The sequence below is a fragment of the Lynx rufus genome, unplaced genomic scaffold (genome assembly GCF_022079265.1).
Source record: "Lynx rufus isolate CCGP_SWC_20201006 ecotype Redwood Valley unplaced genomic scaffold, mLynRuf1.p SCAF_3, whole genome shotgun sequence".
Classification (NCBI taxonomy): Eukaryota; Metazoa; Chordata; class Mammalia; order Carnivora; family Felidae; genus Lynx; species Lynx rufus.
Window position 1 is genome coordinate 120,873,357 of NW_025814845.1, and position 72,089 is coordinate 120,945,445.

Genomic DNA, 72,089 nt, shown 5'->3' on the forward strand with positions numbered 1-72,089 from the left:
AAATGAATGATTCTAGAAAAAGGGGGAATAGTTGTAGGAGCAAAGTTCTCAAGAAGACAAGATGACTAAAATGCAGGGCACAAATAAGGAGCTTGACTTATGAGAAAAATGAAAGAGAAGACAGAGCACGGAGGCACAATATTTAGGTTAAGACAGCTCACTGAGTTATCACTGATAACCCACTCTGCTCCAAACACATGACAATAATAGATCAAACTTAATGGGAGAAACGATGAAGATAAATCCAGGTTCAAAAACAAGACAAATATCTCCTAGATGGAAATAGGACAAAAAAGCCAAAGGAGTAGGCTAAAGCCACAAAGTTTATGGAAATTGAGGAAGGGTAGAGTATTGGCCAGGATCTCAGCTCCTGAGGGATAGAGGGCACTAAAATTCCTCCATGAGAAACTGGACCCAAATTTACAGTTTGAAAACTCCTTCCTTCTCAAAACTGAGGCTGAAAAAAATTAAAACTCCAGAAGACATGGCTTTTAGAAAGCTGTGGACCTAGGGAGATGGGGGTACCTAGTTACAATCTAACAATAAACAATTGGGCCAAGCTGCCTGATCGTTCTGTGACTGGATCTGTGGAATTCACGATATCACCTTAGGGCAGGAATTCCAAGCTGCTACTAGAAGACTTGGCTTTTGATCGAAGGTCTGTTGACAGAATGGGATGAGCTCATGGCTGAAAGCTTAGGGAGAGATAGGAAGAAAAATGTTAAAAGCTTCTAAATGCTTCAATATGAGCTTGCAAACCCAAATTCCAGAACACGTGGATAGGTTTAATGCTTAGAAAGAAAGCCAACAGAATCAACAATTTGAATGTGAATTGACTTTGGATGAATCAGTTTTATTTCTGAAGAAGTTTGATGAAATTTTAATATAAATATGATTGAGATGGTCAAAGAGATAAATGCATAACTTCTACTAACGAGAAGAAGAAATTATGGAAGAAATATAAGCAAAAATGAAACCAAAAAAGGTGATCAAAAATTTGTAAATGAAAAATACAGTCATGGAGTACAAATGTATTAGAAGATTTGAATTCTAATATAGTTAATGGGACAATTAGTGATTTGCAAGATCATAAAAAGCAATAGCCCTGAACACAGCATAGAGAGTGAGCAGAGAGGACATACAGGTATGGACACTGGCATGTTAGGGTCTTTGGTGGTAGGAGATCAGGCAGGGCTCTTATATTGCTTCTATCTGCTCAAAAAAATTAGAGAAGAGATCATCAGCTGAGATGGAGGAGGTGACATCAAATGTTTGAGGAGAAAAGATAAGGTGTGATGATCTTTCTTGAGATCGGGAGAGTAAAGTAATGAAATATGGAAGGATTGACAGGAAGTGCAAATAGCCCACTTTAGTCTAATGAGGATTTAGAGTCCCTAAAAAAGTCATTATTGCTGGTGGGACAGATCCCAGGCAAGAAGCAACAAGGAAATTGAGTAGAAAGATGAATAAATATCAGGAACATGTTCAACTCATGGTGATTATTTACTGTGATAGTTGAATGAAAAGGTAGACTCTGAAATAAAAAGCCAGATTTTCAATGAAAGCATAGAGAAACAGATGATCATAGGAAATAGATGATCAATGAAGAAAGAGAGCAAAAAGAGAGAAAAAGGGGGAAAGTAGTAGAGATATATCACAGCTGCATATATGAGACACAGGGACAGTGAGTAGAAAAAAAAAAAGTACTAAAAAGTGGAAAGGATAATTTAGAAGACAGATCAACTCAGTTCTTGGAAGGGAGGACCCAAAAGCCATTCCTAGTCAATTGGCCCTCAAACATTTTTTTCTTAGCATATTTTAGAAAATTTTCATCAAAATAGGGGTACACAACTGGCTCAGTTGGTTGAGCATCTACTCTTGATTTCAGCTCAGGTCATGATCCCAGGGTCATGGGATCTAGCCCCATGTTGGGCTCTGAATTGGGCATGGAGCCTGCTTAAGATTCTCTCTCCTTTTGCCCCTTTTCCACACTCACATAATAAATAAATAAATAAATAAATAAATAAATAAATAAATAAATAAATAGGAAAATTTTCAACAAAATAAATTAAAAGTTTATAATCTAGTCTTTTATGAGTCAAGTGTCTATCTGGAAAAGTCTGCTCTTTTTTTTAATGTTTATTTATTTATTTTGAGAGAGAGAGTACGCATGAGCAGGGAAGGAGCAAAGAGAGAGGGAGAGAGAGAATCCCAAGTAGGCTTTTGGCTATCAGTGCAGAACCTGACACAGGGCTTGATCTCATGAACCCCAAGATCATGATTTGAGCCAACATCAAGAGTCAGACACTTAACTGACTGAGCCACCCAGGCACCCCATAATGACAGTTATTATAGGTATGAGAACATTTCTTTCCCTTTCCTCATTTAGAAAATAATAATAATCATAGGAATCTCTTTATGATCCAACTACTTGAAACACTGGGGTTTATTTTGTTCATTCAGTTAACACGTATTTGTTGCCTGTGTATGTAGAAACATCACTGGTTTGGGGCACCTGAGTGCCTCAGTGGTTAAGGGGCTGACTTTAGCTCAGGTCATGATCGCATGGGTTCATGAGTTCGAGCCCATCAGACACTCTGCTGTCAGTACAGAGCCTGCTTCAGATTCTCTGTCTCCCTGACTCATATTCTCTCTCATTCAAAAATAAACATTTTCAGAAGAAGAAGAAGAAGGAGAAGGAGGAGGAGGAGGAAGAGGAGGAGGAGGAGGAGGAGGAGGAGGAGGAGGAGGAGGAGAAGAAGAAGAGCAGCAGCATCACTGGTTTAACTCCAAGGAAATGGCATGGCATATTGATGCTATCAGCTGCATCAGTTCAAAATTCTACTATGCAAGACTATTGAGAACTGGAATTGAGTGAGTTACTTAAACTCTTTGACTCCCTGCTTCCTCACTATTATCCACTAATGAACATTCCAAGGAGCATGTTTTATTGTCCTGGAGAGTAATACTAAGGTTAAATATTTCAGAGTGAGTATCATACATTTTATTATGTATCCTATGTGTGTAGCATCACCTTGCTAGATGCTCTATGAGTAGTCAGTAAATAGTATCTATCGCTATTACTGATGATAGTAGGACTTTGGGTTTGATTGTACTTCACAATTTGCAGAATGCTGGCACAAGCATTACCTAGATTGATCCTCACTGCACCTGGAGAAGTAGACATAGGACAAATAATATCTTCACAGTTTAACAGACGAAAAAGCAGAGACACAGAGAAAGCTAAATAGCTGAACCAAAATCACATGGCTTGCAAATCAAAGAACCCAAACTAGAATACAGGCATTCGTTACTCACGGTTGTTAATAAGCATCATAGAGATTGAGAGCAGTCATTGGTGGACTGATTGGTTAGCTTAATAGCTGCGCTAATCATTTTTTGTTTTGATATAGAAATAATTTTATTTTACTTGTTGATGATTAATATATTTAAGGATATCCACAAACCACAAAGCAACTTTATTAGTTCATATGCTATATGAAGCATAACTCTTCTTATACAGTGGGAGTCATTTCATTTTTTAATAGAACTCATATTTCTTTTATTCAAGAGTTTAAAATTCATATTTCCAGCAGTCCCTTTCCAGTTACACATGGCCTGCTAATGAAATGTTAACTACTGCTCTTGCTCCGTATCTTTTAAGTCATTATCTTTCCCTCTACATTTCTCTCTTCTGTTTCACACTGAAGATCTGTGGAATCTGTGACATTTGTTATTTTTGCCATAAGGTGCCATGTGAAAATAAATTATTTAAAAAAAATTTTTTTAAATATTTATTTATTTTTGAGACAGAGAGAGACAGAGCATGAACGGGGAAAGGTCAGAGAGAGAGGGAGACACAGAATCGGAAGCAGGCTCCAGGCTCCGAGCTGTCAGCACAGAGCCCGACGCAGGGCTCAAACTCACAGACCGCGAGGTCGTGACCTGAGCCGAAGTTGGACGCTTAACCAACAAAGCCACACAGGCGCCCTGAAAATAAATTATTAATATGTTTTTGCTCCAATATTTTTATTATTTATTAAAGGTGGGAAGTTACTAGTACTTTCTATGAAGCTATATTAAGCACTTGCCTAGAGTTTGGCATAGCCAGGATTTGACCTTTGTCAATCTTTCTCCCTACTCTTTTGTTTAAGAAGGAAGGTCCTTTCCTGCTTGGGAAGACAGACAAGTCTTTGATGTACTGGTGGAGAAATGTGCCAAGACTTTGACCTGAGGGACTCTAGAAGAGAGGGCGAATGTTTCTACATAAATAAGGATGTGGGTGACTCTCCTGGAATAGGTAGGATTGAGAGGACATTGTGATGTGTTATGTGGGGGGTAAACTCTCTTAACTGCTCCTACAGAGCACCTAGAGAAGGTTGACTTGTTTCTTCAAGCCTCTTGGAGCTGAATTTGTAAATTTTTCGGATGTGTCACTGTGGGTCCTAAGGTGAGAGCAAAGTTATATTTAGATTATATGATCATACACACAAACTTCATTTAATTAAGCTATATTCAATGAAATATACATTTGTATGTGGCTCTGTCCTAGATTCTTATAAAAGAAAAAAAATTGTATTCAATGATAATGCAAAAAAGTTGAGAACCTGCATACTAAGGGATTCCTTTTGAAGACCTGCCTAAATAGAATATGAACTACTTTTTAAAAGTTTATTTATTTACTTTGAAAGAGAGAGAGAGAGCATGAGCAGGGGAGAGGCAAAGAGAGAGGGAGAGAGAGAGAATCCCAAGTGGGCTCTGCACTGTCAGACAGAGCCTGATGTGGGGCTGAAACTCATGAACTGTGAGATCATGACCTGAGCCAAAATCGAGAGTCGGACACTTAACTGGCTGAGCCACCCAGGAGCCCCAGAGTATGAACTTTTTTTTTTTTTAGATTTATCTCCACAAATACTGAAACCTTGTTAGTAGTCCTTAAAACTAGATAGAAAGGTCCTCCTGTGATGCATGAGCTTCTCTGAAAAACTAACCAGTATTAATGTTGCTATATGATATAGACTGTGTATAGGCTTTGATTTATAAATGTATTCAGAAAAGCTCTTAACTTTTCTGGAAAGGAGATAGCACCATTGTTCCAGCAGTTTTCTTTTTTGTCTATGTGGTTGGCTTCACTGCCCTCTTTGCTAGGAAAACTTGGCCCGTAGTTCTCCTGAGTTAGCAGAATTGGTGAAATTTAGTATAAAACTGTCATTTTTTCCCAGTTAACCAATTTTATTGTTGAGTGGGTGATTCCCTGCTGATTGGCTCCACCACAGATTTATGATTTCCAGCCTCAGCTGGTTCTTCAGTCCTGTTGGGCAATCACCCCTGTGGCAGAGACCATGGTTGAGCTCTCCAAAACAATTCCCAACCCCCTTCTCCCTTCATCTATGACTCAAAAATTCCCTACTCCTGAGCCTCCTTTGCAGCTAAGAGGTGGCCACATAGTATAGTTCTGGCAACGAAGTAAAGGGTTTCCATTTGCCAATAGAAAGGCCATAGCTCTTTAGGAGAACACTCTTTACCCTTTAACCATTGTTTGTCCTTTCCCTTTTTCCTGTCTTCAACTTGAATGAACAGCAGCCATCTTTTGACCATTATGTAGTAATCAGAAGAAAGGAATAGGAGCTCCAAAGGGCATCATTGAGCAGCCACTATAGCAGCATTTGATGGCCTACTCATTGTTGCTTCCCTGACTGAAATAAATAAAACCCTGTCCATTTAATCCATTTTAGGCTTCTGTTGTTTGATTACACTTTGGACTGAAACACTCCTTAGCCCCATTTGGCTCCTCCCTTTCCTGACAGTGGCAGGTTGGCAATCCTACTTGGGTGGGTACTTCCTGGTGGCCTCTCTAGCCATCCCACAAAGCTCTAATTTCTGTTCTAGAATCTACATGGTTTATGGAAAGCCATTTCATTTCTTTATCTAGGGGTGAAGCACTTGACCTAGGCTAAGCCAATTGGTACATTCCATATTTTAACTATAACGTTTGGTCCATAATTGAGTATACGACCCAAGACTGTCCAATCTCAGTGAGTCTCAGGACTTTTACTGGGAATTCTGAAACACGAAACTTCTCTTTCTCCAGTCAATGTGGTGTGCAGATGCAGCACCGGGAACTGCTGCAGTCATTTTGCCATCACGTGGTAAAGCAGCCTGAGTACACAGCTAGCACACTGAGAAGGACATATTTTGTACCTTCACAGAATACAAGTCTCCTGACTTGACTGCACCTGAAGCCTGTCCAGGAACTCCTCTTTATTGTTTAATCATTTCACATAAGGTGAAGTCTTACTAACACACTGTTCCAGTGTGGACTCAATCCTTGCTAGAAATCCTTATGTGCAGGATACCTTTCATTTGCTCTTCCAAATCCACTCTATGCCTTTGCTCCCTGTTCCTTGCCTCAGGAGGCTGAACGGTTTTGACCACATCAATAGGTATCCTTGCCTCTGTCTTTCAGTTGAATTTGGCCAACAGGAAGCACCAGCAAGTGATCAGAGAAGGAGGGAAGACAGTAAGATGTAAGTATTTATTTCCATGGGTGGAAGCAAACTAGAGAAGTGCACTATGTCTGGTGGTTTCCCCACGTGTTGAGCACTCTTTTGCAAGTAGTCCCTCTATTAAAATCTCCTCAAATAATCCAGCTTAACCAACTCTTCTGTTTCCTGCTGAGGCCCTAGCTGGTACACCTCGCTTCCTATTTCAAGGAAACAGAAGTCACACCTCTCCATATCTCCAGCCTCACTCTGAGTACCCACGAGTACTGCAAACATCAGTTGGAACTTCAGCTCTGTGATTCTGAGATTGCCAGGGGGTGTGGAATAAATCTGTACCTGTTTTCCTTTTCATAAGAATGGGAATAATGATGTGTTTCATGCGTATCTTGCCAGGAATATTTTAAGAATTAAATCATATAATGGATGTGAAAGTACTTAGAAAAGCCACGTACTAGACATACACAAAGCATTGTTATCATTATTTTTACTATTATAGAGCTAAATGTCAACCTAAGTTTTGATGATAGTGCAATGAAAGGTGTTTGAATATTCTCTTTTTGAGTTTACATATGACTATCTAAACACATGTGTTTTGGTGACAACTGCAAACACCCCTAATTACTTGCCATGTACTCTAATCAATCACCATTTTGGTACAAATCATACTTACCATTCACATCCTTTCCTCCACGTGTAGTTGTGTGGTGGAAAGAGCATGAGCTTTGAAGCCTTTCTAACTTAGCTTCCAGTTTTGCTCTATTTCCTACTGGCTCCTGGACACCGGGGAAATCACTAGCATCTCTGAGCCTTAGTTTTTTTTTGTCAATGAAATGGTGATAATTGCAAAGACCGAATGGAATAACGTATATAAATGTACGGCACTGATACCCTTCTTTTCTTCTTACCTAGTCCTAGGAAGAGATGTTATGCAATGGGGCAGCACATACTTCCTGGACCTGGAGCAAGCAGATCATGGCTTATCTTAAGTGTAAGGGACAGAAAGTTAGAACGCCTGAAAGATGGACTCTGAGATGATTGTGGAAAAAGGACTGGGAAATGACAGCATTCTCAGGTCAGGGAGGGGACACTCTCTTTGATTGAAGCTTACTGGAAACCACACACTGTGGGTGGGACTAACCGGCCACAGAAACCCTTCCCAGAAGTAATCCATGTGATTTGAGGACATTTTACTGATGAGATTAAGATGCTAAGATGCTATCATGAAGCAGCCAACCTAAAGTATAATTAATGTCTAACCAGCTATAAACTTAGAAATTGTAATATTCTATGGATGTCAATAGAAGTGATGATACTGGAATGAGGAAAATAGTATTTATGGAGCACTGACAGTGGGCCTGGCATTACACATACATGTCACATTGAAGCCTCCTATTAACCCCACATGATGGATTTTAAAATCTTTATTCAACTAATGGGGAAATTGACATTCCAAAAGCCCATTGCATGTATATAGCTCTGAAGTACAATGAAAGATGTTTGAATATTCTCTTTTTGAGTTTACATATTACTGTCCAAACACATGTGTTTTGGTGACAACTGCAAACACCCCTAATTACTTGCCATCCATAGCTCTGGATCAACCTCTCAAACTCACAGAAAGCTGAGGTATATAATATGTATAGGGGGTATGAATCGAAGACCACAAAATTAGGTGCCCAAGAAATATGTCAACTTTATTATTACATAGCTCAGCTAAATTCACATTCTGAGCATCAGGATGGCAGAAACTTAATTCTGCTAGTTAGGATTCCTATCCCCTCCCTTACATGGTGTTATTTCTGCATTCTGACTTTACACAGTTTATTTCAGTTTATATGATTACATGGATTATGTGGTTCAAAGCATTGATGGTGGTAGCGTAGGATAGGGGGAAATATGGTCTTCCTTGAGGAAACCAGGGGAAAATCTATTCTTCCCTAATTGGTCCATGTAGTTTGTCATGGAGACATCTTTTGTTCCCATCTGTGTAATCCTTCAAATCTAGCTCATCCCTCCCAACTATTTCTTTACCTTCCTTGGACACATGAGACTCATTCTGTTGCTGCCCCATCATGATAGCTTAAAGTTAGACATTGAGGATATCTGCCTGCACAGATCACAGAGATATTTCTTCTCTCATATTATGCTACCTCCCCAAGATTCTACCCAGTGAGTTGGGCACAGTGTCTTCTGCTATTTAATTCCATAATCCCATGTGGAAGATTGGGCTCTGATGCACATCCCGGTGCTCAGCCTGAAGAGGAAGGCACCGGCTCCCTTTCTCAGGGTCACACTGCTGCCATCTTCTTATTACCTTTCCTTTAATTCTTTTCTTTCTCCAGATGTGGAAAAATCCTTTTCTGGTTGATAGCATAGGTAGATAGGGGAAGACTTGTCCATATGGTTCTCAAACCTTGCTATGATTGCCTCCTCTTTGGTTTTACTTCTAAGCAGCTAGATTTTTAAACACAAAGCTAAAGGAGTTTCTATTTTTTCTGTTTTCTGCTATCACATATCATCCCTGAGCTAAATGAATACCTAATGATTTAGCTGTCTTGATAGAAGGAAATGCTTGGAAACAAAAACTCTTTCAGCACTATTATCTTGTCTGTATACAAATGACTTTCTTTTTATTTATTTATTTAAATATGGTGCACCTGCAAGGTGAGCTAGGATCACCCCTCATTCCACCCTCCTTGTACTGATTAGGACATATTGTCTCTGTGGTCGAGATACATACGAAGCCAAGTGATCATCAGAAACTTGCTTCAGAGCAAGTAGAGACAAGTGGAGAATGTTGTCTAGCCACGATAGTCTGAAAAGCCTCCTACTATTCCGGAAAGACCTAACAGAGACAGAGACTTACACTGAGCTTGGAAGCTTGCTCCTGAATGGGGATAAATTCTTCATTTTCAGCTCTCATTTTCCTTGGTACCATGATGCCCATGTCTTTTTCAGTTTTCCCATTGTTCTTCCTTGGCTTTCCTATGGGCCATTATGTTCTCTCTAGGTGGGGTACAGAGGAACTATTTAAGCCTCAACTTTATGAAAGTTGTGTATTTATTTCAGGATTGCTCCTGAAAGACTGCATTCATGGTAGGTTGGCTGAACTTGACTGTGCCCCAAACACCTGAGCCTTGCATTTCTGGGCAACCTTGTGCATTCTTGTTTTGTTTTGAAATGAAAATACATGCACATGATTAAAACACACATACACATACCACAAATGTAATGTATTTGGTCCATTGCTCTGCCCCTGCATCTTTCACTTCACAATTTATCTATCCATTATGATTTGAGTGCCTCATTCACAGTCCCTGTGTTTGGACCACTCCATCATTAATACACGTTGCTCCTCCTTCCCTTTGACCTCTATTCATCATTATGTCCATCATCAGAGGAAGTTACCTTCTTCACTATTTGAAGTCAGCATTGTCTGAGGACAAAACCACTATAAAATTATTTGATACATGCCATTAACAAAAAGTCCCAGCAAACTTAGAAGTACCACAAGGTGTGGCTGTTTGTAAAGTATTTTCTTATAATGAGCAAAGAATAAAGGCACTCAAATCTTTTGAAGAGATGGAGACCTATATTTGTTCCATGTTTTTATTTCTGTACCTATAATCTATGATTATGAGTAGCACACTAAAATACTATAGTCTATGACTACAAATTAGACTGTCCCAAATCCTGGAAATGGATGCTTAAGTAGCTTATTGTTTATTTAAAAATTTTTTTAAATTTATTTATTTTTTATTTTTTTTATTTTAAAGAGAGAGAATGAGAAGTGGGGAGAGGGAGAGGGAAAGAGAAAGTGAGAATCCCAAGCAGGCTCCATGCTCAGTGCAGAGCCTAATACAGGGCTCGATCCCATGACCCTGGGATCATGGCCTGAGCCAAAATCAAGAGTCAGATGCTCAACCAACTGAGCTACACAGGCACCCCAGTAGCTTACCCTTTGTATGAACATTATTTCTATTCTAATATAATAGTATGATTTTTTTGGTAATCTTGTATGTCAGGGTAACAGCCCATGTTAACATTTCTTAAGAAGAAATGTCTTAGGACTGTATTTTATGGCATTGAAAGATAGAGATCTACTAGTATGAAAAGAGCCTTTTAATTCCTAATTTGTCATGCTAGAGATGCCATGGAATAAGAGTGATCATGGGAGAGGGTTATCTGGAACGTTTGCCACACCTCTTTGCCAGCCAAGAGAACCCACTGCTTGGTATCTCTCTCCAGGAGTTGGTGAAAAAGTCAGGCTTCAAGGATTTGTTGCTGCTTCTGAAAACCTGTGCAAACTCTGCTCAAGAAGGCCTTATTCTTGATGGCTTTATGTTTAGGATTTGACTTTATTATTACTTCTTCTTTCATGTCCTTATTAACCCCTTATTTCACTCCATCCTTGGTCTTCAGAGTCACACAGACCTGGATTTGGATACCAGTTCTTCCACCTATAACTGTATAACTGTATGAACTCAGACATGTTACTCAAGCTTTCTCAGACTTGGTTTTAATATCTTCAATGATGAGAATAATGATATTGATCTCACAGGAATTTTGAGCATTAAATGAGATAACGTGCATAAAATTATTAATATAGCAGATTATAAATAAAGTTATTTATTCAACAAATATTTATTCAGAGACAATTATGTGTTAGAAATATAGTTAGGAGGAAATTGAAGTATAAACAAGAATAGTCAATGAATGGAAGTCAATGGATGGAAGGGCACAGGGAGCAGGGGGAAGAGTACTCTTGCAGATGGAACAGTGTGTGTGGAGTTACAGAGTTAAGAGTGAGTGTGTTGTGCTCCAGGAATGGAAAGAGAACTGGGGTGACTGGACTAAGAAATGTAAGAGAGAGAATGGCTGGGATGAAGCTGGAGGTCATGCAAGGACTCACTGGCCAGGCTTAGATGTTTAAATTTATATTAAAAGCAATGGATCACCTTTATCATGCCTATTCTTCAAATGGAGAAAGTGACCACCTGAAGGTGAATATTTTCCTAGTGCCAAACACAGCTAGTGAGTGGCAGAGCAACTAATGGGTTTTAAGTAAAAAGTAATATGATTAGATTTTGCTTTAGAAGAATTCTTAAGTGGCACCTGGGTGGCTCAATCAGTTAAGCGTCTCTTGATTTCAGCTCAGGTCATGATCTCACAGTTCATAAAATCAAGGCCCACGTAGGGCTCTGCACTGACAACGTGGAGCCTGCTTGGGATTCTCTCTCTCCCTCTCTCTGCCCCTTCCACACACACTCTCTCCCAAAATAAATAAACATTAAAAAGAGAGAAATATTTTTAAGGCAGCAGAATGGAGGATATGTGTGTGGGAAGGAGTTGGAGGTGGATAGGAAGGTGAGAGGCAAGGAGGTTGTTGAGTAATTTAGGTGAGAATGAGATGAGACACTTAAGAATTTGGGGAGAAGAGTCAGAAGTGTTTCTTCCCCCCTGTGGAGTTTGGCAATCCTGGATCCTTCACTGGTGACATCAGCACTCCGTGCTTTAGGGACATAGCATGTGGACTGATAGATGTGAAGCAAAGACAGGGGTGAAAATGACAATGTGAGAATAGGGAAAGACAAATCCATGGATGCCTGATGGTCGGTCAGGCAGGAGACAGAAAAGAAAGGAATGACAAAGCTAAACCCCAAACATATAAACAGTCTTCCTCACTGAACGGGGGTTGAGGGGGGGGGTAAGCTATTTTTAGTGTGTCTGTGTACTTGTTTAACATAAAGTCATAGAAAAGAAAATCCAACTGTCCAAGTCCATAACAGTGGCTAAGGAGAGGCTGTTAATCTGGTTGCCCCGAATCAATGACTTGGGAGGCTGTTATTATTATGTGTATTTAATCTTGGCCAGTTGCCATTACTTCGTTGCTCTCAATTTTCTTATTTCCACAATAAGGCCACCACAGCTAAGCCTACTGAGTGCCTGTGTGTTCTAGATATTTTACATATGTTTTCTTATTCATTCTCACAGCAACCTTGTAAGGAAGATATTATTTCCATTTTACAGATTAGGAAACTGTAAAATATTCAGAGAGATAAAATGGTTTTAATACTTATAGTTAGCAGAAGTTCTATTATTACACTGGGGTTGGAGAAAACACTTTTAAGGGAAAATACAGCCCACAGCTTTTAGAAAACAATTATAGGTTAGTCTCTATAAAAATTTTAAATTCTTGAATTGAAAGTTAGTTAAAAGGCAAGTGACAGGCTGAGAGAATATATCTTCCGCATATATATCAAGCAACATATCAATAGACAGAATATACACAAGTGACCCAAGAGGGAAAAAAATGGACAAAAGATATAAACAGGCAATTTGCATAAATGGGGCTATCAAAGGTCAAAAAACTTGAAAAGATTACTCAATGTCTGTAGTAGTCTAGAGGCAAATCTTAATTTTAATATTAAAAAAAAGTTGAAATATTTTTAAATTTAGCTAATCACATTTTTAACTTTGAAAACTGTAATTGATCTTTCTCACAGCAGCCTATTCTGTTTTCATGGGTGCAATAGTCTCTTAATTTCTCTTCGGATAATAATTATATGCTTTTAAAATTATCTTTCATTTCCTGTATTAACTCTATTTTCTCAGAGGTTGATCCAACTAAACAAAATAACAAAATGAAACAATTTGGTTTTATTCCAATGTTTGGCAGGTTTTTTTTTTTTATTGTCTCTTTACATTTGTAAAAAGATCTATATGGGCGGCTGCATGTTTGAAGATGTTTGATCTCCGGCAGTGGACACAGATTCCTATTCTAGCAGGTAGCTGTAGTGGTTGGGAGGAAGGGGAGGACCAGGTGGGCTGGGGGTGGTCAAATGGACTCTTCTCTTTATGGATGGCTGCATATTGTCTTCTGTGTGAGGGCAGCTCCCTGTCCTTCATGCTAGTTATAAGTTGTGGGGGCTATTGCCTATCTTATCAAGTCCCAGTGCTTACAGCTGGGGTGTTACTCACCAGAGCTCTAACTTTATTTGGCTTTTTAAAAACATATACATGGCTTTACCCTAGGGCTGAGGCTATGTCAGTGGTTCTGAGAGTTGCAAGCTGAAGAAGATATTCCCCGGACCCTCAACTATACGCCAGCCTCTCAGACTCCGTTACCTACTAGCCCCTGCTACTTTTGATCAGGTCTTACTCGCATTCTCTAAAGGGAAAATTTGTCTAGCAGTCTCTTTTATTACTTACATGAAGTTTCTGGTTCTTTGCCTCCAAAAGTTCTCTCCTAACCTGGATTAAATCTGGAAATTCCATACTCTTCTGGTCTATTGGTGCCCTTCCTGTTATTGACTTTTAAATTATTCTTATTATTTTTTGATTGTTGTATTTCTTTCATCACATCAACGGGATTTGGGAGGAGAAGAGAGGCCCAAGTGTGAGTTTAGTCAGCCATCTTAAACCAAAAGTTTAAGTAATTATTTGGTTTTATTTGCCATATAAGCTTTGAAGGAGAAATACTATATGCTGTGGAGGTTTACACTAGTGAAACCTAACCTAGCCTGGGTCAGGGTGGAGGGGGGACAGTTAGGGATTTCTAGGGAAAATCTAGGGATTTTCCAATGTCTTCCCTAGAGATACATTGAAAAGGTAGACTGGGGCACCTGGGTGCCTCAGTTAAGCGTCCGACTTTTGATTTCCACTGCAGTCATGATCTCACAGTTGGTGACATCAAGCCACGCATCAGGCACTGGGGCTCTGAGCTGACAGAGTGGAGCCTGCCTGGGATCCTTTCCAGCACTTTCTCTCCTTGATCCTTCTGCTCATGCGCAAGTGTGAGCTCACGCACTCTCTCTCTCTCTCACTCTCTCCAAATAAATAAATGAACATTAAAAAAAAGAAAAGAAAAGGTAGACTTAAGTTTGAAGTTTGGATTTACTCAGAAGCAGAGAAATATGCTAGATGGCCTTTATAGATTTCCTTCATAGTTACAATTCACTGGTTTGCCAAGTTTGTATATACAGTTGAGGATTTTTAAAAAATGAAGTAAAGATGAAAGAAAATAAAAATTCCTTTCCAAAACAGGGAGACTCAAAAGTATGAAATTGCAATGGGCTGAGCTCACCATTTCAGCCAGCACCTCTGTCATCACATCATCAGACTTGATGTCTTTAGGCCTAAATGAGCTTCTCAAAGAGTTAGCACTTTGGTGAAGAGTTAGCACTTCCTGGAGACTGGAAGGCTTCTGGAAGGGTCACCTTCTCATGGAGAAGGAGAGTTCACTTTCTGTCTCAACAGTGATTATCTACCTTATTTAACTCTCTAATTTCATGGGGGGTTAAAAAGCCATTACAGAAACTGTTAATAAAATAAAAAAAACTATATTGATCTTTCCTATGGAATTTAGAGTAACTTATATCACCTTTAAGTTATAATTGGTAATTATTTTACTGCCATAATCCTACCCTGATCTTTAGCGTTAGGATCATATAATCTTGTTAATAGGATACACTAATGACTGGGTTAGAGTGGGACCAAAGAAAGGGTGCTTCTTGTCACATCTGTTAAGCTTCAGTTTTGGAAACTTGTACTAGGAAGACTTTCTCTAACATACAGGCAATTGAGTGAATGATCTGAGTCTCCAAGTTAAGATTGCCATAATAGTCACTAAACAATACCTCACTTACTTCATTAAGAATCCCCAAGGATGGGCATAAGAGACTGTTGAAAACTGAGAACAAACTGAGGGTTGATGGGGGTGGGAGGGAGGGGAGGGTGGGTGATGGGTATTGAGGAGGGCACCTTTTGGGATGAGCACTGGGTGTTGTATGGAAACCAATTTGACAATAAATTTCATATATTGGAAAAAAAAAATCCCCAAGGATGAGCATGAAATTCCAGAAAACCTACCTGAAAAGCATCACAAGCATGGATTTTCTTATCCTATGACTCAGATTCTACTTCCTAGGTTCATAGCTATGTTTACACAAATATTAAAATTATTGTGATTTATTAAAGGATTAATCCATGAATTGACTGTTGTTTAGACATTATCAGCACTTCAGTTGAAAAGTTTGTTATTGATGGCCACAATCCGAGGAATGTATTAACTTCTGTTTCCCTTACTCTCTATGCTCTATTCCCAAGGAAAATTATATCTCCAGGAAGCGGTATACCTGGATTATATAATCTTAACTCCCCACAGGAATAGCTTTTTTGAAACATAATAATTTACCCTCTTAAACTTTTATAGAAATTTGCTACATGGAGAACATTTTAGGGGTCATTTACAAATCCCTGAAGTTAGGATACAATCTGGTTTGTACCCTAATGTCTCTTATGGAAAGATTTATTTTGGTATTTAGTGAAAGAAAATTTCTCTCTCTAATGTACTTTTTTTTTTTTTTTTTTTTTTAGCATATGAAAGTTTGTTACTATCATGTTTGCGTCATCAAATCATCAAAACTTATGGTTTTGGTCTTTTCTTCTTGCCTTTGCAGAAGGTCAATAGAGAGACATTGGCTATTTTGACAACAATAAAGTTGTCACCAGAAATGTCACCAACAGCATGATCTTTGCAACCAATCCAACAGCCAGAACTTTATTGTTTTCTGCAATATAGGTATGAAAGCTGTGAGTTTCTTGACATTTTTGATCAGCGGGCCCCTGACACATTTCCTGATGACAGAATTTAACTGTTCAGCTTCACCCCCAACTTTTTCAAGCAAAATTCTCTTTGAATGTAAAGTGCTTCCAAAGGAGTTGGCCTTTAGGGCTGTGCTCAAATGGGCTTCCTTGTACTGTTTATCATTCCTGTTTGTGGCTGTGGAGCTTCCTGGCAGTACAAAGACCTCGACCACTTGCCCATCCTGCTGGTGCTACAGGCCCAAGTGAAAGATCTAATATATTGTTTAACAAAATTGTGGTGAAATACACATAACCCAATTTTAACCATTTTAAAGTGTAAATTTCAGTAGCGTTAGGTACATTCACATTTATATGCAACTAATTTCCAGAAACTCATCCTGTGAAACGGGCATTTTATACTGATTGTGATGGTTAATTTTAAGTGACAACGTCACCAGGTCACAGGGCCCAACTATTTTGTCAAATGTTATTCTGGATATTTCTTTGAGGGTGCTTTTTGGGTGATATTTTTATTTAAATTGGTAGGCTTTGGGTAAAGCAGCTTCCTCTCCATAACATGGATAGGCCTTAAAATCAGTTGAAGGCCTGAATAAAATAAAAGATTGACCACCCCCAGGCAAGAGGGAATTCTACCAGCAGACAGCCCTCAGGCTGAAACTGTGACGTTGGCTCCTCCCTAGGTCTCCAGGCTGATGGCCTACCCTGCAGATTTCCCACTTGCCAGCCTCCATAATTGCATGAGCCACTTTCTTCAAATAAATCTCTATGTATATAAATAAACATCATTTTGGTTCTGTTTCTCTGGAGAACCCCGATACATACACCCATTAAATAAATGCTACCTCTTTCCTTCTCCCCTCAGCCCCTGGCGACCACCATTCTACTTCTGGTTCCTTTGCATTTGACTACTTTAGATATATAAGTGAAATCATACAGTATTTGCCTTTTTGTGACTGGCTTGTTTCACTCAAGATTCATCCACGCAAAAGGTTCGTCAGCTGTCTTACAGATGTGTCAGAATTTCCTTCTTTTTAAGACTGAATAATGTTCCATTGGATGTATAGACCACATTTTGTTTTTCCATTCAACTGTCAATGAACACTTCGGTTGCTTTCATCTTTTGGCTATTGTGAATAATGCTGCTACGAACATGGATGTACACATATCTCTTCAAGACCCTGCTTCAACCAAGACCCTGGATATATATACTGAGAAGTGGGGTCTCTGGATCATATGGTAATTCTATTTTTAATTTTTTGAGAAACCATCATACTATTTACATAGCTGCATCATTTTTACATTCCTACCAACAAGGTACAAAGGTTCCAATTTCTCCACATCCTTGCCAACTACTTGTTATATCCAGCAATAATAATCCTGCAGGAACCCCAAATAATCTTCCATAGGGGTCATTTTTGTTATGGGGTAGTATTTTATATCTGTGTACATTGGGAGGCGGGGTGCTAATATAGACCTGATCCTAAAAAATACAATAGTAAGACTTGCTACATACATAATTTAGGCTGAATCTACATGACAGCAAAACAATTATTTAGAAGTGAAAAATTCTGTCAAGAGGTTACTTTGCCTTGTAGCACTGAATGATGAAGTGGCTGATTTTATTGTTTAGAATTTGTGTACAAGAAGGCTTATTCAAGGTTTTTCCCCATAAAATGTACAGAGATCACTATAAATGTCACCAAGTCATTTTGAGCGGTAAGCATTTTTAAATTCAGAGGAAGTTTATAATGCAAAGCAGAAGGCGCAAACTGGCAAGCCGTGGCCCAAATCGGGCCTGCAGACTTATTTGATTTGGCCTGCACATTTGTTGGCCCACACAGTTTTTTTTTAAAAATTTGAATCGGTTGACAACTTTTTTAATGGAGAGGTTACGTGCAAAAATCTTGATTTCTAGCTTTTTGGGGAAAACTAGCTGACCCGGCAAGACAGGGCCTACATTCCCACATGGCAACAGTTGGCTGGAGCTGAGTAGCAGCTGCCCTTTTAGACTGAGCTTGTGCTATCCAGTTCCCCACGGTCCCCACCCACCCTGAGACCCGAGAGCCTGCGGACACCCAGGCAGCAGACTTCTCAGTTTCGCCAGGAACCACTTATAACTTCCTGTAACGTTCAGTAAGATGCAACGCCCATGGTGGGCTCTCAGTAGGTTTTGGATTGTTTACTACTTCTGACTCCTCATGTGTTAAAATCATTCAGGATCTTTTGCTTTCTTTCTTGGTAGAAAAGAAGATGGCAAGACTATGGCCTTAAATACATGAAATACAAAAGGAAAAGAATTTAGACAGTGCAGATAGGGGAGCAGTTTAAAAGAAAATAATAGTCCAGGGGCGCCTGGGTGGCGCAGTCGGTTAAGCGTCCGACTTCAGCCAGGTCACGATCTCGCGGTCCGTGAGTTCGAGCCCCGCGTCGGGCTCTGGGCTGATGGCTCAGAGCCTGGAGCCTGTTTCTGATTCTGTGTCTCCCTCTCTCTCTGCCCCTCCCCCGTTCATGCTCTGTCTCTCTCTGTCCCAAAAATAAATAAAAACGTTGAAAAAAAAATTAAAAAAAAAAAAAAGAAAATAATAGTCCAAATGTAATTTTTTACTGAGCAGTTTAGCCTTGAACTCTTTTTCCCATGTGAGGAAAACTGAAGAAAACAGCACCCAAGAAATGTTTCAAGCTAAGCCCTCTGTTTAATGCAAGAAAGAAACAAGGGGCAAAAGGTTAGTCAGCCGTCTTACAGTGGCAGAATTCTTGAGTTAACATAAATAGAAATAGATACAGAAAATGAGGGCCATATGGTTGGCTAGATCAGAGCCACTGTGTGTGTGTGTGTGTGTGTGTGTGTGTGTGTGTGTGTGTGTGCGTGCGCGCGCGCGAGTGCGTGTGTGTATTTGTCAGGCCACCCACTGAGAAAAATATTCAACTTACTGTGTTTCAGCATATTAACTCCTTCTTTTTAATTACTGAGGCACTTGAAGTTCTTTTGCACTTTCAGGTGATAGCAAATGGAAAATGTGTTAAAGGAAAATACAAAGGTTTTTCCTCTTTCTCTTGGTGATTGTGTTGGTTAAAAGAAACATGAAAATCTTTTAAAAGACGTGCCTTTGTCTCCAACCAAAAACATGGTCGCAGGAAAATGGTTATTTAAACCTCCGCTGGTAGCATTATCCCATTGGCCAAAGCAAGTTCTATGGCCAAGTCCAGAGTTACCCTGAAAAGGAACTGTCTAAGGGCATGGATTTGGTAGGTGTACTTTAGAGAGCAGGAACTGTTCTGGAATGGGGAAATAGAATCTGAGTCAGTGCCTATTCTGGAAACATACACTAGTTGATCCTTATTAAAATGAAGTTTTACTATTTTTATCGTTTCTATTAAAAAATATGCTCATTTCAAAAATGTGAGAAATATAGAAATCTCTGAGAAGAAAAAGTAAAATCACCCAAAGCCAACAGTCTAATAAAAACCATTTTTTTTAATAAAAACCATTCTTAAGGGGTGCCTTGGTGGCCCAGTAGGTTGAACGTACAACTATTGATTTCAATTCAGGTCATGATCTCACAATGGTGGGATCAAATCCTCGGTCAGTCTCCATGCTGAGTGTAGCGCCTACTTGGGATTGTCTCTCTCTCTCTCTCTCTGCCCCTATCCTCTGCACTTTCTCTCTCTCCCTCTCTAAAAACAAACAAACAAACAAACAAACAAACAAACAAAAAACCATTCTTAAAATTTGATGCATATGATTCCAGAAATCTCTCTGCATATATACCTCTCCACTTAGAAGTGGTTTTGATCTACTTAGCAGTGTCTCTAGACATGGTAGAGGATAGCAGCCTTAGACTGAACCTGAATCATCCTCCATTTTCCTAGGATAGTTGTTGATATTTTTAATTCTTTGAGTTGTGTCTGTTTGCAAGCGTGTCTTGACTCAGCAGAGTTGAAGAACCTAAAGGAGGCTGGAAGACGCAACTTATCTCCAGTGAAAATCAGCAAAAAAGGGGAAAGAAGGGAGGAGGGAACAACAAAAGCCCTCTGGGATAGAGGGAAGAGAGCAAACTGTGAGACCTCTGTGGGGACTTTGTGGTGTGGATAGTGCTGACTTGTTTATTAGGCACAGTGCTGCAGGCTCCCAATACTTTTAGGGGCCCAAGAAAGCATTTTAATTCTTTTGACATCAGAAGAGAAAGAAATGAACTTTTATGTTTTAATTTACAACATTAATATATTTATTATTATACCAACATAGTCATAAAATATAATTTTTTTAAGTTATGTAAATTTTTTAAATGTTTATTTATTTTTGAGAGAGAGAGAGAGAGAGAGACAGAGAGTGAGCAGGGAGGAGGCAGAGAGAGAGGCAGACACAGAATCCTAAGCAAGCTCAGGCTCTGAGCTGTCAGCACAGAGTCAGTCGCGGGGCTCAAATTCATGAACCACAAGATCATGACCTGAGCCGAAGTCGGGTGCTTAACCGACTGAGCCACCCAGGCGCCCCAAGTTTTGTAAATTAAAAAAAATTTAACGTTTATTTATTTTTGAGAGGGAGAGAGCATGCAAATGGGGCATGGGCAGAGAGAAAGGGACAGAGGATCCAAAGTGGGCTCTGTGCTGATAGCAGTGAGCCCGATGTGAGGCTTGACTTCTGAACTGCAAGATCATGACCTAAGCTAAAGTCAGAAGCTCAACCGACTGAGACACCCAGATGCCCCAAGTTATGTAAATTTTTTTATTAAGTTTTAAATTTTAATTCCAGTATAGTTAATATACAGTGTTATATTAGTTTCAGGTGTGCAATATAGTCAATTCTATACATCACGCAGTGCTCATCATGGTAAGTGTACTCGTTTTGCTTTTTTATAAAGTTTTATTTATTTAAGTAATCTTGACACCCCACGTGGGGCTCAAACTCATGACCCTGAGATCAAGAGTCACATGTGTTTCTGACTGAGCCAGCCAGGCACCCCCATAAGTGTACCATTAATCCACATCCCCTATTTTACCCATCCTCCCAACCCCCTCCCCTCTGGTAACCATTGGTTTCTTCTCCATAGTTAAGAGTCTGTTTCTTTGTTTGTTTCTCTCTCTCTTTTCTTCCCTTTGCTCATTTGTTTTGTTTCTCAAATTCCACATATGAGTGAAATCATATGGTATTTGTCTTTCTCTAACTGACTTATTTTGCTTAGCATTATGCTCTCTAGCTGCATCTATGTTGTTGCAAATGGCAAAATTTCATTGTTTTTTAAGCCTGAATAATATTCCATTGTGTATATATACCTCTTCTTCTTTATCTATTCATCTATCCATGGACATTTGGATTTCTTCCATAGTTTGGCTTGTAAATAATGCTGCAATAAACATAGGGGTGCGTGTATCCCTTGGAGTTGGTGTTTTTATATTTTGGGGGTAGATACTCAGTAGTGTGATTACAAGATCACATGATAGCTCTATTTTTAACTTTTTGAGGAACCTCCATGCTGTTTTGCACAGTGACTGTACTAGTTTGCATTCCACAAAAAGTGCACAAGGGTTCCTTTTTCTCCATATGCTCACCAACACTTTTTGTTTCTTGCTTTTTATTTTAGCCATTCTTACAGGTATGAGGTGATATCTCATTGTAGTTTTGATTTGCATTTCCCTGATGATGAGTGATTTTGAGCATCTTTTCGTGTATCTGTTGGTCATCTGGATGTCTTCTTTGGAGAAATATCTGTTCATGTCTTTTGCTATTTTTAATTGGATTATTTGGTTTTTAGGTATTGAGTTATATAAGTTCTTTATATATTTTGGATACTAACCCTTTATTGCAAATGTCATTTGCAAATATCTTCTTCCATTCAGTAGGTTGCCTTTCAGTTTTGTTAATTGTTTCTCTCACTGTGCAGAAGTTTTTAATTTTTTAATTTATTTTTGCTTTTGTTTCCCTTGCCTCGGGAGACATAGCTAGAAAGATGTTGCTACAGCCAATGTCAGAGAATAAAATATAATCTTTAATATCTTTTTATGGAAGAAGGGACTCATGAAGGCAAGAGGGCCTGTCCCAACGTATTCAAATTTATTAAACATGTATGTGCCATGACATTCAGGATTTTTGTCACCTGTGATATTATTCCAATTTGACAAATGATGAATCTGAAAGGTGGAAGGAAGAGAAGAGAGAAAAAGTGGCAAAGTTGGGAACTACCCCAGAAGTCCTGAGTTTCAGCTCACTGTTCTTTGTACAAAGTGTGCCATGGGAGGTGACAGATACTGGGTAGAGACCAACATAGGAAAACACGATAGGAATAAAGGATATGGAAGGCTTTATAATGGGCCAAGAATTTGCCTAGGCACCAAACTTTCTCCGTGAGATGACATGTAGGTGACTAAGTAAAGATGTGGGCAGTCCAAGAGAGTTTGAGGAGCATGAGGAAAATAGGCTGGGTGCCCAGCTGAAGAGCTTCATCAGGTGGGTCATTTTCGGATGTTTCATTTTCTTTTGTGGTCGTGTTCTGTAAAGATGAATAAGACACTAAGAAAACAAGGTCAGTGTAGGCCCTTGGCAGAAAGTTAAAGCCATTTAAAGAAATTTAGTAAAATTGCTTGCTGCTGAGTTGTTACTATATTTAAAAGAAGACTGTAATAAAATTCAGTAATGAGTTAAGGTTATTAATGATAAATGTGTGTTTTCTAAAAAAATAGTTTTTCAGATAAAGATTACTTTTGTTTTTTATAAAACATGTGTGTGTGTGTGTGTGTGTGTGTGTGTGAGAGAGAGAGAGAGAGAGAGAGAGAGAGAGACAGAGAGAGATTGCCCCTATTTGCTGTATTATCTATCAATTAATTCTACTCTGAACTTGAACTTGGGGTTTGATAGGTAGCACCAAATGAGTCATTCAAACAAAAAAGAGAGATGATCTCATGAACATTATTTTAAAAGTTTACTCTGTTATTCAGAAGTCCTCGAGTTTCCAGAAACAGCAGTCCTTGCCTCCCAAATGGCCAAAAGAGGAAAAGGAGGTGTCTCCTGCAAAGGTGTGAAGAAGGGACAGTGCCTCTGGGCATCAGGCGCTGACAATCACAGTCAAAAAGTCAGGACGCTTGGGTCTGAGACAAACACCATCCCAAAGTCTCACTCTCCAAATGCAAATTATCACATAATATATTTAAAATTAATTTGGACTAGAATCGACCTGTGATTCACTTTAAGTAGATCTAAAAAAGCAAGAACATGACTTAGCTTACTACTAACATGGCAGCATGTTTTCCTTGTTAGCTGCAGGGGAGAATAATGTACAGGAAAAGGTGACGTAATGATTGTCTCACTTTCATTATTCTCTCCCAAATGAATAACCTTCCACACCAAGGATGAGCTCACTCACTATTAGTGGAATAACATCTGGTGAGCAAGGGCCCCCAGCCGAACATGCTGTTGGTTTGGGACTATATTTAACCAGCAGAAACCCAACCATGTTTGCATATATCACATATGCAGCCCAGTTACATTGTGGAAAAAAAAATATTAAGGGTAAGGAAATAATCCTAAAAGTATTTTAACATTCAAGATTTTTCCTTATGAAGCAAGGCATTAACCTGTTCCCAAAGAGGTCCTAAGCTATTATTAGAGTGGAATATCTTGGACATGTGGCAGACGCCTTGTCCTCTTTGGCTGAGGCTCGGATGCTTGCCATAGCTATCTAAGTTTAAATTTCAAATCACGGACAGGAATCTCTCTCCTTCAATTTCCCTTCCCATTCTTAATTTCCAGGCAGGCCTGCCACCCTGACGATGGTGAATTTTGCAGTGTAATTTATCTAATAGATTTACAGTAAATGATGAATCACTCTAGTATTTAAATCTAATGAGTAATGCTGTAAGTCAATTTGGTTTTTAAAATGCAACATTGCTAATGTCATCAGTTAAATGCGCTAATACAGAGTAATGCAGTAGCTCAGGACACATGCACAGGCAGTCCTGATGGTCATGAAGCTAGACTACTCTGGCATCTGCTGTGTGCCAAAGTGTTTATGGGTATTGCTCACCTAAAATCATGACATTTGGGGGAAAATTTCACTCTCTCAGAACTTGGGAAACTACCTCAAGTGTAGGCATCTCTCATGGCTCCCCCCATAAAATGTAGTAATGCTTTACTGTGAACATGCTAACAAGCTATTATAATTTTTATTTGAAAGACTGATCATAAAAACAATGCCTATTAACTGAAGCAAATATGGGAAATCCAGAGAGATACAAAGAACGTACAATTCATTGTGATTCCAACCACCCAGACTTTTTGTCGATGCTAGTCCTTTATTTGAGTGTATGTAAGCATTTCCTCTTCTTACTAACTCTTCTTCTACAATTTCATTCTAAATAGCCAAATAATATCACATCATACAGCTGTACCATAATTTATCAAATATTCCCTCTTGGATACCTAGTATACTTCTAATCTCTTGTTATTATGAATAAGACTCTGTTAAAGATCTGTGTAGCAGAATCTTTGCCCACGTAGGTGATCATTTCTTTGGGATACATTTACAGAAATAAAATTGCTGAGTCAAGGTGAGCGTATGTTTTTAAGGGTTTTGGTATTGGTTGAGGATGCCTTCATGAGGGAATGGGAGATTTATTTCCTTCTCTGTACAAGTTATCCCCAAGATCAGAGATGCTGCCCCAGTCCCTCTGCCTCAATCTACCTCTGGTCACTCATCTGTATAAAATAAGAGGCAGGAAAATGACGATGCTTATCCTGCTAAATAATTTTCATATGTTACCTCATTTAATCTGTACAATAATCCTGTGATATAAGACAGTGACTCAGTGAACTCCAGATAGTTTTTAAAGAGAGGAGCCAGAATTTGAACCAGATTTGCTACCTCAAAAGTCTATTCATAAAACCACCAAGTTACACAGTTTCTGGCAAGGCTATCACTCATTCATTAATTTATTTATTCACTAATTCAATATACCATGTGGGAGTCACTGTTCTAGGCACAGGAGATACAGTGGTGACCTGAACAAAGTCCTTGATCTCAGGGACTTTCTACTGGGGAGATAGACAAGAAGTTACAATACAATATCGGTAGCAGTAAGTTCTATGAAGAAAGATAAAACAAGGAAGAGGGATAAAGGATGACAAGAATCCCATTTTAGGTAAGGCAGTCAGAGAGAGTCTTTATGAGTGGATGAAGTGGGTGAAGCTGCCATGGGGATGGATATATGGAGGACAAACACTCCAGGTAGAGAAGCAGCAGTACAAGGCTCTAAGACCAGAACATGCCTCGTGTGTTTGGGGAACTGCATAAAGATATTTGGGGCTGGAGCTCAGTGGGATATAAGAGGGAAGGTTTAGATTAAGTCTATGAGCCAGGCTGAGGGTGGGAGGAGTTAGAGATCACAGAATTGAGGCCTGCAACGTCGAAGGTGTTGACATGACATCAGCAGTTCTAAGGAGGAAAGGTGAATAACATATTACCCGATTCTCCTATTTTTGAATTGGCTTTAGGTAGCTGGGACTTTAGGTCATGGCATTAAAACCCTGGCCCTCCAGACCGGGATGTAGTCCATGCAAGGGTATTTTTGGACTCAAAGGAAAGAATACAAACTCATGGATCATTTGATCATGTTCATTACCTACCATCTTCAAGAGGAGAGAGATACCTGCTCCCTGTCCCATTCCTCATATCAAAACAGAAAACAAACAACTTCTTTGACTGGAATGATCTTGCAGAATTGGGGAAATAGCCATTTTAAAGTTCAAAACGATGTGGTTATTAATCACTTGATCTGAAGACCAGCTGTTTCCTGATGTCATTTAAATTCTCCAATCCCACATGTTCTGCTATGGGAAGGAATCCAACTTCCTTTCCATTCTTGCACATGTGTCTTTTTAAATTTAATTTGGGGTTAAGTTAATTTATTATGGATTACTAAAACCCTGAATATTCTAACAGGCCAACTTCCAGGAGCCTAGTGACAATGTCATCGCTTGGTGGGACATACCTGCAGCAAATGAACTGGATAACACAATGCTCTTTAGAATGGGAGATGTGAAGTAAGCTGAGAGCTTTTATTGTTCCCATGTAAGAACCCCTGAAATGTAGTGCAAGAAATGCTAGAATGCTTTAGAATCTTCCAGTGTCAGGATTTAATTCATTCTATGCATATTAGGAGGAAAAGTCTTGACAGCTGGGGCCAGAATCTGTTTTAGGGAAGTACACCATAAGCTACTTGAGTGGAAGGTGGATCCCGAGGGCACGGGTAGCCGGACACAAAGGAAAAAGGTCATCACTGCAGTGCTCTACCGTAAACACCTGGAGGTAGGGAAGACTGAGCAAGCAGGATGTGCAGGGAAGCACCTGCTGGGAAAATACGTGAGAGACCTTAAAATCTTTTAAGGTGTGGGGTATAGTGGTCAGTTTAATCATCTTTTTGTTAATGTAAGAATACCATCACTGTCCCAAATCTTTGGTAAACTCTGCTCTGTGTGAGTGCAGTGCATATACGAGCAAGTGTCCTGTGGGGATACAGGGGCCGCATTCCATGTCCGTGTTAACGTGGTGCAGAGTAGGGACTGCGTGTGCCGCGTGGCAAGATAATCTGTCAGTTAAACTAATCAGCAGGAGCACGAGTCAGAGCTAGAAATAACAATGAGAATGAAAGTCCCCTGGGAATTCCCTAGGACTCTGAGGGTGGGCACCGGACTTTCACTGGAGAAATATGGAATGGGAATTTGAACCATCTTGAGAGGCAGAGGGACTCATCTGACATCTGGGTTACGTGTTAATAACTCACACTGCTCTTGAAGTTTACGGCTGTAGTTGTTAAGGTATATAATGCAGACACTGAGGTTTCTTGCCCCTTAGTAACAACCAGGGCTGGGGATGAACATCTAGAAATTACCCAGCTCTCTCTGAAATAGATATTGGTAAAGACTTCACTAGAGCCTACCTTTCTCAGTATTCCTTGATTTCTATGCCCCCAAAGTAGTTCTTCATAGGACTGGGTCACAGGCTTTGTGAATTGACACACAAATCTTACAGAAATAATATGCTATTGGGATATTCCATGGAAAGCACTCGCAGCAAAGCATCAGGAATTATCAGGCTGGGTTCCTTGAGTCTCCCCAGTTCTTCACAGGAGATGGTCTGGGTTAGTGGCAGTGGCATTCTGCATGACCGTGCCCAGTTCTTTCAGATCACGGGAAGCCCAGTTACAGGCTTACAAAATTTTTCATCAAACATGCTACTCTAAAACTCTATCATATTTTTTGCAAAGTTAGAAAAGTAGAAAAAACATTCAGCAAGATTTATCACCTGGATAAAACTGATTTGAAGTACAATTCTCGGTATGCCACATCACCATTTTGTTTCACTGACCTTATGTTACCCACTAATTATTAGACATCACATACATAGATATATTGCAGTTATGTTCTGAAGACAAGCTTGTAGCATATGCAATCGGTTCAATACTTAGAAGGGGCCGGCTTTATTTAACAACTGGTTAATTAGGACATTTAAGATCTGTGATATTATATTAGCATGTTACAAAATCCTCTTCTGAAGAGTCACATTTGACTCTACTTAGATTAATGCCATGAGTCAGAGAAGGACTTTCTGATTGCACTTGTAGGATTTCCTTATGTTTAGCCAGAAGGGTAGCTTTTCCTGTTTTCATTCCCCCCCCTTAGGAAAGGTATTTGGTGTGGACAGGGCATAATCTCAGGAATACTTTGTGTGGAAGAAGAGAAAATTCCATCCAGTTTAAGTAAAATTTGAGCTAAATTAAAACAATACAGGAAAAACTCTGAGAATTGAAGAGTAGTTCGTAGGAACTACAGTGATTTTGAAGACCTCAGTGTCTGGAACCAGGCACTCAAGCACTGAATAACACTCTTTTGAATCTCATTTCTGATTTCCTATTCATACTGGTTTTGTTCTATTTTAGTGTGGAGGGAGGACTTTTTCTTACGGTGGAAAACAGAGTTCCAGTCAGTGCTATGCTTTCATCATCCTTAGAGTAAAAGGGGCTTCTCTCATCCAATTTTAGGTTAAAATGCTAAGACATGACTCTGACTGGCCAGCCTTGAATCATGTTTCCAATCTCTGGGTGAATTTCTATGGCTGAGAATATCAAGTATCATGATTGGCTCAGGCTGGTCACATGTCCATTCCTGAGATTAAATGGGTGGATTCTGTTACTCTAAGGAAGAGTATGGGGTCCTTGTGTGCCAGGCAGCTGTACCAGTTTGTGTCTATGCCCATCTTTCCCTAACCAAATGTGGGCCATCAGGGTAGATGGTTCTGTTTCTTGGCATGGAAGGCTTTATTTCTGAGGCATAGGTAGGCCTGTCAGAATTGCCTGGAAGTAGGAAAGAGAAACCAAAACTTCTTGGCACAATTGTATAAAGTGCTATTTCCATTGTGGGTGGGAGAATATAGGCAGATAACTCCACATTTAGAAAAAGTTTATCTTCTTTAATATAAATTTAGAATCTACTATCTTTGAAAGTATTGTTTCTACTAGAAAAGGAGGGTGGGACATGTTTAGTTTAATAGATATCCACTAGGAAAACTGCAAGAATAACAAAGATGCATCGGTTCACATTGGATTGGCATGGAGACTTCAAAAACCGGATTGGACTTGTGGGCAGAGCTCACCTTGGCTGTCCTGAGTCTCCCAGCCGAAACAATGCACTGCTATAGTTATTGTGTCCTTGAGTTATCCAGGTGGGGGCTCAGGGGCAAGAGTGGGATTTATACAGTAGTAGTGCTAAAGATTTGCATTTGGAGGGTTGAAGAGCTTGGCCATTCTTAGAAGGGGCAAGAGGAGGCTGGACTTCAAGCAAGGGAGGAAAGTTAGGAATTAGGATGTTTCCCCAAAAGGATGCCTGTAAAGGACTTCTGATTTTTCCCCTTGGGCTGTGAGAATTGCCATATTTGTCATCCAATTTTAAGTTTTATCTTCCTATATTATAAATGCCCTTAGTCTTCACCAATCCTTTAATTAAATATACTAGACATGCACGTGTTCCGTATTGGTGGTGTTGTGGGAAATTAAAGAGAAAAGCAACAAAAGGAAGTGTGATCTTATATCCTTCCATGGACACCATCATTATGTCATGAGAAAAGGAATTCCAGATCATCCAGGTGGGGACCGGGATGGAGAATCAGAGCAGAGTTGAGGGCAATGGAGAGGAGCAAGTGACTCACAGAAGCAGCTGCAAAGAGGGTGACTCAGGAACAAATGTGAGGCAAACATCCTTTTTTCTCAAACATCCCAGAGGAAGGTGGGTCTCAGGGGCTGAGAAATGGACTTCATTTTCTGCTGTTAGATACTTCCCTCCTCTTCTCTCACTTCAATGTTTATTAAGTTACTTTCTTCTTCCAAGATGACCCAAATGCACTTTGCTTATACAAGTATTATAGAGCTCATTTTATTCTACTGTGAATTTTTATTGGTTAGTTGTATGTCTGTTTGCAAGAAGCTAGATTACAAAGACCATGAGTATGACTTGCTCACAGGGGATGGAGAGTATCTGAGACAGTGGTTTGCATACGTGAGGTGCTTACTAAATGATTTTAACTTGATTTGAAATGGGTTTACTTAGTTGTTATCCTTTTCTACAAGAGCTAAATTCTAGTCTAATCCTGTCTGCATCCTTAAATTGCCATATTATCTAGAATATTTTAATAACACCTATTATTTTGAAATGACAACAAATTGAACTAATTTCTTGCTAAGCTTGTCAAGAAAACAAAATACAAATCTCTCAGGCATCAGAAAATTAAAGGTTCACATTGTTCTTCTATAAAGGAAAAGAATCACAATTGGGCACTTGCTCTTCAGGAAAATTCTTGTTGCTTTTAGGGTGAGTTCAGCTTCCACTTAGGAAGTTAGGCTGTTTTGGGAAGAGAGTAATTGTTGGGTGAAGGGGAGTCAGGTTTTCTAGTGGTCCCACCAGAAGAATCAAAAGAATTGAGGAACTGATACTTTAAAAATTGTCTGCTTCACGATCAATCTGCAACTCCAGCTTTCACTTTATGAGTCTTATTTTGTTTTTTTTTCTAGCTTTCCTGAGATATAATTGACAAAGAACATTGTGTAAATTTAAGGTGTACAATGTGACAATTTGATGCACATATGAAATATTTGCCAAAATATTTGCCAAAATAAGGTTAGTTAAGGTATCCACCACCTCAGATAGTTAACAGTTTGTGTGTGTTGAAAATTTTTAAGATCTACTTTCTTAGCAACTTTTAAATATATAATATAGTATCACTAGTAGCAGAAACCATGTTTTACATTACATCCCCAGACTTATTCGTCTTTTTTCCCTCTCTAGCTTTAATTTTTTTAAAAAGTTTATTTCTTTATTTTGAGAGAGAGAAAGAGAGAGAGAGAGAGCGAGCAAGAGCATGAGCAGAGGGGCAGAGAAGGAGAGAGAGAGAGAATCCCAAGCTGAGAGCACGGAGCCCAATGTGGGGCTTGAACTCATGAACTGTGAGATCATGACCTGAGCTGAAATCAAGAGTCAGTCGCTTAACCAACTGAGCCACCCAGGCACCCCATCATTGTTGTTGTTTTAGGTAAGATCTACACCCAGTGTGAGGCTTGCTGGAACTCACGATCCTGAGATCAAGTCACATGCGTTACTAACTGACGGAGCAGGTGCCTCACTTATTTATCTTATAACTGGAAGTTTGCACCCTTTGTGCTACCTTTACTCATTCTCTTCTCTCCAAGATGATGAATCTACTCGGTTTCTGAGTCAGTTTTTTAGATTTCACATATAAGTGAGTTCATGTAGTATTAGTCTTTCTCTATCTGATTGCACTTAGCAAAATGCCCTCAAGTTTCATCCACATTGTCACAAATGGCAGGATTTTCTTCTTTATTTATGGTTGAATAATATTCTGTTGTGTATGTATATATTTAAGCACATTTTCTTTTTATCCATTCATCCATCAGTGGACACTTAGGTTGTTTCCATGTCTTGGCTGTTGTAAATAATGCTGCAATGAACCAGGGATCCAGATGTTTCTTTGAGATAGAGATTTCATTTCCTTTGGATTTATATCTGGAAGTGAAATTGCTGTTCTATTTTTAGTTCTCCTTTTAATATTTTGAGGAAACTTCATACTGTTTTCCTTGGAGGCCGCACCAGTACATTCCCATCAATACTGGGTTCTCTTTTACTGCATCCTCACCAGCACTTGTTATGTCTTATCCTTTTCAGAATAGACATTCTAACAGGTGTGAGATGTTGTCTCAGCATGATTTGCATTTCCCCACTTATTATTGATGTTGAACATTTTTTCATGTATCCATTGGCCATTTGACTATCTTCTTTGGAAAAATTTCCATTCAGGTGCTTTGCTCATTTTAAAACAGTTTATTTGTTTTTTGTTTTTGTTGTAGGTTTTTTTTTTTTTTTTTTTTTGCTATTGATTTGTATAGTTTCTTGTATATTTTGGATATTATTCCCTTATCAGATCTGGGGTTTGAAAATATTTTCCTTCATTCTTTGAAGGTTGCTTTTTCATTTTGTTGATTGTTTCTTTTTAGTTTGATACAGTTCCTCTTATTTTTGCTTTTGTTGCTTTTGGTGTCATATCCAAAAAATCATTGCCAAATCCAACGTCAAGGGTTTTTTTTTTTCCTTATGTTTTCTTCCAGAAGTTTTATGGTTTCAGGTCTTACATGTAAGCCTTTAATCCATTTTGAGTTAATGTTTGTGAATGGTGTAAGATAGGGGTTGAGTGCCACTCTTTTGCATGTACTATCCAGTTTTTCCAACACAATTTATTGAAGAGACTATCTTTTCCCCATTGAGTATTCTTGGCTCCCTTGTCAAATACTAGTTGGCCATATATGCATAGGTTTATTTCTGGGTTCCCAGTTCTATTCCATTTAACTATGTGTCTGTTTCTATGCCAGTACCATATTGTTTTGATTTCTATACCTTTGAAATATAGCTTGAAATCAGGAAGTGTGATGCTTCCAGCTTTGTTCTTTTTCTGAGGACTTCTTTTGCCATTTAGGGTCTTTTTTGGTTCCATTCAAATTTTAGGATTTTTTTTTTCTATTTCTGTAAAACATGACATTGGAATCTTGATAGAGATTGCATTGAATCTATATGCAATCTATATAGCTTTGGGAAGCATGGAGATTTTAACAATATTCGTTCTTCCAACCTGTGAGTATGAGATGTTTTTCTATTTATTTGTATTTTCTTCTGTTTCATTCAGCAGTGAATTATACTTTTCAGCATACAGACATTTCACCTTCTTGGTTAAATTTATTCCTAAGTATTTTATTTTATTTTTATTTTTTTTCACATCTATTCATTTTTGAGAGACAAAGAGAGACAGAGTGCAAGCAGGGGTGGGTGGGGCAGATAGAGAGGGAGACACAGAATCTGAAGCAGGCTCTGGGCTCCGAGCTGTCAGCACAGAGCCATGGGGCTCAAACTCATGAACGATGAGATCATGACCTGAGCCAAAGTTAGAGGCTTAACCAACAAAGCCACTCAGGTGCCCCAGTATTTGATTGTTTTTGATACTATTTAATAGGGATTGTTTTCTTTATTTCTTTTTCAGATAGTTTGTTGTTAGTACATAGAAATGCAACTGATTTTTGTATGTTGATTTTGTACCCTGTAACTTTACTGACTTTATTACTTCTAGCAGTTTTTTGATGGAGTAGTTAGTATTTTCTATGTATAAGATCATATCATCTGCAAAGATAATTTTACTTCTTCTTTTCTGATTCAGATGCCTTTTATTTCTTTTACTTGATTGATTTCTCTGGCTAGAACTTCCAGTACTATGTTGACTATGTGAGAGTGGGCACCGTTGTCATATTCCTGATCTTAGAGGAAAAGTTTTCAAGAGATTTTATCATGAATGAATGTTGAATTTTTGTCAGGTTCTTTTTCTGCATCTCCTGAAATGATCATATGATTTTACATTTCATTCTATTAATTTGATGTATCACATTTATTGATGTGCATATGTTGAACAATCTTTGCATCCCAGGGTGAGTCCAACTTGATCATGGTGTGTAATGCTTTTAATGTGCTGTTGAATTTAGTTTGCTAGTATTTTGTTGAGAATTTTTGCATCTACATTCATCAAAAATATTGGCCTGCAGTTTTCTTTTCTTTTTAAATTTCTTTTAATGTTTATTTATTTTTGAGAGACAGAGAGAGACAGAGCATGAGCTGGGGAGGGGCAGAGAGAGAGAGGGAGAGAGAATATCAAGAATACCAAATTCTACTTGGGGCTGGAACTCACAAACTGTGAGATCATGACGAGAGCTGAAATCAAGAGTCGCTTAATCAACTGAGCCACCCAGGTGCCCCACATATTTTTCTTTCATCATTCATCCCCATCGATATCTATTTTCTAAAGTAAATTTGATTTTCATATTCAAAAACTTCAAATCATTATTATACTAGAAATTTGATTAGGGACCAGAACTCAGTTACTTTATTAAATATAAATATGAACTTTGAATACGGATTCTTAGCATCAATATAAGAGAAATAACAATTTTTGTCATTTCCTAACTTTAAAGCTCTATATAAGAACACCTCCTCACGCCCATGCACACCAGTTAACTAAACCATAAGTTTTAGTGTCATTCTTGGGTGCCTGCTAAATCTGATAACTCATCAAGCGCTTTCTTTTCATTCCTCTCCCTCTTTTCCTCCCTCGCTTAGAATGCTTCAGCAGATTCCTACTGGTTTCTCCATGCCCAGTCCTGCTCTGTTCTAATCCGTCTGTGTACTGTTGCCAGAAAGATGCTTTCTACAAACCTGATCCTGTAACTGTTTGACTCACCACTGGTCTGGTGGCTTCCCAATGCCTTCAGAGTGTGGACCACATATCATTTGTTTTTACTGATGTTTTCCACCTCATACTCCACCATATCAAACTCTGTGCAGGTTTCCAACTATGGCATGTGCTCCTTTACTTCTGAGACTTTGCATAGGCTTTGCCCTCTCACCTGGCTAACTCCCAGTGTACCTGCAGGTCTAACTTTTGACACCAGTTTAATCAGGAACTTCACTCTGACTGCCCGAAGAGGAGCTAATTGCCCTGCTTACTGACAGATGTGCTTCCCTAACATCTGTTCTTCAACGGACCTCGGCATTTATTTCTGTGTCTTGTGACTATCAGTTGATTTCTCTATCTCTTTAAACTGTAAGCTCCTTGAAGGTTGGGATTGTGTCTTATTTGTTTAATCCTCAGTCTGGCATTAGTCTGGCACAAGATAGGTGCTCAAAAAATATATATTTTTTTTTGGATGGAAGGATGGAAAGTCCTGACTTGTCAACTTTGCCCTCATATTTCTTCAGAAGAAGTGATAGGCATTTCTGTTTACTCTGATGTCAGCCTTTTTGAGCCTGCTGAGAAGTCAGATGAACAACTCAGGGCACTCTGACTAACAGAGATGATGGAAATAATTGCTTGTCCCCACTGATGGAGCCCATAAAGAAGCTGAGTAAATCATGGTTATGTTACTGGTATGGATGCCATGAAAATGGTCTAAGGACTCAGAAACTCTCTCAAAATTAAGACAAATTTCAATCTTGGCTGCTTGAAGTGTTTTCTGGCACATATATTTCCGAGCACCACACCTGGCAGGAAGATAGTATCACAAAATTGAACCTGATTGTGTTGGACAAATAAACTGTGCTTCTGGTAATTTAAGCACAAAAACTGCATTTATATTCTCATTCACTGAGGTACATAGTGGTGACTAATAAAGAAATATCTGAGACAGGTGTGAATCCAGGACAGGGTTAGGGCATTAAATCTGGCTGCTGAGTATGTGTCCATTGACTTTTTCAGTATCTGGCAAACTCTATTTTGAAAACAGATTTGGTCTTTAAATGATGACTAGAAAAATCTTTTTTTAATGTTTATTTATTTTTGAGAGACAGAGAGAGAGAGGGAGGGAGGGGCAGAGAGAGAGGGAGACACAGAATATGAAGCAGGCTCCAGGCCCTGAGCAGTCAGCACTGAGCCTGATGTGGGGGCCCAAACCCACAAACTGTGAGATCAAGACCTGAGCCAAAGTCGGACGCTTTAACCGAGTGAGCCACCCAGGTGCTCATGACCTGAAAAATCCTAGTGAAGTACAGGTTCCCTCCAGTTGCCCTACTCCAAAATAAGAGAGTAATTGTCCCTATCTTTAAGAAATTACAAACTGTCCTCTGAAGAGGTAGGCTCCATAGGCTGGATAATTGTTTAATTGCCAGTTTTGACTTTGAAGTTACTGTGTCAGGAATTAAGTTCCCTTCTGAATACAAAAAAATTCTGAATAAATAGAGGTTTAAACAAATTGGGGGCTTTATTTTTCTCATGTAATAAGTTCAGAAGTAGAAAATCCAGAGCTGGTAAAGTAGCTCCAGAATGCCATTGGGACTGTTGTGGGTTAAATTGTGTCTCCCCCAAAAGATGCTGAAGTCCTACCTCCCCAGTACCTGTGAATGTGACCGTATTTAAAAATAGGGTCTTTGCAGTTGTAGTCAAGTTAAGAAGAGGTCATTAGGATTCGAAATGACTCGTTGTCCTAATGAGAAGAGGGAAATTTAGGTAGAGACACACAGAAAGATGGCCGTGTGAAGACAGAGGCAGGGATTGGAGTTAGGTTGCTACAAGCCAAGGAACACCTGGGGCGCACAGAAGCTAGAAAACCCAAGGGAGCATGGCCCCCCTGACAGCTTGATTGCAGATGTTTAGCCTCCAGAACAGTGAGAGAATAAATGTCTGTTGACCTAAGGTTGTTGTTCAGTTTTGGTTCTCTGTTATTGCAACCCCAGGAAACGAATACACTTTTCTGCTCAGCTGTGTTTGTTGCCTTGGATTCACATGATGGTTGCTCCACCTCTAGTATCATGTGCAAGTTCCAGGCAGGAAGAAGAGAAAAGCCAAAGAGTGAAAGATACCTCCCAGTGGAGTCTACCATCTTTGAAAGAGCTTTACTGGAAGCCTCATGCAGCAACTTCTGCTCCCATTGGCAAGAGTACCCGAAGTGGCAGTATATTAGCCGAACACAGCACGGGCACACATTATATCAGAGTTTTCTTAGCAAGGAGGAAGGGAAAATGGATATTGAGTGGACATTCATTGTGTTTAAAACAATACACCCCTTATTAAGTGAGAGGTTCGTAAATAATTTCAGGATAGGGTAAAAGCAAGAGCTCCTGAATTAAAAGATTCTCAAGTTCTTCTCTCTAAAAAATTTAAAATTGTGGAATCTAAAAGCAGAAGGCACATTAAAAGGCTGTCGAATCAAGCTCTCTCACTTTGTATATGAAGAATAAGTCAGAGATATGTAAGCAGCATAGCCAGAGCTCACAAAGGTAGTTAGTAGCAGAACCCTTGATTCTCACATGTAAACTCTTGTCATTATACTTGCTTCAATAACTAACACAACCATGCAGTTCATCTTTAGAAGGTAAGATCCTAATCATTTCTTTATCAAGCTTAATACTAATACTCTATTAAACACATGGAAAACACTGATCCAAATAAATAGCTAAGTGTGACATCGACTCACTTTGTTTTTTTGTGTCTTATTTCAAAAGCTGAAGTAGAAAATGAAAGTTTCAGGCATAAATCACAGGGGCAGCAACTTAGATGATGACCAATATTTGGGTAAAAAACCCAAAACAAACAAAAAACCCTGATAGTTTTCATGTGACTCAGTCTATTCAACTTTGTTTATTCCATAATCAGATTCCTAAGCCAATAAATTAAAAAATGTAAAAGTTCAGCTGATTTTAGACCCCCCAAAAGGATGAGGAAAGAAATTTACTCACACCTTTCTGAAAAAGCTATTTGTGAAAGACTTGAAGTTTGGAGGCTACCATGGATTGCTCTTTTGGATTAATATATGTCCTTGAAATTGGTCTCTAAGTGCTAGAAGTTCAAAAGACTTTATGATTAATGTACAAAAAGTGCACTGCAAAGTTAATGGAGCTGTGTAGAATGGCATGAAATTTTATGTAAAATAAAATATATTCATCATTCAGATAAGATATGATATGCTCATTTCATTAATAAAAGTTACTCCCACAATACAGGCAGTGGTCATATAATGAAATCCAGCCTCCTCACCAAGAGTACAAGGATATTAACCTATCAGTTAGTTTGGGAAAATAGGCCACCATCCTAAATTAGAGATTAATAGTAGTCTACAGTTCCCTGCAATGTAAGCACTGTTTTTGAATTGAGCCGATGAAACTTGCATGGAAGAATTTGCTTCGAATGATATATGCTCTAATGCTCAGGGGTCCTATTCTCTGAGTCATTGTAATTTTGGCTTATATTCTGCTGCATTAAGCATTGCCTCAGAATGAGGAGTCAGGAGACAACCTGAAGCTAGCAGATCAGAATAGGGAGTCACAAGGAGAAAATCAGCAGCAGCTTGTCCTGGGACAGATCTTCTATACAAGCTGCTGCTCCTTCTACACACCTGCCAGGGCAGCTTAACATTTTTTATTGTATTTATTAATAGACAGTATCTTTCAATGGTTTGATTCTTGAAAGATACAACAGAGGGGGCAGGGAAGAATCTCCCTTATTCCTGCTCCCAGCCACCCCTTTCTTAAGGCAACTAATGTTATCCATTATTAATGTATTGACATAACATTATATTGATGTATTCACATATTTAATTTTGTATTCATTTACTCTTTATTATGTAAAATTTCTAGCATACATACAAGTAGAGAGAATAGTAAAATGAATAATAATCATCCATTTATGGTCATCTTTCATTTCTCTACTGGATTAAGATGAAGCAAATTCTAGACATCATGTTTTATCTATAAATATTTTAGTGTGCTTACCAAAAATAAGAGCTCATTAAGTAAAAGACAAGTACAATATCAATATCATATTCCCCCAATTAACAATAATTCCTTGATATTATCAAGTAACCAATCATCAAATAAATCAGTTTTTACATTTCCCTGATCATCTCATAATTTTTTTTCTTTTTTACACTTGGATTCAAAGTCTGCACATTGTATTTGATTGATAAATCTCTTAAGTATCCTTTATTTTTTATTTATTTTTTAAAATGAAAAAAAATGTTTACTTATATATTTTGAGAGAGAGAGAGAGAGAGAGAGAGAGAGAACACAAGCAGGGAAGGAGCGGGGGGGGGGGGAGAGAGACTCCCAAGCAGGCTCTAAACTGTCAGTGCAGAGCCTAATGTGGGGCTCAATCCCACGAACCGTGAGATCAAGACCTGAGCTGAAATCAAGAGTTGGAAGCTTAACTGACTGAGCCACCCAAGTTCCCCTTAAGTATCTTTTAATTTATCTGTTCACCTTTCCTATTTTTTTCCCTTGCAATGTATTTATTGATCAATCTGCCTTTTTCATCCTGTGGCATTTCTCATATTCTGGATTTAGCTGATTGCATCTTTCCAGGGAATTTTGTAAATTTCAACTTTAGAGCAGTTTATTACCTGGGTTTTTTCATTTCTAGATTTAACTATTCAATATGTTCCATTTGCCTAGACGAAAATAATTAATTGGTAGTAATGAAAAGTGAAGAGAATTTGACATTTGATATAAGTCAAAACTGGAGTTACCATTTCTTCTTTCTTTCCTTGCTTCTCTCCTTCCTTTTACACCCTACATCAGTCCATCTCAAACCCTACTGGACTTCCTTGCAAAATATATCCAGAGTCCAAATACTTCTCCTCACGTCCACTTCTACCATGCTGGCCCCAGTCACCAGGTTCTCTCACCAAGACTATTACCATGGCTTCCCAGTATTTCTCCCTGCTTTTCTCTTTGTCCCCTTTACCTTTAGAACCAGAGTGATTCTAGGGCACTTGGATGGCTCAGTCAGTTGAGCGGCTAACTCTTGGTTTCAGCTCAGATCATGATCTCACAGTTCATGGGTTCCAGCCCTGTGTTGGGCCCCATGCTGACAGCGTGGAGCCTGCTTGGGATTCTCTGTCTCTCTCTGCCCCTCCCCCACTCGTGTGTGCGTGCACGGGCACGTGCTCTCTCTCTCTCTCTCCTCTCTCTCACTATAAATAAACATTTAAAAAAAAATAGAAGCAGAGTGATCCTAATAAAACCCAAATCAGATCACATCACTCCTCTACTCAGAACTTTATAGGGCACCTGGATGTCTCAGTTGGTTAAGCACCGACTGGCTCAGGTCATGATCTCAGGGTCCGCTGTCCGTGAGTTCTAGCCCCAAGTCAGGCTCTGTGCTGGCAGCTCGGGGCCTGGAGCCTGCTTTGGATTCTGTGTCTCCCTCTCTCTGCCCCTCCCCTGCTTCTGCTCTGTCTCTCTCTCTCAAAATTAAATAAACGTTAAAAAAATTGCAAAAGGAAAAAAAAAAAGAACATTCCAATGACTTCCTTGGACAAAAGCTGAAATCCTTACAACGGCCTACAAGTCTCTTCATGATCTTCCCCTTACATCCCTTGACTTTATCCACCAACCACACTCATCCTCTCTCCTTCTCCAGCCATAACAGCCTCTTTGTTTTCCTTAAACACATCAGCCAAACTCCTATCCCACTCACTCTTTCCTTTGTCTGCAACACTTCTTCACCAGTTATCCCCATGACTTGCCCCTGCATGGCCATCAGCTCCTTGTTTAATTGTCCCCTTCTGGCTGAGGCCTCCCTAATCACCCTGTTTAAAAGTTTAGCCCCCTGCCCCAAATCTTGCATTCTCCATCTTTCTTACTCTGTCTTGTTTTTCTTCATAGCACTTGACAACTTCCAAAGTACTATGTGATTTACTCATTTATCTTTCCTGTCTCCCTCCATTAGAATGGAATCTTCATGAGTGCAGAAATTTTTGTCCATTTGGTTCACTGCTGTCTCCTCAGTGCTCAGAACAATGTCCAATAAGCATTTGTTACATCAATAAATTTCAGATACTCAAGGAAACGTTCCTATTTTCCTTTGCATAAAACATTTATTCTAAATTATTCCTGTCTAGAGCATGCACAGTCCTTGAGAGCTGGCTAACTCTTGTGATCACTTTGTCCTTGTTTATTCTCATTCCTTAGAAAGAAATCAAGTTGATGTATTAATTGGACACAGTGGGTAGTTGCTCTGGAAATTTGATCATGAAAGAGCTATGGATTGAATTATATCCCCCCAAACTTCATATGTTGAAATCCTAACCTACCTACAGTATCTCAGAATGTGACCTTATTTGAAAGAAGGATCGTGGCAGAGGTAATTATTGAGACAAGGTCATACTGGAGTAGGGCAGCCCCTAATCCTATATCACTAGTGTCCTAATAAAAACTTTGGGGCTCCTGGGTGGCTCTGTTGGCTGGGAGGTCAGACTCTCTTGTTTTAAAAGGTTTTATTTATTTATTTTGAGAAGGAGAGAGAGTATGTGCAGAAGGGGAAGAGAGAGAGGGAGGGAGGGAGAGACAGAGAGACAAACAGACAGACAATCTCAAACAGGCTCCATGCGTCAGTACAGAGCCCAACATGGGGCTTGAACTCATGAACCATGAGATCATGACCTAAGTAGAAATCAAAAGTCAGATTCTTAAAGCAACTGAGCCACCCAGGTGCCCCAGGCATCTGACTCTTGATTTTGGCTCAGGTTATGGTCTCTCAGGTTCATGAGATCAAGCCCTGTGTCAGGCTCCAGGCTGACAGCTGTCAGCATGGAGCTTACTTGGGAATCTCTCTTTCCCTCTCTCTCTGCCCCTACCCTGCTCACATGTGTGCATTCTCTCTCTCTCTCTCTCTCTGTCTCTCTGTCTCTCTCTCAAAATAAATAAACTTTAGAAAAAAGAGGGGAGGGGGACACAGATAAACATACAGGGAGAATGCCATGTCAAGATGAAGGCAGAGATCTACAAGGGAAACAATGCCAAAGATTGTCAGCAAACCACCAGAAGCTAGGAGAAGCACGGAATGGATTCTCCCTCAGAAGAAACCAATGCTGATGTCACTTTGATCTCAGACTTCTAGCCTCCCCAGCTGTGGGACAATAACTTTCTGTTTAAACCACCTAGTTTAAGGTACATCATTACAGTAGCCCTGGGAAATTAATATGGGACTTATGGAACCATGGAATCTTTGTTTTTATTTGCAAGTAGTTCACATAATTGGTGCAGAGTAAGCACGCAACAAATATATGTTGAGTTAACAATGGGAGTATGATGCCATGAGTCTGCTCTAAGGAGGGCAAGGAAGATGGGAAATAGAAAATTAGTACTAAAGAAAAACAAAAAAGAGAGAGAATCATTACTAGATTGTAATTCCCACCAGGGCAGTGACCATATCACTAGCATAGAACTTCCTTCTCATACACATTTTGCTGGCTCAAAATGAATGTCAGGCAGAGCAGGTAGCTCTGTGCCAAACAAGTGATGCTAGGTGGAAGAGGTTAGGTGGGCTGGTCCTTCCTGATGCATTCGTGAAGCTTAACCAACTGTCTTCCTTTCACAGTCAGGAGTCTCAGTGCCAACAGACTGCCATGGTTCTGCATTGTTCTCAATTTCACTTTATTCAGGTATATAGTATGTGGTCTTTAAGATATATTTTTGGGACTATTGGTCGTTTCAGATTTTTTAAATCTTTAATCAGGTGATCCAACATCTCTTCAAACTCAGATGTGTAATTCTGATGTTAAATTACTATGTTGCATTTCTAAAAACTTCACTTTCTTGGGGCGCCTGGGTGGCGCAGTCAGTTAAGCGTCCGACTTCAGCCAGGTCAAGATCTTGTGGTCCGGGAGTTCGAGCCCCGCGTCAGGCTCTGGGCTGATGGCTCAGAGCCTGGAGCCTGTTTCCAATTCTGTGTCTCCCTCTCTCTCTGCCCCTCCCCCGTTCATGCTCTGTCTCTCTCTGTCCCAAAAATAAATAAACGTTGAAAAAAAATTAAAAAAAAATAAAAATAAAAACTTCACTTTCTTAAAGGCTGATAGGAATACAAACCCATTCTTTATTCAGAAAGTTTGTTTGAAGCCACAGTAGGTATTCTTAATAGATTGCCTTTCTTGGTCAGTAATTTTACATCAGAGGAGAAAATAATGCTATTATGGATTAAAATATCATGTTTTAAATGTCATTGCTATTAAATATCAAGGACGTGGAAAACAAAAGTAGTAGAGGCAAAGATGTAGGATAAAAGTAATGAGATCCAATACAATATTTTTGAATTGTGCTCGTTCATGGTAGTTCAGAATGTATGTAATTGTCTGCACAACTCAGGTAAGTTTTTTTTCCCCACCAGAAAGATTTTTGAAGATAAATCATGATTTTTTTTATCCCCTTAATTTTCAAAAGTCTCTATTATCTACGTGGGGTTGACGAAAAGGGGCCACAAATTCCTTGATAATATATCCCTTGAGGGGTGTGATGTGATTGCCCTCCCCTTGACCCTGGCTAACCAGTGATGCTATGTCAATAGTGGGACTAGACATTATGAGCCTGGTCCTTTGGTACCTTCAGTTCTCATGTAAGAAGTTTGATAGCTCTGAGGCTACCATACTATGGGAGGACCCAACATGGCCACAGGAAGAATCTGGGAGAAGGAGAGACAGTTCCCCCTTCCTATTTCTCCAGCCCCCAGTCATTTGAGTCATCCCAACTGAGGCCCCACACACCATAGAACAGAGATGAGCTGTCCTTACCGTGTCCTGTCCAAATTCCTGACCCTCAGAAGAGTAAGACATAAAAATATTGTTGTTTAAAGCCACTAATGTTTGGAGTAGTTTGTTATACAGCAGTTGATAACTAGAGCATCAACTTTCATGTATAGATAGTTTCAGGTTATGTTTTATAACTTCCCACATATTCCAAAATTAGAATTTCTTCCCTAGTTATGTTATGCCTCCCAGCCCAGTATATACTGATTCATTTCTTGTCACTCAGTAATCAACTGTTCAAACTATTGTGTCACTTATTTGAAGCAAAAGATGCCAATGCCCTATTTTGTACACTTTTTCCTTTTGACATGGCATGAACAATCAGGCTCACTAAATTATTTAAAAGAAAGAGATTGTATCTCTGTTCATGGATCTTTTCTTTAATTGATATCAGGAAAAAGTGGACTTCCTATTAGTACCAAAAGTGTTAAAAACATTGCTGTTGGCTTCCAAGGAGTAAAATATAATATGTGTTTTGATAACTATGATTAGTGACTGGACTTGCTACCCTCCTTTGTGTAGCTATCAGAAACTATACAACATGCCTCACAATTGTTTGGCACATTTGAATTTTCAACAAATACTATTTATCACCACCCCTCTCTTTTTTCTTTTTTGCCAAGTGTCATATTTATACTTTTGGAAACCTAATGCCAGTTAAAAACCATAGTCTGGGGTGTTATGTGGCTTAGTCGGTTATGCCTCTGACTACAGCTCAGGTCATAATCTCGCAGTTCGTGAGTTTGAGCCCCACATCAGGCTCTGTGCTGACAGCTCAGAGCCTGGAGCCTGCTTCGAATTCTGTGTCTCCCTCTTTCTCTGCTCCTCCCCCACTCACACTCTGTCTCTCAAAAAGAAATAAAATGTTAAAACAAAGAAACAAACAAAAAAAACCCCATAGTCTTTTGCTCACATATATTTTAACCATTGGCAACGTGACCTTAGAAAAGCAACTGTTTTGGGGTCTAGCAGTTATTTTATTTTTAAACAGTTAAAGAGGGGCACCTGGGTGGCTCAGTCAGTTGAGCGTCCGACTTCGGCTCAGGTCATGATCTCACAGGTTGTGAGTTCAAGCCCCGCGTCGGGCTCTGTGCTGACAGCTCAGAACCTGAAGCCTGCTTCGGATTCTGTGTCACCCCCTTCTCTGCCCCCACCCCACTCATGTTCTCTCTCTCTATCTCTCTCTCAATAATAAATTTTTAAAAAGTTTAAAAAATTTAAAGTTAAAGAGAAATTAGAAGTACAGTATTTTATTGGTAAGGCATTTCCAAGGTTCCTCTAGCAATTTGCATTTAAAGGGCTTCTATGAGAAGCTTCCACTGAAGGCAATTCATTTTCCTTTTAAAAGAGATGTATTTAGCACATGAAATTGAATTTACTTTTAAAATTCACTCTCTATCCCCAGAATTATGTCAGCCATATGGTAACAGTTGTTTAATGTGCCAACAAACTGGGGTGTTTGTTTGTATTTAGTATAAACAAATTACAAACATCCACAGGAACATGTGAAAAATATTCTCTTTAGATGAAGTCAATTATGCTTTGTATGCTTAAGGGTCCCTTTTATTAGATGAGTCTCTTATGCTTTGACAAAACAAAGGGGTGAGGAAATTCTGCGCAAGGAAAATGTTGATTTCAACTTGAAGGTAAATTAAGTGGTAGAATACCAAATTATCCCATGTCTCCTAAGATGGTATAATGAAGCACTTACTTATACATGCACTTCATATCTCAGGAACAAAGGAGTTTATAGCTCTGATCTTCAACTGCATCTATTTTCAATCACAAAACCACTGCCAGCTTCAGCACAACTTAGAATAATGGGTGCCCAAGAGGAAGTTCAAGATCGGCATACTGGCTGAGCTATGAGGCAGACATAGGTCTTCGTAGCCTCCATGGGGCTTTGCATAGTGCTCTACTCGAATGGTGCTAAGCCATCAAAATTCGTACTCAAAAAAGACTCTGGGGCTTTTAGTAGGAATAGAAAGGGCTAAGTGGGAATTTACAGTAGTTCTTTAAGCTTCATCAAATTTTATAAGATAAACTAAGTCAAGACCCCTGGGACACAGTGTGGTGGAAAATGTGTCAGGCTTTTAGTACAGAGGTCTGCTTTTCACTCACTTCGTCCCTGATATGTTCAAAGAAAATTTATTGAGGTATTTCTTCTCAATCCGGAGATAAAACAATTGGCCTGAGTTCTTTCCTTTTAAATACCTCTTTGACCTGGAGGGAGACATTCTCATCTACCTAGAGGTGCTATCAGAACTGCTCTCATTCTATGAAGTACATTTGGGTAGTACTATTTATATTAGTTCTCTGGAGCAAAGCATTATATATAGCTGGGAAGCCATCTACAAAGTGACACAGGAAATTTGATTTATGGTGGGGGCAGCTGATCTAAATCACTTTTTGTTTCTCAGCTTAAAGGCCCCCTCATAAAATCTATAAGCTTTTGACAAGTTCTTCAAATAGTCTTTTAGCCACCACATGAGTTAGTTCCTGCCTCTGTGCCTTGACTGATTGCTAGATGGCTATGTGGGTGGCTTCTGAGTTGCAATTGAGGGCTTTTATGTGGTTTTTTTTTTCTTTTTCTTTTCTTTTTCTTTTTTTTTTTAAGCTGATGGGCTGATTCAATTGCCTTGTCCTTACGGGTAGCATCTCAAATATGACCGGCTTTGATGAACACATTTTTAGTCATTTGAGAGAAATACTTAGTGAAAATTCCTTGTGATATAAGTACAAATGCGTCTTCTTTTCCCAGCATGGAAACTTTTCTGCATCAGAAAACTGAAAAGGATTTGGAAGAATTAGATTGTGTCTCATTGCAATGAATAAGAAGCCAACAAAAGCATCAACGTCCTTGCTGTGTTCAAATCCCTAGAAGTTTTATGAATTAGAAGATGAAAGTAAAAAAAGAAAAGAAATTTTGCTCGCATCTGTCATGTCACTTGACCATAAGTAAGCATATAGTTTATTAAAGAATGTAGTAGGCAATTTAGCCCTAGTTGCCAAATATTTATTGAGCACCTATTATCTTCCTGGCACTCTGTGAGGTTACAAAAATGAACAAAGCGTGCATTGCAGGTTGGGTTCTCTGGAGAGCAGAAACTGAGACGGAGTTATAAATACAAAATTTTTCACAAGAAAGTGACCCCTGTGAATTAGAAGTGGAAGAAGCAGGGTGAGCAGAGGAAATGATCAGAACAAGATGACCCGACAATGTCTTGGGCCAGCCCAGCAGGAAGTTCTCCAGAGCAGATCGCCCTTTGGAGGAGACCCGTATTGTGTGCGAGGGGCTGGGCCCTTACACAGCTTACAAGGCTGCCTTGCTCAATTATCAGCTGGGGGCCAACTCAGGAAGAGCCTGACTTGTTCTACCACTGTCTTGCTCAATCACTGAATAGGATCTACTTCTAGGAGAGCATGAATGTGGCTTGAATGCTGACGTGAATCCTGAAGAAGCTAACAGCTGGAATCTGTCTGGTAACCACCCTCCTTTTCCTGGTTCCTTTCTTGGTTTTCCCCCTTTCCTGAAGGGGGAGCTGAGTAATACCTCTCCTTATCTTCTGTGGTCCACCACTTGTGCCACACAGATCTACTTCTCCATGACATTCAGAACTCCTCATGGGGTCCGGTGGACCTCACTTCCTGAGGGGACACTTATAGATAGGGAGGTTAGTGTGACAGAATAGACCCCCCCCGAAGGTAGTTTCAGTGCTACAACTCGTTCTCATCCCCTTTCATTTTCCACTCTTCTGTCTAAATCCCTTTTACCCTTAGCTACCACCTGTGTTGGTCTTAGTCGTTTTTCTGAAAAGTCTAACTTCCTATTCTCCCATGCAGAATTTCTGCATGTTTCCATTCGTGTGGGCCCAAAGTGCTCAAACTGGGTCATGTGAGTGCCACGTATGTTCCTCCTTGTCTCTCTGGTGTACCGGGAAGACTTCTTCCTTGTGCTGTTCAGGGTCAATTACTTCTGACAGGCTAGTGACTCCTCTTCTTGCTTGCTGGTCCCTACAAACAAAGATCCCAAAGTGCTCATGGAGCAACTATAGCTTTTATTTTACTGAGATTATATGCTCCCTTGTGAGAACATACCTTTTTGGGAACAAGGGCTTCTCATCTTGCAGAGCCCAGAGTTGTGAAGGCAGGAATCTACAGAATATCCCAGTAGATCACTGGGAGTAATAGTTAGATGGGGCCAATTCTACTTCTATCCTTTGGTTCCAGTCCATGTATTCTTCCTGATAGGAACACAAGGCCATAGAAAGGTCTTTAATTCAATGAGTGTATTGCTTCCTGGAGGATAGTGCTATATCCTCACAAGGCATTACTTCTGGTTGGTGCTTTAGCTGCCCTGTCAGCAACCATTCATTACTCTCACAGGCCAGCAGCTTCTGGGTGATGTGGGTGAAGTAATATATGACATGACCACTCAATTCCATGGTCATGGACCCACTTTTCGCTCCTCTCCTGTGGTAAAATGGTTTCCCTTATTGAATGTTATGGGGACTTCCATATCTATAGATTAGGCATTCTGTAAATTCCCAGATAGTAGTGCTTTACTGTGGGCAGGAAAAGCAAACCCACACCAGGAATAAATCTCTATTCTTATGAGAAGAAGCTGCTGTAACTTCCAAGAGGGAAGAATCCTAATGAAGTTAGTTTGCTACCAGTTGGTGTCTGAGGAACATTGCTGTATCTAGGGCTTAGCGTTGGTCTCTGGTGTTGGCAGGTTAGACATTGAAAGTAGCTAGACTGGCCTTGGTTAGTGGGAGGCTATGCCTTTGGGCCCTTACAAAATCTCTGTTTTAACTGCTATGACCACTTGGTATGTGTATTTTGCCAACACTGCAGCAGACACTGGAAAAAAAAAAAACTAGCTAGTATAAACTGACCAACTTATTTTGCCCTCTTTGTTATTTTACATACTTCACAAGCAGTTCTATGTACTTACCCACTTATCTACCCCAGAATTCCTTACCTTGGAGAATGAATTTCAAGATTTTAGTCTTTTTCCTTCCTGGTCCCTAACTAGCCAGACAAACCATTTTCCACTTTCATGAATCTGTATGTATTCCACCTCAGGTTATTTCTACTTTCATACAAAGTGAAATATGTATGCACCACCCAAATATGTGCACCACCCAATACTCTACCCACTAAGTAGAGTATTACTCAATAATACCTGCCTTTGCAATTGTCTCTCAAGGCCATATAGCTGCCATATAGGTTTCCATATACAGAACCAATCCTTCTGTAAACGAAGCGTGGTCATTTTCTTCCTCTTTCATTTGATCATATAGGACTTACTCTTTTCCCTGATACAACCAGAGTAAGCTGTCACGGATGACAGATGGATCTAGGCTCCCTGCCCCTGCAGCTTGCTGTGTCCTCTGCACTTGCTGATGATCAAGCCTGGATGTACAGTTCTAGTTTATGATGGATCACTACTGGGCCCTCGTATCCTTACCATTTGGTAGGTTCAATAGGCTCCTGCTCATGTTTTATAGTTAGGGATGCATAATGACTTTGGTGTTTAATGCTCAAACATTCTAGCTCTCTACCACAGCTCAGTAGCACTCTAACTAAGAGCTATTTTTCAGAAAGTGTGTATGTAACTTTCCATTACAGATGGAATGATATTGCTTCAGGACCCTAGAGTCTGCACTGAGATTCTCCCATTTGGGCTTGTCATAAACTTACAGTAAATGTTATGCTTCTCTTCCTCTTTTTTCTGCAGTTAGAGATATTAGATACAGCAGTTTAGTTTTGCAGAATACCACAGAATGTCCTTGAGCATTGGACCCCCTAAACACTTTACTGAAGTGATAGCCCTCTCAATCTTTATAGGGTCTATTTCCATCCTCTGGAGCATGTCTATCTTACCATGTCCTCCAGTGTACTAGTCACCTCTTAGCCACTATGCTCTATTGGCATGATAATCACTGATGTAATGAATAGATATGATGCTCTACAAGAGGTATAGATGGTTCGGATTACTTTGGATTATATTATGACTGAGGATGGGAGTGTTCACATAGTCTTGGGGCAAAACTATATATTGCTGTCCCATCTATATGAATGCAGTGTGTTTCTGATCTTCTTTCCCGAATGAAATAAATAAAAATAAATCTGCCAGACATATGACTGCATAACCCATTCCTGAAGCCATCTTAATCTACTTGAAAAGAAAGACACAATAGCTGGTACAGCAGCTAGAGTTGGGGCTGTTACTTAGTGAAGCTTGTAGTTGTCTATAGTGACTTTTCCAAGATCCATCCAGTTTCTGCAGGGGTCACATTGGCAAATTAAGTTGAGATAGGTTAAGAACCACCATCGCTTGTTCAATATCACTCATCATCAAGGAAATGCAAATCAAACCATGATGAGATATCACCCCATGCCTGTCAAAATGGCTAAAATTAACAACACAAGAAATGACAGGTGTTGGTGAGGATGCAGAGAAAGGGGAACCCTCTTGCACTCTTGGTAGGAATGCAAACTGGTGCAGCCACTCTGGAGAACAGTATGGAGTTTCCTCAAGAAACTAAAAATAGAACTACCCTACAATCCAGCAATTGCACACCATTAGGTATTTACCCAAAGGATACAAAAATACATGCAACCCAATGTTTATAGCAGTTTTACCAACAATAGCCACACTACAGAGAGAGCCCAAATGTCCACCAACTGATGAATGGAAAAAGACCATGTGACACACACACACACACACACACACACACACACTATGGAATATTAATGGAATATTACTCAGCCATCAAAATGAATGAAATCTTGCCATTTGCAACAGCATGGATGGAGCTAGAATATATTACGTGAAATGAAATAAGCCAGTCAGAGAAAGAGAAATACCATATGATTTCACTCATATGTGGAATTTAAGAAACGAAACAGATGAACATATGGGAAGGAGGGGGAAGAGAAGACAGGGAAACAAACCACAAGAAACTTTTAATGATACAAAACAAACTCTGGGTTGATGGGGGGAAGTGGGTGGGGAATGGGCTAGATGGGTGATGGGTACTAAGGAGGGCACTTGTTGTGATGAGTACTGGGTGTTACACGTAAGTGATAAATCACTGAATTCTACTCCTGAAACCAATATTGCACTATATGTCAAGTAACAAAAATTAAATTAAAAAAAGAAAAAAAATGAAAGCAAGCAAGCAAGCAAGTCACCATCATTGAATCCTTTAGGTCTTTAATGGTAACATTAATCCCTAGCATCCCCACCCCCCAATGCAATATTGGCTTTGATATATTCTTTTTGCTAGAGGGAGGTAGATGTGACATTTCAGAGGCTTTCATTTGGCCTTTTCCACTATAATTGTTTTACTCACAGGCCAGGAATCCAATGGTGCCCAGGGTTTTAACTGCCAGGTGTGTCAATCCCAATAATACATTCAGGGATAGGAAAAATAAATTGGACTTGGGCCAGGACTCCATTTATTAACTACTCCCATTTGTCCCTACTCTAACCGGTGGGCTGTGGGGATGCTTCATTTCTCTGGGAATGTCAGTTAGTGCTCTGTGTCCCATAGACCTCACAAAGTATGGATATTTCTATTTCTGCAGTGTAAAGCCCCTCAAATTCGTGGTGGCTGCAGGCTGCTTTGGGGAAGGACTGAGGGAATCTGTACAGGATATGCCTGCCAGGGTGTTACAGGGTCTTTTTTCCTAGGGGCCTTGGAACTTCTTTAGTCAGTGGATCTGAAAATTGGCTCAGACAAGGAACTGAGCAAAGAATCATGGAGTTTTATCTGGATAGCTATCTCGAACTTCCTGCTTCTCCATTCTTGCTTTCTTCTTACTACAGGTGTTAAGCAGTACCCTGATTGGCTGCCTGTCTATTTTACCCCTTGGGACACCATGTTCAGTTAACCATCTCAACAACTCTCTGTGGGTCAAAGGCTCTTGGTTGCCCCTCTTACCTGGCTTTTAGTGATGAAGCACCCCAACATGGCTTCTATTGCTATTAAAGAATCCAGCTCTGTGACCACCTTCTGTATCACCAGCCCTGGCCTGCAGAAGCAGATCACCTCTGAACACCTAGTAGTGTTGGTTTTTCTCTTACTGGCACATTCCTGACTGTCTTGTTGAATGGTGTGTTCTCTGGGCCTTTTCATGGAACAGAAAGTTCTGGTGGTTCTTTTGGCCTCACATAATATGTCCATTCCAGTACATCCCTTTCTCTCAGCCTTTTTATTCCTTTCTATGTTATTTCTCATAGGAGCTCAGGCATTTCAACTTTGCCCAGGGCAGGCAACTAGAGGCCGCCCTAGCAGAGTTTTCCTCATCACTAGGGTCTTTTTAAGGGTATCAAATCCCACATCCTGCTGCTAATCTTCATGTTAATAAGGAACTGCATTCAAGGAACCATACCTGAGAAACATGCAACAGGGACTGACTTGGATAGGATTTTGAGCCTGATTCATAATGGGATGAGAATTTGGGGAGCTCTAGGGAGAGTATGAGTGTATTTTGCATATGGGAGAAATGTAAATAATTGTAAATAACAATATTGAGATCAGAGAGCAGACTTGGTAGTTTTGAAACATGCCTGAAAAATTTTTGATGGTCTTTGCATCAAATGGGGGGCTCTGTGTCCCCTACTTCTCACCCTGGTGGACCTTGGTGACTGCCTTGATTTATCGAGTATGGTGGAAACGAAGCTATGATATCCAAGGCTTGGTCATAAGATGCCTACCCACTTCCCCCTTGGCCTCCCAGGATCTCAGGCACCATATTGCCAGGAAGCCCAAATTAGCCCATGAGGAGAGATCAAGCAGAATGGTCACATGTAGGTGTTCTGACCAAAAGATGAGTTGACGTTTCAGACAGCAGCTAGTATCAATTACTAGGCATGTGAGTGAGGCATCTTCAAATAATTCCAGCCTCCAGCTGTCAAGTCATCCGTAGCCACTGAGTCTTTTCAGCTGAGGCTCCAGTCATCCTGAAGCAGAGACAAACCACTGCACTGTTCCCTGTCAGAATTCTTGACCTACACAATCCATGGAAGGAATAAAGTGGTTGTCTTACACCACTAAGTTTTGAGGGGCTACTTTTTCAGCAATAGTAAACAGAGCAAAGATCAAACTGATAAGTGTCAAATATGTTCCTCTCTCTCAGCAACAATGAGTTAAAAAATATAATGTAAAACTGGAGAAACTAGCAAGGAGCTTGACAAAGAATGCACAAGACCTTTTCAGAAAAAGGTTGAACTCTGTTAAAGGACATTAAAATTAGATCTAAGTTAATTATTGTATTCATTTATTTTTTTAGGTTTATAATAATCTTTTTTCCAAGCTTTTATTTAAATTCCAGTTAGTTATCATACAGTGTAATATTAGTTTCAGGAGTAGAATTCAATGATTCCTCACTTACATACATCACCCAGTGCTCATCACAAGTGCCCTCCTTAGTACCCATCACCCATCTAGCCCATCTCCCACCTACCTCCCTCCATAAACCCTCAGTTTATTCTCTACAGTTAAGAGTCTGTTTTCTGCTTTGTATCTCTCTTTTTCATATGTCATCTGTCTTGTTTCTAAAATTTCACATATGAGTGAAATCGTATGGTATTTGTATTTCTCTGACTGACTTATTTTGCTTAGCATTACACTCTCTAGCTCCATCTATGTCACCCAAATCTTGCAAATAGCAAGATTTCATTCTTTTTGATGGGTCAGTAATATTCCATCTGACTATGTAAAATTAGGATTTCTATTTAATGACATATATGTGACAAAGTTAATGGACAGATAATAGACTGGGAGAAAATATTTGTGAAGTGTAAAAATGACAAAGGTTTGATATTTAGAGTCTACAGCAAATTTCTGTAAATCAGTGGTAAAAAGATAGGGAACATAAAAAAATTAGCAAGAAAGTGAAGCCTGAATGAAAAACAAAAATTATGAAATAAAAAATTTTCAAATATGAAATATGACTTTAGGTCCAAATGTCAAAAAGTATGTCCAAATGTCAAATATTGATGAGGATATGAGGCGCTAGGCCTCTCATTCACTGATGAGGAAGCTTAAGTGTGATAGCCATACCAGCAGGTTGTTCTCAGTATTTTGAAAAATTATGTATGCATATTTCCTATAGACCAGTGATCCTACTCCTGGGTATAATTCCCCTCTCTCCCTAAAATAATCACACAGGAATGCAGAAGATTAATCCATCAGAATCCAGACAAGAAAATAAAAATCATACTAGTATTTCAAGTGGGGGTATTTAATACAGGGAGCTGATTAAATCGGGGTTGGAAAAATAAAAACAGGTCAAAGGAAACACCAGGATGACCCAGAGATTAGTACCCACAGGTACTAGAGCTTCCACCTCTAGAAATGGGGGAACAAAAGGAAAGAGGTGGTGTGATCACAGCATAGGGGCTTGGAGGAGGGGCCCTGTGGGATGGGTGTTTCCTCTGAGAGGAAGGTGCCACAAGGCTGATGCATGGGCCACTGAAAGGTACACAGCTGGTGCTCAGCACGTTCATCTTCTGTTCCCGGGAGGTGTGGTACTGCTGCTGTAAAAGAAGCCCTGGGCTGGAGCCCTGGACGCCTGCTGCTGATGGCAGACAGCCAGGGAAAGCTGCAAGCAAGCGGAGAATCCCTTTCCCCTCCCACACTTTGTGATCTCCTGCCAATACCTTGTATTGAAAGAACATACCTAGAAGTGAGCTGGCAAGGGAATTCTGGGAAAATGCACTTTGCAGAATCCAACCTTCAGAAGGGTGGGCTGGAGTGTGAGAGGCAATAGGTAAAAGATTTACATCTCAGACTCCTTGTGGTAGCAGGAGACTGCAGCCAAACTAGGTGTCCATTGCTAGGGGGACAATAAATAAAATGTTGTGCATGTGTAGTATGGAATATGCAGCCAGGAGAAGCAGACAAGTACATGTAAGTTAAACAACATAGATAAATTCCAGAAACATAGTGTTGAGAGAAAAAAAATTAGGAAAAGTCATGGGATTTAAAGTATTCCACTACTGAATGTAAATTGGTGAAGCTGCTGTGGAAAATTGTGTGGAAATTCCTCAAAAAATTAAAAATAGAAATATCATAGGATGTAGTAATTCCACTACTGGATATTTACCAAGAAAATGAAAACAGTAATTCAAAAAGATGTATGCACTCCTATGTTTATTATAGCATTATTTGCAATAACCAAGATATGAAAGCAACCTAAATGACCATAGATAGATAAATGGATAAGGAAGATGTAATATATATATACATATATGTACATATATATGTATACGTATATATATGTATACATATGTGTATACACATATATATGTGTATATATATACGTGTGTGTATGTGTATCTATCTATCTATCTATCTATATATCTTTTTTTTTAAAAAAAGAAATCTCTACACCCAATGTGAGGCTCAAATTCACCACCCTGAGATCAAGAGTCACATACTCTACCAACTGAACCAGCCAGGTGCCCCACAGATATATATATAAAATGGAACATTATTCAGCCATAAAGAAGAGATCTTGCCATTTGTGACAATATGGACAGACCTAGAGAGGGATAAGTGAAATAAGCCAGACAGAGGAAGACAAATACCATATGATTTCACTTATATGTAGTATCTAAAAACCAAAACAGATGAATAAACAAACAAAGAAAAAAGAGAATCAGACCTATAAATCAGAGAATGAACTGATGTTTTCCAGCAGGGAGGATGGTAGGGGGATGGGCAAAGTGGTTTAAGGACAGTGGGAGATACAGGTTTTCAGTTATGGAATAAATAAGTCATGGGAATAAAAGTCACAGCATAGAAAATACAGTCAATTGTATTGTAGTAGCCTTGTATGGTGACAGATGGTAACAACACTTGTGGTGAAAACAGGGTAATATATAAACTTGCTGAATCAATATGCTGTGCACCTGAAACTAATGTAACATTGTGTGTGAATTATAGTCAAATAAAAAAAAAAAGAAGAAGAAAGAACAATGGAAACTAAAATCAAAGAATGGGCAGAAGAAAATATTTGCAAAAAATATATATACTCCCCTATGTATGTACATTTAAAATAGCAAAACAATACTACATATTTAAGAGGTTGGACACATATTTTAAGATACAGATACAGATATATTAGGATGGGTACCAAGGCTGCTGCACATAGCGCAATTCCTGGAATTATGCAACCCAAGTAGCCCTGGTGGTGGCCTATGCTAAAGAGAGAAGCAGAAGTGGGAATTAAAAAGAAGGGCAAGAAGTAAAATAAGAGAGAGAGGTCATTAATAGATGAGAAAAATCATGTGCTATGGACCAAGAAGCATAACTCAAATCTTTACATTTGACGGCTTTAAAGTAAGTTTTTGTTACTCACATTTATTGCAGATTTTTCCTAATTTTGTCCTTGTCTTTCATTGTTTTATGAAACATCTGACATTCTGAGTTTTTGTCTATCATGTTAGTAATTGATCTTTTTCTTTCTTATTTCTGCTATTGGTGGAATGACGTTGTCCCTCCTCCCACTGAGAGTTGCTGTCTAGTTCTCTTTCCCCTCTGCTTGAATCTGGGCTAGTCTTGTGACTTATTTTGACATGTAGCATATAGAATATAGGGAATGATATTATATAACTTTCAAAGTTGGGCCTGAAGAGATCTGCAATTCTCACCTTCATTGGTTCCTTGGAACCCAGCTGCATGTTGTGGGAAGAACAAACCACATGGAGAAGGCCCAAAGAAGAGAACTGAGCACAGCAGTTGACAGCTTCAGCTGACCTCCCAGCAGACAGCCATCACTGACTGCAAGCCACATAAAAGAGATATCTTGGATGTCCTGGTACTGTTGAGGCTCCAGATTTCTGCACCCTAGTCAATACTGCTTGGAACGTTACAACTACCCAGGTGATCCCCATCGACTCAGAGACTTTTCGAAGATAATAAATGGTTGTGATTATTTTAAGCCACTACATTTTGAGGTGTTTTTAAAAAATTTTTTTTTTAATGTTTATTTAATCTTGAGAGAGAGAGAGAGAGCATGAGCAAGGGAGGGGCAGAGAGAGAGGGAGACACAGAATCTGAAACAGGCTCCAGGCTCTGAGCTGTCAGCATAGAGCCCGACGTGGGGCTCGAACTCACAAACCATGAGATCATGACCCAAGCCGAAATTGGACACTTAACCTACTGAGCCACTCAGGCGCCCCAAGGTGGTTTGTTAATAGCAATAGATAACTGAACCACCTCTGTTGCTTAAATACTGAGAAAATCCAGATACCATATTTTCTTCTAATTTTTTTAAGTGACATCTAGGGTTTTAGCTGAAATATTTTCTCAATCAGCCCACTGACAACTCTATTTGATAGATAATTTACCTATTCATTCTCTTTTTTAATTTGAGAGAGAGAGAGAGAGAGAGAGAGAGAGAGAGAGAGAGAGAGAGAGAAAGCATGAGCTGGGGAGAGGAGCAGAGGGAGAGAGGGACAGAATCAAGCAGGCTCCCAATGCGGGGCTCAATTCCACAACCCTGGGATCATGACCTGAGCCAAAATCAAGAATCAGATAATCGACTGAGCCACCCAAGTGCCCTTATTCACTCATTTTTTGTTTATCCTTTTTCCCCCAAGGTATTGAAAAAGGTTCAGGTTTTTTTTTTTTTTTTCTATTGTGAGTTAATATACGCCCATTCTAGGAAATGGGGGAGGAGGGTTGAGCAAGGGTCTGCCATTGATTCCATCTTTTCAAGGACAATCACTATGACTATTCTGATGTATTTCTTACAAACTTTCTTTGTTTTTATGTAAATGCTATTCTTCAATGTATCTCGTTTATAACTCAGGGATACTGCATACACGTAGAAATTATTCACTGCACAAAAGTACTCTGCTGAGAAAGGGAGTGGGCATGGGAAGCAGGGCTGCACTAGCCCCAGAGAAAGGGTGCTTCTTGTCAACACAGCTGTCATGAGCTTACCAAGCCCTGTACCCTTGGGGCCGTTTTCACCCCAAGGTGGAGTCCTTTTCAGCCACTACTCTGTGATGCCCCACTCTATTTTGGCTTATCTTTAAAACACAAGCTTTGCCCCACATTACTAAAAGTTGAGAAACATTTTGAAAGAGGAAATTGCTAGACCTGGAAAAAACTCTGAATATAAGAAACAGGACAGTCAAAAATAGCTCTGCCTTTTTAAGACTGGTGTGACAAGTATTACTGACAAGGAGGGGTTGGACAGCATCCCCCAAAATTTATGTTCAGCCAGAATGTGACCTTTTATGGAAATAGGATCTCCAGTTGAAGTTACACTAGATATTTAGTGGGCCCTAAGTCCAATGACAGGTGTCCTAATAAGAGGGGAAGATACACAGAGACACACAGAGAGAATGCCATGTATAGACAGAGGCAGAGGTTGGAGTGATGCGTCTACAAGCCAATGAACATCAAAGATTGTCAGCGACCGTCAGAAGATAGCACAGGAAGATGGAATAGTTTCTCTCTCAGAACCTCCCAAAAGAACCTACTCTCTGCCAACACTTTGATTTCAGACTTCTGGCTTCTAGAACTGTGAGACAGAAATTACGATTGTTTTAAAGCCACTAAGTCTGCAGTAGTTTGTGACGGCAGCCCTCAGACACTGGTACAGGTACCTATTACCTGTACTTTATTAAGAGCTTACTCTGCTAGGTAAGGTTGAACCCTATGAAATTGTCAGTATTTGATGATTCAACCTGATAGTTTCTATAAATAACTTCTTTAATTTTGTGTCTCTCTCACACACAAAAACGCTTTCCTTAGAAATGTTTGCAACAATCTTTTCTTTTTGTTTTATTTTTTAAAGTCTATGTACTTTGAGAGAGTGAGGGAACAAGGCAGGGAGGAGCAGAGAGAAGCAGAGACAGAATCCTAAGCAGGCTCAGCACCATCAGCACAGAGCCCGTTGCGGAGCTTGAACTCACAAACTGTGAGATCAAGACCTGAGCCATAATCAAGAGTGTGAAGCTTAACTGTTTGAGCTACCAAGGGCGCCCATGCAACAACCTTTTCAAGAAAGTATTACTGTCCTTATTTTATCAGTGAGGATATTGAGATTCAGGGGAGGCTAGGTAACTTGCTTCTGGTCTCACAGTCAATAAGTCACAGAACTGAAAAACAGACTGAAAATTGTCGGACCCCAAAATTCACTTAATCTTATTCAGTTCTTCCTGAACTTTAATGTGTAGAAAAATTATCTAAGGATCTTGTTAAAATGTAGATCATGGTTCTGGACATGTGGCGCAGGACCTCAGATCCTGCGTTTCTGGCACCCTGATTGTGCCAACATTGCTCACGCTCAAACCATGCTTTCAGTATTGAGTGTAAGCACCCTGACCTCACTGACATGGTGAACAGATCTTATGACTCTGTTTGGGGTAATGATTGTGAGTGCTAGTCGTGTCCATGTGGAGTCATAGTGCAGAGGGTTGAAAATGCGGGGATGGACTATTTTGGAGAAATGTGTGTTGGAGACATTGCTTTGGGAGTCATCAGCAAAGGGTAAATGGCAGAAAACATGTTAATGGATGAGCTTACTGAGAGAAAATTCATTCTGTTTAAAAATTTTTTCATGCCTTATTATTTTTTAAAGGAACTGATTTAAAAGAAAAAAAAGAAAGACCTTGATATTCTTTGCAAAATGATTAAAAATATTTTCTATTCATAACGTACATTCCCCAAATGGCACTTTAAAATGTCTTAACTGGATAGGTTTAAATGCTATAAACTAATGTTGCCTCATGTTGAATTCAATAAACTGACCCACATACCTAGTTAATGAAATTCTTACAACTGGAAATCTAAGTGGATGCTTTAATAATACTTCTTTCACAGTAGAGTTTTGGTTTAATGGAGCAAATGAAGAAACTCAGAAAAGGTTAAGGGTATTCACATTTTCTGTGGCCAAGAATGAACCTGAGATTAAAGTTTTCCAGGTATCTGGGGTGCCCATAAGGTGCAGTACTCACACCACATACAATGGAGCAAGAAAGTGGAGGGGGAAAATGTCTTTAAATTAATTTTTTTTTTCTGGAGGACTTACATAGAATTCAGGGATTAGTTTGTCTTTGTGAATCAGTAATGAAATTCACATTAGACTCAGACCTACTGCTATAAAGGATTTCTTTACTTCATTTGCAATATTTTAAGAGCTAATTTGCAACATCTGCCTAAGTAAACAGAACTTACTTGAAAAGCAGAGAAGCAAAACCATGTGCCTGAAAAATTGCACACAAGTACTTGATAGATCAACTAAATCGAACCCAGATGGATATGCGGCCCTGCAGAGTCTCAGTAGTTTTCTTGCACAATATTTGACAAAGGCTGTACTATTAAAGTTAAATACTTAGTAGATGGGCCAAGGAATCCCTATCATTGATTATATGATTAAAAAAATAATAGATTGTTTCATCACATTGACTAAGAACTTGTAGAGGCATTTCACGGGTCTGAGTTTTCTCAGAAGAAACTAGCCATACTACCCTGACTTCTGCCTGACTTAGGATATTGTTGCTTTAGAAAGGCCTAACTTATTCATTTGTGAGTAGCTTTTGTTAGTGATCTCATGCAAGTATCAAACATTTGAGACCTTTTCTGATCCTGAAATCCATTATCCACCTATTATGACTTGATAGAATTGTGCTTAATCTTTGAGTAATATGCATTTATTGCCACAGATTTTTGTAGAATATATATGTATACCTTGTTCAAAAAATAAGGAGGCAAAATAAACCTGAGTAACCAAGATAAGAATGATTTCTTCATGTCATATTCTAGGGGAAATCCTTCAAAGTGATTTATTTTTTCAAAGGGATCTTGATAATGGCTTAGATTGGGCACATAATAGGGTTCATTTATCCCCCCCCCCCTTGATGTGCTATATTGTAACTATTCACTACAATAAACACAATTTATGGTAGATAATTGTGATCTATTCAGCAAACGGTTCTGAATGCTTAAGCCTGGTGATTCTTCTACACATGCAAGGTAAAGCAGGATGCCCAGACTGAAATAAAGATATTCAGACTAGTAGCTGGGAAATCATAAAACTGATATTCTTTGACTAAAGAAGAGGTGATATATTATTATTTATGTATTACTCTCTCTCTCTTTTTTAAAACTAAAGTATGGGGGCATCTGGGTGGCTCAGTCGGTTGAATGTCTGACTTCTCAGGTCATGATCTCACAGCTCGTCAGTTCGAGCCCCACGTTGGGCTCTGTGCTGACAGCTCAGAGCCTGGAGCCTGCTTTGGATTCTGTGTCTCCCTCTCTCTCTGCCCCTAACCCACTCGCATTCTGTCTTTGTCTCTCTCAAAAATAAATAAACATTAAAAATAAATAAATAAATAATAAATAAACAAACAAACTAAAGTATGTATCCCTTCTGTAATTTAAAAATTCCAATGAAGGAAAAGAGATCGAGTAAGTTTATAGTGACTCTTAGCAGCTGCATTTTGAAGAAATTAGATGATGGTTTATCTAGAAGTTAGAATGATTTATTGATTATCCCAAACTCAGAACACCTTCCACAATAAAGGTTTTTTTCTGTTGTTTTTTTTCCATGTTTTTTCCATTATAAGGATAGTCTCTTGACAAAACCTTCTGATAATTGTTAGAAAACCTATTAAACTCTTAAAATTGAGTAAGCATGCAGCCACACTAAGACATTTCCTTGGCTTTCTTTTTATAACTCCATGTAAAAATCAAATTAGTTTCTACTTTAGCTAAATATTTCACCTTTTGCGGTTGGAAGACATGAAGTATTTTTGTAGTTATTTTCATTTGGGGATTAAAAGATAGATTGACCCTCTCTGAATACACTTATTATACACAGTAAGGTCTTGTGTTAGTCTTTCAAGTTGACATGCTAACAAAGAAGGACAAGAAAATTGGTATTGGTACCTTGGGATTGGTATTCAGTATGGGTGAGAGTGAGATAGTCTTCACTCCCACTCTATCTCACCCATTTACTCCTCCATGTAGCTATGTTGAGTTGACCTGTGCATTGTGCGTACCATATTGAATGGAAATCATATATTCATGTGTCTGTTTCCCTCACCAGAATAGAGGCTCAGGATAAGAACCATTAATAACGGATACAGAGATGTATGGCTCAGATGTCCCTTTAAGAAAGGACTCACTGCAGTTAGCTACTTTAGGGTCCAGATCAGCATTTAAGTTAAGGTCACCTTTTCTCAGGGCAGCTTCCAGCCAACAACTGAGAAAAGTAGGGTGGCTGGGCTCATCCTTTTCTCTGGCAGCCCCTAGCTTATAAGCACATAATAAGGCAGTAAAATGTCCTGGAGATTTGCAAGATTCCGTTTGCAGGTGATCCTTGCTCCAAAGCTCCCATTGGGCTGCCAGGGATTTGTCACATCTGCATTGTGGTCTGACGCGTATCCTGCCTAATCCTGTTTCCATTCCTTTTCTTTCACGAGTGTTCCTTCCTATAAACTTTTGCACTCTCCAATCAAGCACACATCTGTTTCCTGGAGATTTCAACCTGTAACCAGTGGTGCCAGAAGTGGCCTGAGAAAGCAGGCAGCAAGGTGGGGTGGAGGTGCCAGTTCACTCACCCTCTGGCTGTTAATAAGGAACTAATTCCTGGTAGCAGTTGGTGTACAGACAACCCGGGAACAAGGTGGCAGGCCAACTGATAAAGCTTGTACAGGTAGCGAGCTGCAATGTGACAGTGGAAGGAAATGCATTAATCAGCGAGATGATTCAGGCATTTGACATTGTGTTGGTGGGGATGAGGCATACAGTGAGAGTGGAATTGGGTTGTTGTTTCTAAATTGCATTGAAACTCTACAGACTGATAATGAAAAGCTGAGGGCAATTAACAAATTGAAAATTTAGTGTAAGAGCCAGGCATCTCTTTGGTGGCTTTCAAAGCTCTCATCTCATGCAAAGGACTCACTGACAAAACTGAAGATCAAGCCCAGAATTTGTAATTCAGACTGGCTAAACTTCAAAGATGGTTGAAAGCTCAACCAAAGTGGTCATGACTCTGGTTGGAAAAATGTGAGTCCCTGACATAAAATGAGGACATCTGGGAAGATGCCTCCATAGATTTTGACTCCTCAGGCTATTCTGAACCTTATGGATGTGAGAAGTGTCTTCCCCTCCTTATTACGAGCTGGCACACAAGAGTGTTGAGCGTGTGTTGGAGTGGCCTGCTGAAGGGGCAGCTGAAATGCCAGCTCATAGACAATACTCTGGTCCTACTTCTCCTCTCTCATTCTTACCCTATCATTATCATTACATCACTTTCTCTAGCTAAAATAATAACTTTTTGTTTTACATGTTATGACTGTCAATATTATTTTCTACAAAGCCAACTAATGTAGTATGATTATATATTTTCTTTCATAATCTATTGTTTTTTCTGGAATTACTACCTAGCTCTTTTTTTTTTTTACACACACAGACACATATACTCTCTCACATACAGACCACCATGACAAATATACACTATAATGCTTACCCTAGTGTTTTTCCACAGATCTACAACCATTTACTCAAGTAACAGTATATTGGGGTAAAGGGAAGAGCCAGACATTGTGAGATCTTATTGGACACAGGGTCCAAGCTGACATTGGTATTCAGAAACACAAAGCATCAACATGGCCCCCTGAGAGGGCACATTGCGGGAGGTCAGGTAATAAATGGGGTTCTGGCCAAAGTCTAGCTTACAGTGAGGGTTCATTGACATACCAGGTGGTCATTTCTCTGGTCCCCAATTATATAATAGGGATTAGCATGCTTGGCAGTTGGAGTTACCCCCACGTTGGGTCCTTAGCCTCATTCTCCTTTGAGATGGTGGCAGTACGAAGAGCTAGGGGTCTGTCTGTATGGGAATCCCACTTCTCCATTTTCAAACATTCAACCCATACCCCTATTTTTCATTATTCTTTTTCCTTGTACTCTGTGATTCCGAGCACCTCCAAGTCCTTCGAGCCTCTCAGAGCTTTGGCTTGTTTTTTAATTAGGTGCCCTGTTTGTAGTCACCTTTGACTATAGCTAAGTCAGTCACCAGGCTTTGATTTAATTTATTTCTTCCAAAAATGTGTTTAGCTCTCTCTCTCATTTGTAATCTGTTTTGTTTGTATTAGTTTCTCATTTTATATCACTTTATTTCTAATTTTTTAATGTTTTTTTTAGTGTTTATTTATTTTTGAAAAGGAGCATACACTCACAAGCAGGGGAGGGACAGAGGGAGAGGGAGAAAGAGAATCTCTCAGTGCAGAGCCTGATGTAGGGCTTGAACTAACAAACTGTGAGATCATGACCTGAGCCAAAATCAAGAGTCAGACATTTAACTGACTGAGCCACCCAGGCACCCCAGAATTTCTATAACTTTAAAACCCACTTATCATTTTAGCAGAGTCGTGGGAGAGAACATAAACTCCCAGTTTACCATATTTAACTAAACATCCAGGCTTTTTCTTTTATAGAGCAATTACCTCTCTCAGCTTCATCGATTTATATTCTTATGCATCATTCTATTGTATTGTTTGTGAAATACACATCATTTAAAAGGCTAAGATATTTGTAATTAAATAATCTTTAAATTAAGAAGTAATATATTGCATGTGTTCTATATGCATTTTAATTTTAATTTAGTTTTTTTCATTTGCAAAACATGAAGTTGGAGGGTTAGGATTTAGCTGGTATATGAAGACCTTCACATTTGACTCAGAACTTGAAAGATGAGTAATAAACAACAACTAACATTTATTGCAAGCCTACTATGTGCCAGCCACTGTGTTGAGTGCTTTATATCCACTGTAAATATTAGCTCCATTTTACAGATGTGGATATTGAAGCACAGGGAGATTATCTGATTTACCCAAGACTACTCAGCTAATAAATGATGGGGGTGGATTTGAAGGCAAATGGTCTGTCTCCAAAGCCAGTGACCTTAGTCATCATACTATGCTGCATTCTAGGGAGGAACTTAGATGACAGACTCTCACATGTGTCATTGCATAGTAATTATTTGTATACTAGTCTTTCTCTTCCACTAGACTTGTGAGCTCCTTTTGTTTTTTAATTCGAACAGTGAGATACCCACCATAGAATAAGTGTTCAGAAAGTGCATGAAAAATGAATATTGGCTACTGATTTCAAACTTTAAGAAGAAGAGCTATTTGAGGCAAAATATAGTTTTGTGGGGATGGGAAATAAAGGGTCTTCATAATTTTATTTTAGTATTTATGCGAAAGGAAGCGGGAGAATTTTACTCTGAGCTTGTGGAGAAATTTATTTTTAACTTATGGTATTCTTAACTGGTACCTTTAAAAAAAATCATCAAAGTCTGGCCATGTATCAAGAGTGTCTTGCTATAACTAGCCATGAACTATGACCAAAAAGGACAGCTCTATATTTAAAAATCGGTAGTGGTTGATGGGATGGGTAAGAAGGAGGAAATGGAGGAAAGTAAAGTTTACAGTTCTGCAAATTACAGCTTGTGGCAGGACATGATGCTTCACCAATGGCAGCCAGAGGGCAAGTCAGCCAAAGGACGGTGACTTACACTGGTATAACTAAGGTTGTATTTTTGGTGTAATAAAAAGGCTTCCATTTGGCTTGTATTTCCTTATTAACAATTATGCCAAGTAATTTATTCCAAAGGGCAGCTGCCAGGAGAGCCCCCATCATGGGACTACAGTGACCCAACTCTAAGGTTGGGGGAAAAAAAAAATACAACTTAAGATCAAAAGCTTCTGAGGAGAAACTGAGTTAAACATCGATATACAAGAGATTCTACCTTTATCTTTGCCATTCAGAATGATTTCTTTGTCAAAAACAAAGTTTACAGGAGACGTCAAGAAATTCTCTCTGATGTTTTGACTGTCAGGTCCATGACAAACTATGAGATTGCCCTCTCTACAAACTTTTAAGAGTTAGTTATCTCATAGGGAATATGGAAATACATAGATTTTTACAAGGTATATGTTCTTGTAAAAGCAAAAGTGGTCTGCATTCAGTTATTGGCTAAAAGAAGCTTAGTGGACTAATTAGTACCTTTCATTCAGGACCATGGCCTAGTGGACTAATGTAGGTATATTATATATACCTTTCATTGGGACCATGGCTATTGATTGGTCAGTCTCTTGAACTCTGGTAGCCTCTGGTAAGTGGCAATTTGACTTATAGTTAGGCCTCTGTTTTCCTTGAAAGTTGGTTCTATGTATTGCAATTGATCTAAGTCATTTTGGTCATACACAATTCCTAGTTTTTTTCTGGAAGATAACAGTAGCCATTGAAGAAGCTGAGGTAGATGAGGGTTAGTTACTCCTCTGCCTTGCTACTAGGTCATAATGAAAGCAAGTTTCAACAAATTCTGCCACATATATATACATTTATTAGACAAACACTGATTAATAAGCAGGTCCAAAACTGTTTATGTTGTTCCCTAAGTTTTTTTTTTTTTTTTTTTTTTAATTTTTTTTTCAACGTTTTATTTATTTTTGGGACAGAGAGAGACAGAGCATGAATGGGGGAGGGGCAGAGAGAGAGGGAGACACAGAATCGGAAACAGGCTCCAGGCTCTGAGCCATCAGCCCAGAGCCCGACGCGGGGCTCGAACTCACGGACCGCGAGATCGTGACCTGGCTGAAGTCGGACGCTTAACCGACTGCGCCACCCAGATGCCCCATGTTGTTCCCTAAGTTTAATGAAGTCTCAGCTTTCTGTCATCCTAGGTCCTTTGAAAACTACTTTGCCTGCTTAGAGGTTGACATAGCACCCCAGAGTCAGGAATCTTTTACTCTGGTGGTATTCATCAGGCCACCAGAAGTACTCATAAGCAACATCTAGACACAAGACTACTCAAACTTTGAACTCTAACTTGAAGGGTAAAGGCTAAGTCTTTGCTTCTTATACCCCATCTAGGCAACAGTGGAGAAAATCCCTAAAATATTTACAATTAATCCATGTATCACAAAAACTTTTTAAAAAATAATTTTATTATTTTTTTTTGAGAGAGAGAGAGAAAAAAAACACACAAGTGGGGAGAGGGGCATAGGCAGAGGGAGAGAGAGAATCTTAAGCAGGTTCCATGCCCAGCACAGAGCCCAAAGTGGGGCTCAATGTCATGACCATGAGATCATGACCTGAGCCAAAATCAAGAGTTAACTGACTGAGCCACCCAGGAGCCCCTATTATTATTTTTTTAAGTAATCTCTACATCCAACATAAGGCTTGAACTCAGGACCCCAAGACCAAGAATCACTAGCTCCACTGACTGAACCAGACAAGGACCCCATAAATTCTTTTAATTTCACCAATCTTTTTCCATATCTAACATTTAACATTTATCATACAAATCAACACTGTTAAACATCAGAGATTTGTTTCTGACATTCAGTGTGCTGATTAGTAGGATGTAGGTTATTGATCTCAAGATACAGAAAACAGAATGAACAATAATTGCCCCCTTTGGAATGTGGGCTGAACATCCTTGAGCTGGTACATTAAGATTCTGTAGCTTAACCTAAGAATATTTTAAAGTATATTAAAGACCAATTTCATACTGTTGTTCACTAACCATAGCAGGTGGCCTAGAGCAACTGTAAAAAGTTTGCTAGATTGAATAGGATAGTTTGAAGAGTTTATAAAAATGGGGATATGGTTATATCAATTGGTTTACTTATTCATAGGCAGTTTGGGTGTTAAGATTTGATGACTGCAACTCATTTTGCAGTTTATTTTGATTTTCCAGTTTTCTTGGAACACTCTGGAAAAAAACCTTTGGTTGGCTTCAAGCCCTTATGTGCACTTATTAATGTTTTGTCATGATTCCACCAGGGAGGCCATAAGAGGCCATTCATTACTAGACTTCATGAACAATTACTTTGAAGTGATAGTTTAAATTGTATATAAGTGATAATGGTTCATATATTTACAGGTAATGTGCTTAATTGTTCATAAAAGAGTGAGATTTTTCACAGGGTTGGGGGGAGGTTGGGCAGTATCTATACACCCCTGAAAAATAGGTCCAACCATCCCTACTTTACTGTTTTCCTCTGAGTTACTTTGGGAATCCAGAGCTGGGAGCCATAAAGCTACTGATGATGCACCAACCCTGGGGACTACTGCACATGCCATTTTCTGAACAGTGGCACGTGCATGAGCCATCCTGAATCTCCCACCACAACCTTAAGCTGATCCATAGAAATTACACACAGAACTCTCTCAGCAATGATAAAGAAGGGAAGGGGTTCTTATTTCTGGTTCTCAAGGCCCAGCCTGTAGTTGAGAGCAATAGAAGCAAATAAAGTAATTTAGAAATTCTTTTTTTAAAGTATAATTTATTGTCAAATTGGCTTCCATGCAACACCCAGTGCTCATCCCAACAAGTGCCCTCATCAGTGCCCATCATCCACTTTCCCCTCTCCCCAACCCTCCATCAACCCTCAGTTTGTTCTCTGTATTTAAGACTTTCTTATGGTTTGCCTCCCTCCCTCTCTGTTTGTACCTTCCCCCCTCCTTGCCTTCCTCCCATAGTCTTCTGTTAAGTTTCTCAAGATCCACACATGAGTGAAAACATGGTATCTGTCTTTCTCTGACTGACTTATTTCACTCAGCATAATACCCTCCAGTTCCATCCATGTTGCTGCAAATGGCAGGATTTCATTTCTTCTCATTGCCAAGTAGTATTCCACTGTATATATAAACCACATCTTTATCCATTCATCAGTCGATGGACATTTAGGCTCTTTCCATAGTTTGGCTCTTATTGAAAGTGCTGCTATAAACATTGGGGTACAAGTGTCCCTATGCATCAGTACTCCTGTATCCCTTGGGTAAATTCCTAGCAGTGCTATTGCTGGGTCAGAGGGTAGATCTATTTTTAATTTTTTGAGGAACCTCCACACTGTTTTCCAGAGCGGCTGCACCAGTTTGCATTCCCACCAACAGTGCAAGAGGGTTCCCATTTCTCCATATCCTCGCCAGCATCTATAGTCTCCCAATTTGTTCATTTTAGCCACTCTGACAAGCGTGAGGTGGCCTCTAAGTGTGGCTTTGATTTGTATTTCCTTGATGATGAGTGACATTGGGCATCATTTCATGTGTCTGTCGGCCATCTGGAAGTCTTCTTTGGAAAAGTGTCTATTCATGTCTTCTGACCATTTCTTCACTGGATTAGAAATTCCTTGTAAAGCTATCTTCATTTAAAATCACTTTCAAGAAATTCACAAAGCCATTAGCTATTTGCTGCCATCTCTTATTTCTGAACTCACTTTTGGTTGAAAACCTCACTCTTAGGATGAACAGCAATATCTTTTTAATTATACAGGCTCTTTGTGATAATAATCAATTCTGTTTGCCACCTCCTCGCTCTGGAACACATATTTTTCTTCCCACGTCCCTGTCCCTGGAGAAGAATGTGTGACTGAACCCATACTGATAGGTATCAGGTGTTCCCAACTAACGAATGTTTGGTTTACCGGTTTGGAAAGTACCCTTGTTTTTTGCCCCCTCACTGAAGAAAGAACATGCATTCCTGCACTTAGACTTTGATTTCTTGCAGTCTGTGGCTTACAGCAATAACATATGTGCTTGCTCAATGTCTTTATTTTGCCAAAAAACACCCACAATCTCAATGATATTTTCAACCCCTTGTATTGTGTCCTGATGTCTATTTATATTGACATCCAGACATTTTATTTTCACCGCTGGCATAGATATTTTTTTTTGCCTAATTATTACTGTGATAGTGTAATGCAATCTCTCTCTAGACAAAACCCCTTACTGCCAGCTACAGCTTAAAACTTTAGTTTATGAAAGGCTTTTCTGATAATTGTCTTTGACTTCTAAGAAACCATCCATTTAATGACCTGGAACTTTTGAAGAGCAGGGGCCACCCATTCCTCTTTAAAGCTAAATGTTCTAACCAGCCATCAAAAGGTGTGAGTTATTATTCATGAGACCCACACACTTGATGTGTATTCTTGGGCCTGCTATTTATTGTTGTTTATTGTGGGATCATATATATTACTGTAGACCATGGAATAAAAGAAGCCCTATAATAATTTTAAAAAATATTTGTTTGCCTCTGCTTTTAGGTGGGAGCTTAGGAAATGTGTGAGGAAGACAAGCACACGGGGCTACAGTAGGGTAAAACCCAGTGATAACACACCCAGGACAATGCATCATTTGCATGTGATCTAATCTCAGTTTCCAAATGCAAGTTGGCTAATGCTCTTAAGTTGTATGAAGTACGCTGAGACTCTGGAGGGGAACATAAAATTTGATGGGGGAAACAGGCATCAATCCCAATTGAGAAGCAGAGGGCCAGAGAGTAGGGAGAGTAAGTCTGCAGTATTCTATTGGTTCAGTCTCTCAAGTTGGGTTGATAGAAGAGCTTTCAACACAGAAGGAAAATCCTGGAGTCACTTTCACAGTTCTGGAAATTCCAGCCAACATGAGACCCAGAACCATTCTCATTGGTATTTAGGCTTGTTGGAGGGTGGGGGAGGGAACTCACACTAAGGGGCTCCAAAATGCTGCAGGGATCTGGATGAATTTGGATCACACTAAGAATTCCCTAAGATCACTCCTGACTGGCAAGCTAGGTAATTGTATTAACCTCAAGGTAATGCAACTCTGTATGTTATACCATACTATATAGTAAGCCTTTTTTTGGATCTACCATAGTAATATATATATATATATATATATATATATATATATATATATATATATCTACCATAGTAATATATATATATATATATATATATATATATATCTACCATAGTAATATATATATATATATATATATATATATATATATATATATATAGTAAGCCTTTTTTTTGGAGTCTACAATAGCCCCTTACCTTTTATTAAAATATGATTGAGGTTTCCTTAGCATGTGGAACTTAGATAAGTTTATCATGACATTAGCTCTTAAGCTGACATATATCTTTATTCCTAAAATATATGCTATCAAATATAGTTAAGATCCATTTTCAGGCAACTTTTGAAAGCAAAAGAAAACTACATTTCAGGTTTTGGCAGTGAGATATATATACATCAACATTGTGTGTGTGTGTGTGAAGTATGTATTCATCATATGTTTAAATATTCTGGCATTTTTACTGATTGAAAGCAAAGGCGTAGGTACATTTTGCTTTGTACTTAACTTACAGAATTGAGAAGCTAATATACAGAATGAAAGTGAGAAGTACACCAATAGAGTCTCAGGGCCTCTGCTGGTGGGCACCCAACAAAACTGATGCCCCACTTGAGATTAAATCTGAGCATTTTAATTTTATTTTTTCTCCCATTTTCAAAGACAGAATTTGGCAGCTATTTTAGTGTATAATGAATGTGGGGCAGAAAATGCAGTGAGGCAGATCACTATTGTTTGGAGAAAAATCCCTTAAGTGGTCTCCTCACTTACGTAAGTGTGGTGTGAATAGACTCTATTGTCCTGGTGGGCAGTGTCACTTTGAAAAGATTTTCCTTGTTCTGAGAAGGGCCACTTAAGTGGCCTTACTGAGTCACTTAAGTGTAGGGTGAGCTGGATGTTATTCTGGGAGAAGAGCATAACCAGAACTCTGATGTTTTAAGTGTCTTTGAAAAGTTGTAAGGCCATCCCTGCAGAAAAAGGTGGGAACTTCCTTTTTGGCCAGGACTTCTGGGACCATGTTGTCTTCTGAGAAGTGATTCTGTATGAACTGAAAAAGTTTGATCACTGAGAGATCTTTGGGATCAGAAATCTCAGGGCATGAGGGTCCTGTGATGGACAAGCTGCTGGGGAATGGTCTTTCCCTATAAGGAACTGCTGCAAAGGTCTTGATTTTCAACCAGTAGCAGTGGCCAGAGTAAAAGACAATGCCTCTTCCTGTGAATTCAGCACTGCCCTGGAGATAGCTTCTAGGGTGTGGACATCTCTTTATCTTCTTGGTGTTACCCTAGAGAATTCAATACAAGTGTTCTGAGATGAATCAGAACCCCAGATCTCTCAGCCTTTAGCACAGTGCTTTCTGGAGCCAGAATTTGTGAAGCCTTAGCTCTAAGAAGCAATAGAGAAGTAAGAGTGTTAAGCAGGAGAGTCCAGGCGAGTTTGGTTGAAAACCTCTCCACTCTAACACTGATCCATAGGATACTCCAGGGCCCTTCGTTCCCACAAGAATCAAAGACTTCCCCCAGTTCTAACTTTTGGCTATGACTCTCCAAGATGAGCGTCCGTACAGCAGTCAAAGCTCCTGTGCCACAGACCTTGGTATCACTTCAATTTGACCTTCTTTCTCAAGTCACTCCTATGCACTGTGGGCCTTTTGAGTGCCTAATGAAGAGGTCTACTAGCAGATGAAAGATGGATCTCTGGATTAGCAATTACTGTCATGAGGAAGCTCAGGGATTGTACTCAGAGAATAGACTAGGACAACGGGGCTGAGGATCACCCCAATTCTATATAAGGAGTAGAAGTAACATGCATTCTATTAAATAGGAAGAGCAAGAGACTAAAACATGCTGAGGTACATGCACATACCACACACACTACTTCTGGTTATATAAATCTAAGGAAAGTTAGCATTAAATACCCAAATTAAATTAAGATTGGAATAAAGAAAAGGCCAAAGAATGATATTTTTTAGGAAGCAAATCCAGAACAGAGTGAAGCTTTGAGAAGTTCAAACTCATACAAAAGATCTACGTCAACAGCAGAAAGAGACAGTTTTTCACTAGCCGAGACTTCAGGGTTTCCCTGAGTCATACTTGGCTTTCTCATTAGAAGAGGTCAGTTTAAGTTTAGGTAATGGAAAGTCTATGACCTTATTTTAACATTAGAGAATCAACCTCTTGTCAGAAAATGGTGATTCCTTTACCCATGACTCATATATTACCTAGAAGCCTCTGGTTTCCTGGAATTCTTTAAAAATTCCAATTCTTTCAGCAATAACTATTAAACACCACAATTTTGGATAATCCATTTATCCTGCAGAGGTCTGAATTAATCCTCTAAGTATTAAAATGAAGCTATTTGCCTTTTAGTTTCCTCTGCCCTAAATGGCAGTGACCCAGGTTATTTCTGAATTGCATAAAAATGCAATAATTATAATAATTTTATTTTATATATTCTTCTTTTATAAAGCTTTATATATTATTATTGTTATCACAGCTGCCATTCATTCAATAACTATTTATTGAATACTTACCAGGTACTATTCTAGAAAACATTGTTGATTGTCACTGAACAAGGTACTTTATTAAATATGTCTGATCCTCACAATAGTATGCAAAAGTTGGAATTATGCTTCTTATTGTTACAGAA

General features: G+C 39.3%; 1 pseudogene; it reads right to left on the bottom strand.

Annotated features, from left to right (window-relative positions):
* Positions 1–15,930: 15,930 nt before the first annotated feature.
* Positions 15,931–23,560, bottom strand: LOC124521149 (40S ribosomal protein S23-like; annotated as a pseudogene).
* Positions 23,561–72,089: the final 48,529 nt, after the last annotated feature.